The following is a 72,089-nucleotide window of genomic DNA, read 5'->3' as shown; positions in this document are numbered from 1 at the left end:
AAAAGCAGACAAAGGCATTCACAATGTTTGAGCTACAGCTTTGTCTTTCTTGTTTACCAGATACTTCTGTGAGGCCATCTGAAGACACCTGATGCCTCAGCATTGCATTAATCATCAAGGTAGCTGGCAGTTTAAGGCAATGTATTTTCCTTTTGAAGGGATTCAAAGAAAAGTTAAAGCATCTGTTGAGAAACTGTAGAGTTCCTAATGGAGGCTCTTTTTGCATGCATCATGCAAACTTTGCCTCTTTGAGCTGGCCTTCACTAATTAAAAGCCAATCTTACATTCCTCAAAACATGGCCACAAGGAGGACACTGTGCTTGGTCTGTGCTCTCTGCCCTAAACTTTAAAGTTTTTTCAAGACAAACAGTGTACACACAGGCCTCTCTCCCACTGATGTATTCAATCATCTCTTCCCATGCAAGTTAGCTGCCTCTACATTCCACACCCCACTGGTGATTTCCTATTGTCCTGCATACCCCTAACGGATAATAGGATTCACCTTGATATGACAGTGCCAGTATCTCTAAAGTAATTTAGCCCATGAAAAATCATGTTTCTAATCCTTGAGAATGTCATGTGTATTAGCTGCAGCCCTTCTGGTATGAATTCTCCAGAGTGGATTCAATTTCACACAAGTCCTAGCAAGACAGACCATCCTAAGCTAGGAATTCATACCCTTCACAACCTCTAATCTTCAGAGAGACAAGCAAAACCACTGCTCTCCCTATAGCACCCATCTTTAAATCTACACAAAATTTTTCTTTCGTAGAGCAGGGAGGTTTGTGCTGGGAATTTGGAGGTCAAATGCTTTAAACTGTCTTGCTCTCCCTTTCATATGTTTTTTTTTACTGCTTTGCATTGCTGCATTGGTTAAAATACTGCTACTGCAATCAAGTATTTTGGTTAACAGCTCAGTAAATGCTTGAAGACATGAATAATTATTGTAATTTACTTTATTAACCCCACACAAAAAATGTAAAGACTCTTTCAAGCGCCCCCACTGGAGAAAATATTTTAGAAACAGAAAATATTAGGGAAGATGTTGCTCTGTACTCAGGGATGACAATTCAGAAAGGTTGTATAGAGGTCATGGTTAGTTTGCTTTTAATGTTTTGAAAGCAGAGAATCTTTTAAACTTTCAGAAGTGGGTACCTGCCCCAGGACAGTGCCTCCTTGACTCCCCTTTCTCCAGTAGAGACCCCTCACTCTTTGGACCTGGACAGTTGTTTGGACCAGCGTGAAACAGCTGCAGTCATGACCTTGCTCTCACCTTTCCCCTTTACCACCAATTTCTTTGACAGTTAGTACTTTTGGGGGCAGTGGAAGGATTGTGTCCACCTGATGATGAGGCCAGGACTTGTCTTTGTGCAGGAATACAGCAGATGTAGTAAAAACACAAATCCTCTGCTCCTCTTTTCTCTCTAGGGACTTTGGCATCCAGCATGTCCATGCAGAATTTCCTCAAGGAATGGAAAGGGCTCAGAAATGAAAGAACTGGCTTCAGGCCAACACTTGGTCCTTCAGGCAAGCTCCTAAGATGCCCTATATGTGAAATGAATTGCAGACCTCTGCCTCTGAGGGAATTAGAGTTAATAGCTTAATGTTCTCAGAGGAGAGGAAAAGAAAAAAATAAAAGAAGCCATGCAGGCATTTTGAACCTCCTCACTGCTGGGCTATGCATTTCCTTCTTAAGGCAGTTTCAGGAGAGATGGTTGTTAGGGAGAGGGAGAGAGGGAGTAGGATCCCATTTTGTATGCAGATTTCAGTGCTGAATTGAAGGTCTCACGGTCTCATGATGCCAGGGCAACAGCAGCAGTATCTGGCCAGTCCTTTTGCAGTGATCATCAGATGACCTTGAGATTTACCCAATCAGGGCAGTACGGTTTCTATAAATATTACATTTTCCGGAATCGTGTTTTCAGCTGTACCAGAGACAATCCTAGTGAAGAATTAATTCAGTCAGGCATACCCTCCATTCCTTCTCACCCCGTCCCTCTCCCCCAGCACTGGCTCTCGCTTACTCTGGGTTGTAAAAAAAGCCTCTGAGATTTCTCTTTTAGCACTGACCTTCTGAGCTATCTAATGATGAAGATAGGAAGAGGCTGCAACCAGACAGTGGAAAAAAAAACCCTTTTGCTAGCAGGGAAATGTGTGAGTAATATACACACTGTTGGACGGTGGCCAAATCACTCTAGTAACGGCTGTTAGCTCCCCTTGGGAAGAAAATGATAAACGAGAACGAGGAGCCGCAGCCGGGTGTCAGAAATGCTGAGTCGCAGCGGGAGAGTGCCGCATCCGATGGAAATTTACCCAGGAGCCAGCGACCTTCACACGCCGGGGACGAGGAGCAGGGCTCGCAGGGAAGCCCTGCCCGCACTCACACACTGCTGCACCGCCTCACGGCACCGCCAGGCAGGGCACACCCTGCGCAGGCAGACCGGGAGATGGCTCCAAGACAGTGTGCTGCCGGGACAGGCTCCGTGGCAGCACAGGGCACTGCTCTCCAGAGTGTGCAAGGATGTGCTCCACAGCACTGCCTGGTCCTCGGGATTACTTGTCTCAGGTAATTGCTGCTCATCTGGCTCCTCCCCTGATGCTCCGGACACATGGACTTGAAATGAGACAGCTGGGTCCAGCTGGCCCGTACCTGGGGCTACCACAACAGGCAGCAAAGGTGACTTCACAACTCCCTGCTTCTAGGGCTGTGCCTTGGATCAAGGTAAAGCTTCCCCAGCGGCTGCTTCAGTGCATGCCCTGCAGCCATTTTCACATGATTTCAGGCCCATATTGGAAGCAGAATCCAGGAATACTCTGGCTTCATCCTTGTCAGAAGGTCTCAGGTTTGGGATACCAACAGAAAATGTCATCCTCTCTCCCACGTACTGGGGCATAATCAACGGCTTTGCCTGCAAGTTCTCAGCCTCTCCCTGGAAGACGATGAGAAGTGGAGGAGGATGTGAAATAATGCCAGAGGACAAAGGATACAAGACAGTAAGTAAGAATTCTAGTTGAGAACAGAGGACAACTACTTACATCAAGCTCAAAGATGGAAAAAAGAGGATGAAGCAGCTGGTGCTGCAATAATGGGGATGCTGGCTAGATGGTGCTAGCACATGCTCCTGTGCTTTTGTCATTAACTAGTACAACATTATTACTGCTTTTCCTTTAGACAGAGGTTTCATTTCCATTGCAAGCACTGGAGAAACTACTGTCTGTTGATGATATTCCTAATAGAGAACTGGTAGTCCCCAATGGAGTTCTCGTCCCTGTCAAAGACGAAGGGTTTCTGGAATATGAGAAAGATAATGCTCCCTCTGCAGCACTGGGGAATGATAAGCAGCCGTCTCAGCCCAGCACTGCTGTGTTGGCTAAACACGACACAAAACATGATATCTGCCTGACATCACCCCTGAAATCACCCCTTCTTGTGCTGTGCTGCAGGAACTCCTTCTTAATCCTCGGGACTATACTGGATTAAGCTCTCCTGGCTGTGCTAATAGAGTCGGCTCCAGTCACCAAGGCAACAGCAGCTCCTCACCCCCGCAAGGAGCGCATCCACGTGGCGAGGTGAGGCTCCTGGCTGCAGCACACCCAGCCCTGCCAGCCACATGCTTTTCATTTGCACGCTGAGCTTTCTGCTCGGCGCTGCCTCCTGCTCGGGGCAGAGCGTCCGTGCGGCTCCCCAGGAGATGCAGGAGCAGGTGGGAGAGATGCTGCACCTGCATGGTGAAAACCACTGGGCTTCTGGGACACCTGCTGGTGGACTGCTGCTTGGCACACAAGGTCCTGAGAGGCTCAGGCCTGCACAAGGGCTATTTCCAAACTCCAGAGCTTGGATTAAATGTCTCCTAGTTCTCTTAGGGAATATCTGCAATGAACAATGAAGACTGAGGGTAAATCAGATCTTGAATATAGGTTCAGACCTAAAACAACTCGCTATATGTTATGGCTTACACAGAACCCAGCCACCACTAGAGGGAACAGAAGCTCACAATGAATGAAGATTGCTCTCCAAATTAATGCAGTCAATGAGAAAATACTAGCAGACGTTCTCCATTAGAACTGGAGATTAAATATAGACATCTCCTGATTTGGTAAGAGGAGGAAGTGACAACTGGAAATGGAGAACAAGTAGGGGTTTTGTATCTTTTCCTGTCCTCAAAGCCCCATCTCCAGCTCCTGCAGGCAGAGGATTAAAAGTGGACATCATATATCCAAGTCTCCTTGAAGCTGATGATAGGAAATCAGGCCAAGACAGTGTATATCTGGCAGAAAAAAAAGATTTAACCTCTTACAATCATCTCAAACCCTCTCTTTACAGCAGCATAGGTTGCACATGGAGTCAGAACCAGCTGGGTCAGCTGTCCTGGGCTCGCTCCTGGGTGCTCTGTGAACACGTAGCTCTGCTCTGGGCTGCACTGTCCAGCCAGCCTTGTCATGCACAGCAGTGAAAAAGAAATAACCAATATGATCATGTAGGAAGTGAAAATGATTTCCAAGAGGTTAGAAGTAACCTCACCTTCAGCAGCCAGTTATCCAGAACTGAGAGAAATGGGAATTAGCAATTGAGACTAAACAGTACACATCCCTGCAGGACCTTGTCTGTCCTCAGGGTTAGTAAGGAAAGGGTTTCACCAATCTCTGCTCCTTCAGAGCTGTTCATGCTGCCATAGGTATCCTTTGGTATGTGCTGGGACCAGAGCTGGGTGCCTTGATGGGTACCCTGATTCCAGGCACTTTACAGCAGCTCTCCTGCTGGCTGATGGTGCAGAGCAACCAGGAGCCAAAGTGGGCAGAGCAGTCTTCACACAGTAACTCTCCCTAAAGTTTAAGGTCAGCTGAATAGTAGTGTGGGGAGAAATTGCACTCTTACTGCTTCTTGTGTCAGTAATTTCAGTTTATGTTTAAGTCTTCCCTTTCCTAGCTCATGGATTTATATGCCTTCCTCCTCTGTTTTACTATGCCAGGTGCACTGGTTTCCAAAGACTTGCTCCTGATTCCCACTGCTACAATCAAGAGGAGAAGAAGGACTCCACATTATTGTTCCAGAAATGAATGCTGAAGATCTCTTGACCTGTGAGGCAGCTACAGGGAAATTTGTAGTAGAAACAGTCTAATTACTGCCTTTTGTCCATATGACTTATCTTGATCCTGTTAACTGCAACTAGCGTATTTCCTAAGAAATACACTTCCTTAGCTTTAGGCCAAAACTGTTTGGTCCTGCCTTCTTCTTCTGCACAGGCTTTCCTCTAATTCCTGTTGATGTTACCCTGCCTGGCACAGATTGAACCATTTCCCCTCATTCCCACAAGCAAATCCCTGCAACCCTGTGCAGCAGGTATCAAGAACCTGCTGGTCACACTGCAGTGAGGAACTCAGTCCAGAGGCCCTTCACTGAGCAGCAGCCATAGCACAGCTCCAAAGCTACCTTGTGTATTATCTGGCCTCTCTTTCCCCTGGAGGAAGAGGAAAACCTTGGTATAAGTATGGGTACAGTCTCCACAGCTGCCTGGCACAGAAATCAATGGAAGGGCAGGAAATGTAGTCCAGACCCTGTCATGGCACTTTTCAGGTGGGAAGTTGCCTTTACCCTTCCCTCCCACCCTCAGGGCTAGTCAAGCTACCCCTGCTGTCTGCCAAGCACAGCAGCAAAATTCTTACCCAGCTGCAAGAATTTCACCCACAGACTGGCTTAGATGTGCAACTGATGCTCTCATGGCCTGTATTCCTCTGTCCTCATCTTCAAATGTCAGTCTCATAGAGGTTCTGGGGCTGACTCACTCCAAGCACAAACTGGCCTGCCCGTGACCTGCATGTCTGAGCAATCCTCCTCAGCCAGCTTTATTTCAGACCTTGGCTGTGGGCAGGAATGATATGTCTGGGGATAAACCTCGACTCCTTTGTGATTGACAAGGAGGCCTCTGGGTATTCTTTAACCTAATGCTGCTGCTGAAATGGGCTGATGCCACAAACACAGCAGTAGGAGCAACCCTGAAGTCAGGGAAGTGTCAGCCTGCAGTTTCAGATCTCCTATAGAGGCAGAATGACCATATGCCTCTGTCTGGATTCCAGTTCAGGCTTGGAATACAAACCATGAAAAACCAGCAGGGTAGTTGAATCCCAGACCGGGAACTGGGATTCTCCCTAATCTTTTCAGACAGATACTTCAGGATTTTCCCATGAGACCTTACATTATCCCAAAAAGAGCATTATGGCCTCATCCCATAGAGCTGTAAATTCTCTTATCAAATGTTCAGTTCTTGACTTGATCACCTTGGGAAGCCTGCTTCTAAAAGAAAAGGTGTTTTCACAGCACACAAGGCTAAGAAATGAGATTTTTCTGTATACCAGTTACTAGAACCTTAAAAAAATCTGCCCTATCCAGACTTCAGTCATTTCTAGAAGGTTAGGTTTTGTAATACTTTGCACTCTCAGATGTAATTGGGAGCTTTGCTCTTGATTTTTGTGGGGACAGGGTTTATTTTAAGGACATTTCATCTTATCAGAAACCAAAAGTACTTCATACACTCTGTGCACATGGGCATAACCTAGCTATTCAGGGAAATGCTGTCTCTGTAGGACAACCATGGGCTGACAAGACATCCACATGCATATAAAAATCACCATGTCAAGGCCTTAATTTTTCTGAAAACTTTTGCCTCCAGGTCCTATGCAAATTAAGCTGTTCGCCTTCACTTCCCCCTGGTGGAAAATAGGCTGAATCAAGAGAGGGCTTAAAAACATGACTTGACAAAGAGTGTAACTCTTTAGAGCAATTAGGCCCCAGCATGGCACAGGAGCTGTGCATTCACCACCCTTGCCTGTATTCTTATCTTAGCATCCAGAGATGAGTTTGACATTGCTCAACTAACAAAAAACGGCTGAAGCATTTGAATGAAGCAAAAGCCAAACAAAAATGAACTGTCTTACAAGTTGGCTGTGCAGCTCTCAAGCCAACCCTCTCTCCCTGCAGCCAGTGTGATGCCAAGATATCGCCATGCCTTTGGCAGGAAGTCACACATGAAGAAAGGAAAAGTGAAACTGTGAAGCCACACATTGCCTTAGCACAACCACACTAATGCAGGTAAGTACTGGGGAGGTGGGGAGCCCATGCTTGAGAAAAGATGAGAAACTTGCCATATGCCTAAGGGCCTCACAATGAAATCCTGCACTGCACATAATCCCTGACAGTCTCTAGTTTTGAAGGGATACATAAATATAAATCTAAATAGGGAGTGGGATATATAAATGAGCATATCTTCACCTTCAATGAGGTAAGAGTTGTGGTGGCTGTCTGTTTGGAAGATCCAGCAGGAAGTGCTCCTGTCAGACAACTGTCTTCTCTCTGGTGTTACAAAACCAAGGCAGCTGTGGGCTGCAATGTGATGGTCAGTGAATCTCAACAAGCCATGAGATGGTTCAAGCAGTGCAAACTGGTGATTAGGCATTAACAAATATCAGCCAAAAGTCCAGCAAAAGAGGATATCAGAGAGCAGCAAAAGAGGATTCTGCTGCAAAGCAAAAGAGGATTCTGCTGCAAAGTGAGGTACAGAATATGTCACACCTTTCATGGTAAACCACTTTCCCTTCCTATTCTTGGCAAATCGTATCTCCTCTCCAAAAGACTTCTCTTTGCAAACAAACAACAGGGGTTAGGCTTGCACAAGGGAAATTCTTGAGCATGAAATGCAGAATACAAAACACAGCATCAGCCTGAAAAGTCCAGCAATCCATTATCATAAGCTTACATGAGCCATATTTTCCATGTTTCTAAAACACAATCGAAGTAGCTAACATCTCTAATGTGGCAGGAGGCCAGAGAAAGAGGCAAGCCAAAGCAAGACTGGGCAGTCCTCCAGCAGAATGGGTTTGCTTCAAAAGCTGAACTGCACTAAAACTTTAAGGGGGAGTAAGAGGCCAGCTTTAGGTGTTGTTTTGTCAACCATACATGGATTTCCAAGCTGATGGGAAGTTCCTCTCATCAGATTAATACTCCACCATTATGCTGTAGTTTCCCACATAGGAATGATGCCATTCAAGCAACAGGAGCAAGTTCCACCATTCCATCAAACAGCACGGCTGACATTTGCTATTTCCAGTATACTCTCTGCTCCACACACAGGGTAAATTTCCCACCAATAAAGTAACTACTATTTACTTAGCAGGAGTCCAGGGCAGAAAGAAGAGAGGATTGCTTCTACAAGTGAAGAGTGCTTGGGAAATTCTGAGTAAGACAGAATGTTACTAGCATCTAGCAAGTAGCACAGACACTCTCTACTCTAGTGGAAAATAGCTCAGTGGGAGTTCATTTCTTGTCCTGCCTGAAAACTATCATTTCCACTAGTACCAGGCCATCTTGTATGAGACTGCTGGTCCACTTGGGATTGGCTAAGTCTCTTGAGACTCTCCCAGCCATGTTGTTACTCCAGTCACTGATGATTTTCTTGAGTAGAGCTGTAAAGGCAGATCAACTAGCAGCTATCTTATCAGTATGGGGTTACTCTTTCTTATTGCTATTTTGCCATGCCTTGTTCATATAGATAACTGGTGGCAGATGTGAAACAAGTGAGAAGACAAAAAGGTCTTTAAAGTAAAGATTTTTTTCATCTGAGCACACTCAGACAAAAGACAGAATTTCAGAGATCTTGTGGTGCTTTTAGGAGAGAGACAGGGAGAGAGGAGTCATATTAGGGAAGCTTTGTAAAGCCAAGTAAACCCAGTTTTTCTGATCTGCAGTGTGTTGCATTGAGCAGGATAAAGGGGAAAGGGGCTACAAGCCTGCTTATATTAAGTAAGTGAATATAGAAGAGCTATTCACAACACAAAAACATTGTTGTGACACTTAACCTTGCTCTGCTGGCAGCCTCAGTGAAGGAAGAAAGAATTGATTCTATCTAAAAACTGAACTCCTACATCCAGGAGTGAATGTGAGTAGGAGCACTAGGAAGGAGGGGAGGAGTGGAAAGCAAAAAAAAAAAAAAAAAGTAATTCTCTTATTGAAATTGGTAGATATCTCCTCTGGTGTCCTCACACTGGCAAAGAGCCTCCCCTCCTCCTTAGCAGCTGCCCGTTGTTTCAATGTATTAAAAACAAGATAACAAATCTATCCAGGAAAGAGATTTACACGGTTTCTAAAATACAGAGTGCCCACATCAATACAAATCAGAATTTTGAATTGGCTATTCTTACTTCACAGTGTACATTGCCCAGAAGTTTTTAAAATAACCACTTGCAGAATTTATGCTAATTTTTTTTTAAAGTAAAGAGGAAAAAATACCAAACAGAAAACCTCACTCATATCCTAAACAAGTCCCTTTAACCAGCTGTTGTGTATGCAGATGATTGTCCTTTTCTGGGGTGCACTGCAGGACAAACACTGAAGATTTCATCCAGGAAGAATCTGGGGACTTTTTCAATGTGAGAACACTGAAAGGAAATTTGTATTAGGAATCTTGTTTGAAATAGAGGATGAAAAAATGGGCTGCATCCCTACATACTACTGCACATAGTCATGCAAAAGATGCTGTGTCCAGCAAGGAAAACTATTCTGGAGTCTGTACACACTGCAGGCTCCACAACATTTCAGAATGACCTGTTTATAAAGCAAAATACTGATGGCCCATAACAAAATCAAAAGCCAGCACTATAATGGGCCACAGGAAAAAAAACAAAACAAAAAAAAAAAAAACAAAACCAACAAGCAAACAAAAAACAAACAAACAAAAAAACCCCAAAAAACAATAAAAAACAGACACAGGAGAAAGAATTTCTGGCAGTGTCCAAAGTCCCTGAAATAGCTGGTTGTTTGCTATGGAATTTCCTAGCTGTTAGCATGTGAAAGAGAAGCAGGACTGGCAGTGAGTGAGTCTGCATGGCATACTGAAGTGTTTGGTATCAGATCCATATTCAGAAATATGGAAAACAAACACCACTTTCAGGGATAAGACCTGCTGAAAGAGAGGACAAGACATTGGCAAAATAGTAGCAGAAAAGAAAAACAGGAGGGAGAAAAGGCACAGAGAATGGGAATGGCTAAAAATAGGGAAAGAAATGGTGGTGAACTGCTGGGTTCTTATTAAAATGCCAGTTTTGTTATAAACTCAGTGCATGACCTTGTTGACAGGTAAACCTTACCACGCTTTTCCTCAGATTCCCATGTCTGTAAAACAGAAACAATATTTCTGCACCTCAAGATTCTTACATGGAAAGTGCCAGAAAGCTATTAAATATACAGTGTAAAAAAGTATCAATTAGGCATAAAAGGAAAAAGCCAACTCAGAAAATAATCACTGGTATCTGTGGGAAAATGCCATTTTGGGTGCAATAAAGGGCCGTGCTTAAAAGGAGGCATGGCTGAGAAAAGCAGCACTCTCTTCTTATTACCACTGAGGCCCCAGCAGACCTTCCTACTGAAAGAACAGACTCTGTAAACAAAAAAATGCTGATGTGATTGTGATAGTGATTGATGAAGGAAGATCAGGATCTCATTCTGTTTAGCACTGTGAACACCTAATAATCCTTACCTGAGAGCCTCATATTTATACTGCAAGCAAGAAACAGTAAAGGACAGGGTGAGCTGGTAAGAGATGTATATACAGCAGTGAAATTGCATTTTCTGATTTGGTTTCATCTTGGTGAAAAGATAAGTGATCCCATCATCCTGGCCTCATGTTTACAGGAATCTGCATCTGTGCATTGTGTATGAAAGCAGCCAGCAGTTCTCTGGTGTGGAGGGAAGAGGCTGTATTAGGGAATTTGTTGAGCAGTAACAATATGCAGATTATTACCTCTGCAGTGGATTACAGCAAAGAAGGAATTTTGACAACATCTTCTTCATGATTTTGCTGTTCCTCAGGGAACCTTCTGACTAAGTGAAGGGCACTTAGGAGGTGCATTATTTCATTATTTCTGCAGCTTGGGCACTCTTGCCTGCAGCGCTGCAGGGGTTTTAGCATGCAGCTTGGGATTTTTGCCAGTCAGCTCACTGGAGTACTGAAGCAAAGCAATGAAGCCACTGCAGCAAAAATGCTGATTGTACTATGGTCTGGGAGAAAATCTTTTAGTATTCAGCTCACAGCAAAGCCTGTTACAACGTCATAAATCCTCTGTGGCAGTGAGAGAGGGGCACGGGAGAGAAGCCTGCTGTCTCTGCTGTCCCTGCACAGTCTGTTCTCAGCACCGTGCATCATGCTCTCCTTCATCACTCTCCATCACTTCTCACAGCTCAGGAAGATTCTGACATCTGGTTCTGCAGTGTCATGAGTTAGAAAAAACCTTTTCCACCACAATCCAAAGATCTTGCTGTCAAACCACATGTTTTTGCTCTGACTGAACTTGACAGAATAATTAGAGAGCCCCCATAGTGCCAATATTAAAAACAATTTTCAGAGTACAACAGCACTTTAAATGGGGAAAAAATGACACAGGGCTTTTGAAAGAAATAAAAGCAGATGTAAATGTCAAATTCATTTAGCAGTTATTATAACCACAGGCTAAGAAATGGGTTTTTGTCTTCTGCTGAATAGTTGGTAGTTTTTTCCCCCATCTTCTTCCACAATAACACAAGACTGTGAGTTCACCTGTGAAAAGACAGAGAGCAAGAAGCAAGCAACAATAGCTGGAGAACATGGGTATTTGCTTCAGGTTGCAAGACACCAATTGTCAAATCCATAATGAGTCAGTAACTTAACAACTGAGTTTACAGCATCAGGCCAGAAATACCAAAAATTAGTAGAAGGCCAAACAGGAATATGAAGACACAAAGTAATTTGTTTAAGGATTCAGAACAGCAGAGTGGTAGAGCTATCTTGAGGTATGACTAAACCAAGTGTGACAAGATTTATTAACCCAGGATTCCAGGATTTATTAAACCAGCAACTCCAGCTAAAGCTTAGGTTTAAATACACAATAATATTGTAGGAAGGAAGATATAAAAAGGGTTCTGGGCAATTAGCACAGTTCTTTTGCTGGGTACAAGGTTGCCATCTGGAGAGCTGTAGCATTACTGGGCTAGGGACAATGATAGCTCACAGGCAATTAGTCTAACCCACTGCTGACATAAAAGAGCACTGGTGCACTCCTTTTAATTGCTGGGTTTTGGATTCATCAGAAAAATAACAAGGTGAGAGCTGGCAAATGTGCCTAATATAGGCTGGAAAACAGTCTGATTTTCACTGCATATGTGGCATGCATCTTCATCCATGTTGCTAAGTATTCTAATGAAATGCCTCCTAAAGTGAAAAATATTCCCTTTTCAATATTATGCTTTGAAGGGTACAGTGATAAAGAGAGCTACAGAGCAAGGAGTGCTCAAGTAACAGAGTAACAGCAGCTTTGATTCTGTTACCAAGCTCCTCTGGTCACAAAGATATTACATTACAATTGTATAACTCATACTCTCTGCAGGTGGAAAAAGAACAGGCTGTGCATTCTCCATCCTTGGAGATATCCAAGACTGGATAACGCTGTGAGCAATCTAGTCAGATCTTCAGCCAACCCTGATTTGAACAAGAGGTTGATCCAGGAACCTCCAGAGGTCTCTTCCAAGCTGAACTAGCCTGTGCCCATTGCAAGATAAGGATGGTGTGGTGTTGCCCCCTATGCTTAGCAGAACAGCAACTTCTGGCCTTTATTTCCTGGCCAGAGCTAAGTATTTGATCTCTGCTGAAGAAAACTCTTCCATTTTTCACGCTTCACCAGAAAGAGTCGCTGGGTATGATGACAGAAGCAGCTCAATCCCATAGTGCAAGACTTATCCACAGGCACTTCCAGTTAGCTTAAATCATGAGCTCCTAAACCAATGAGTGCTGACACTTCACATTGAGCTCTGTGGACATAAAATGTAGCTGGGCATTTAAGTAATGAGAAGAATTTTCTCTTAATCTTGTCATGCTCCCTCAAAGGCTGTTATGAAGTACAAGACAGACTATTCCCTAGTGCCTGTCATGCCTCACCTCATGAATAACATACAACTTTGCTTCCAGACATTTTTTAGAGTTCTGCTGATTCTTTTTTGTTCTTTCCCTGTCTATCTTTCCATTTACTGGCAAGTCTTTTCCCTTCATTTATGGTTATAAACCACATAATAACACCAAGGTTATGCACTCTCAGGGCTACTCTTCCACACAACCTACTCTCATGATGAGCAGTGGTTTAAAATATAATAAAGCTGAGAAGAGACACAGGGAGCACACTGCCCTAATAAAGTTGTCAGAGCTCTTAATGCAATAAAAGAACCTAGAATGTAGCAAAAAGAAAAGGATACATCATTTTGTGGATATAGTTAAAAAACCATGGGAATTTGATGTGATTAGAAAAGCTTAAGGCTGTAATAGCTATGTGGGCACTTTCTGCTTCTCAGTGAGCACAGTTACTGCTGGTATCTAGTGTGGTGTCAGGCACACAAAGTACAGGAGTGCTCATACAAACTTGTCCTGCCATATGGGTTGGCAAAAGGTTCAGTAAATGTGTGGTGCAAAGGCAAATATGTTTGAAGGTTGAGAGCAGGCTCAGAAAACTCATGGCTCAAGCATACAAAGACCAGATAGCAAAATCATGTTTCAGGGGCTGTCAGTTACACTTGCTGTGGTGATGAGCAGGGGCTGTTCTGACCCAGCCTCTCAGAGAGATTAAATTAAAGGCAGACAATTTTTAGCAATAGTGGTCTTTGTAACTGATTGCAAGAACACAGGAGCGGAGAAAAGTACACCGTGGATCAGAACTGATTATGGCAGTGCAGAACTATTGCAAAAAAAAAGGGCATCACCTTATCCTTGGGGACTAGAGGGACCAGCTTTTGTGAATGTCAGAGTAAAAAAAGCTGTGCCTTGATAGAATGGTGCAGAATGGGTTAAGCAAATATATTTTTGATTATATGCAAACTCTATCACAATGGTATCTGATCCAGGGCTGTGTCAAACCTTCCTGCCACACTCACTGAAATAGTTCATCACCCAGTTGGGCTGCAGGACTATCAGGACCTTCATTACCTGGTTGTGTTCTATTTGTTTGAACAGATAGAATGACCACAGAGGCTGGGTGTCAGATATTGTCATGCTCTCCATATCTCAATTTTTTGTCTGCAGCTCCACATATTCCCTAGGGGAAGGCAGCCTTCCAGTGAGCTGTCAGTGCTGTCACCTCTGTGCAGCAGCAGAGCAGGAGCTGCACCGAATTAGCTGAACAAGGTAACAACAGGGATGGCCTCCAGCCACCCACTGCTTAAAAGACATTGAAGCAAGATCTGTAAATGCCATGTAAAGAGGGACTTGGCAACAGCAGATACCAGTCACACTTGGAGAGAGTTTATGAGAAAGGAGGGACCTGTAGCATGAGAAGGCAGATCTGACCTAGCTTTTGTCCACCTGGCTGAGACACCCACAGCAACAAAGACAGGGCAGCCCCAATCCATGGCCACACAAACGGGCAGGGACCCCGGGGGCTCCCTACTCTGCAGTGCTGGCACAGGGGGATAAGTGCCAGAAAGAGGGAAGAAGAGACACAGAGCAACAGGGTCTTTTCTGAGGCTGAGCAGACAGACCTCAGTTGGCACAACCACAGAAAGCCGAATTTATCATCCACCCCCAGACTCTGGGACTGCCGGCTTGAGCACCCTCATTAGCAGCTTCAGCTCTCCTCGGCAGCAAAGAGGGGCGGGGAGGAAGGAGGGTGAGCAGCCTGGAGCTGGGAGGACACAAGGACAGCAAGGCAGGGTGAGCCAAGGAGCTGGATACCACTGCAGCACCATGCTGATATCTCAGTGCAAATACAAAGGAGCTACTTCTGGAGCAGGACAACGTGTCCTGTAATGACAGGGTTAATTTTAAATTGGCAGAGAGCTTCTGGGACTTTTTCACTTCTGCTGGAAAATCTCTGGATGTGGCAGTCTCTAATTACAATAATAGGAGGTGACAGTCACATGAGGAGTGATGGATGGCTGAGCAGGGCTGAAAATCCAGAAGGTCAGATTACAATGAATTATAGGGGAAGGGTGCAGAAGCCCCTTCCCCAGATCTTCTCTTCCTTTCTCTCCACTTCTTCCCCCCACCATCTGCAGCATCTTAAAAGCAAAACTGTAAAGAGAAATCATTCTCATGACTAGAATGCAAAGTGGATGGAGGGTGCCAGGAGCTGGGTTTCAGTGTCACTCCAGCTATCCAAATTCACAAAGCACATGGCCAAAAGGGACCAAGTAAGCATCTCATTTCATTTCCCACATAACATGGGCTGCCAGACAGTGCCTGACTTTAGTGACTGTTAGAGAAAACCATTATGAACCCTTAAGATTTTATTTTGACACAGAAAAGCCTACACAAAGAAAGCACAAAACTGGAATAAAGCACCACAAGCGCTGAGTGCTCCTACTCAGCATTCACATTGCATAGGCCTGAAAGGTCATGCAGAGATAGGATTCTTTTAATGTAAAACTGAGATACATCTAAGTCACACTCAGCTCTTTTTCCCCTTATCTAGCCCAGGAAAACAACAACGACAACAACAACAATAATAAAAAAATCCTCAACAAACAAAAAACTGGCTTTGGTTCAGCCCATTCCCGTGACTAGCAAATGAATCACAGCTACTGCCATTCTCACAGAAAAGATCAGCTCAGCCCTGACCTCAGACTTACCCCATGGGTCTGTGCAGAGTTATTATGAGTGATTAGTTCAGATTTTCCCCTCCAGCATAATTTCACAGTGATGCTATGAACTGTTGGTCACAAACTATGCTGGAGAAAGCCATGTTAGGACTTATTAATGATATCAAAACTCTCTGAAGGTAAAACCCCATCCACAATGAATGGTTTCCATGAAAAGCATCACTGATCTCTTAACACTGCTCAGTTGGACACCCACAGTCACACCTCTGGAAAATGTCCCACATATTTAGCTCCAGGTCAGTAGTCCACAGATTTTGAAAATGCTACATCTGTCTGCTGTGGCCGTTTCTAAAAGGAGTCCCATGGATTAAACTGAAATAAAAGTAACCAAGGCTTTGTCTTGGACTTTCAAAATTTAAAAAATAGGGCTGAGGCTTCTGTTGAATCCCTTCTCAGATTATGAAGAGCACCTCAAAAATACTTTGATTGCTTTTTGTAACTTCTACTTTTAAATGTAACATTTTTCCCACCCATTTTATCTCAACAGACTTTCTCAATGCTTCAAGAATCAGCTGAAGCTACACATATTGAGGCCAAACTTAAAACAAGTTGAAAGACAGAGAGGATAATTTATCATATACAAAATTCCTTATGTATTAAGTTTAGTAGCAATTGCACTCAAACGTCTAATGAGACCACTGGAGAAAAGATCTCTTTCTGGAGCAGTCATAAAGTTTTAGAACATTTCTGTCTCTGCTGATCTGGTGATGACTGCTCTTTCAAGAAAGGTCACCAGCTGTATCAGGTGGGAACCAACCAAAGCACAGACATAGCCAAGTTTTAATTTAGTTCAAAGTTTAAAGATAACTATTATATTATTATTTAATATAATTTTTATACTAAAGCCCACACATGCACATGTGCAAAAAGCATGAGTGATGAAAAGGGGATTAAATTTCTCAGCTGGACTTATAAAAAGGTCGTGGCAAAATGCTGCCTGCAAATCTGTGAGGAAGTTCAACACTGACTCAGGCTGAAGCATCTGGCTCTCTCCTGAACCAATGCCCCCTGAATTTCCTGTATCCTCAAGGCTTTTTTAATTTCTTTTGGCAGCTTTACCTTCAGATGTTGTACCTTGACTGTCTAGGCTTAATACAGGACTGGAGCTAAAGATTTGGTATGGATTTCAAGCTTATGTGCTAAAAGGGATAGTAGCAACTACAGCAATAAGAACAGATTTTGTTAGCAAAAAGTACTAGGAAAAACTCTTTGCTTTAGTAATGTGCCTGGAAAAGTACCATGCCCTGTCCTGATATGTGAAACTGTAATGGCAAACAGTTCTCAACTTGGCTTGTCCTTATTGTAAGGATCCTGGAAGGGTCACTGTAATCACAATTTCAGGGATTGAATTTTTTAGCACAAATGTTAAGAGTTACTACAACAAGGCAACTTTTACAGTATGTGGAACAGGCTGAGGTGGAGCAGTTATACCTCTGCTCAGATGAAAGCCTGAATTTGATTAGGATTAAACCATAGAGGAGGTTGTTCAATTTTAGTGGGTCTGAACAACAACAATGAAAAAAGCATCAATTTCTGTTCATAAATTGTGCATGACTTCTTACATTATGTACATAACAGTCATGTTACCAAGTTCTTCATGCCCTTTTTAAAAGAATGGCTGTATCAGAACTGGTTAAATATCCCTTAGTAAATCTATTGGAAATTATTTCTGTGGAGGGATCTGTGGAAGTCTGTAATGATTGCTGTTGGTTCTTGGATTATTTAACACCAGAATATTCTGGGTAGCCATTCTAGGATGTTTGTACAAACCTGCTGTTGAAAAGGATGCCTTCCCTTGCACAACTCAACTCTTTTCTAGCAACTAACTTTTCCTTACTCAAAGGTTTGTGTGAGACGGGGAAGGTTTGTCACACAGGTTTGTGACTGTTGCTTTTGAGCAGTTTTTGGGGGTTATCTGATCTAGCAATGATGATTAATCTGTGAAGCAGTTGTTTGCTGATTACCTGAAAATTGAGTTTCCAAAATCTCAGACTCACAAAAGGAAAGGAGTTATCACGGCATCTAGATGGATTAACAAACCAAGAAAATTTGTTTCAGTTGTTTCTTTACTGATGTTTCAGTGAATCTTTCTTCCCTTTCCTCAGAGACTTTGTGACAAGTTTTGCTTTTCCAGTTTGCTTCTATTACTTAATCTGTAACTTAATACTACATATGCAGGAAGGAAGCTATTATAAAAACAATTCAAAGGCTTATGGTAACTCAGAAAAATAGCACTGTAGCGAGTGCTTTTTTTCCTCCAAAGCAAAATTCCAGGTGGTATCATATCACAATTTTCTACTGCTCCTTCCAAGGAGAAAACAACTCTGCAGAGAAAACAGCTATCCTCCAGTATCACAGTATCTTAAGTAGTAGCTTCCCTTTTACACAAAAAGAGCTACACAAAGTAGAAGCTGAACCAGCATCTCTGTAAGGAAGTAGTAAGAAGAAAAGATTGGGGAAATGTGTACTTTCCCAGGACTGGAGTAGGATTTTAAACTCCAGTCTAGATGCTGAAGTCTAAAATCTCTCTCTAGCCCTGAGGTACTGGTGGACATTGGGCAGATCACTGGACCCATTGTGAAAAGGGTTTTATCCTTTCCTGTTTACCAAAAAGGTGGTTCAAAAGGCTTAATCAAAATACTTTGAGAACATCAAGTGAATGGAGCTACACAAAATATCATTAATAGCATGAAAACTTGACAAATTAACTTCAACCTTCACCATATACATTATTTTGAAAGAAGATAATATCTCTGAGCTAGAAAGTTGACTAGGATATATCTTTACCTCTTATGAAACAGTCTTTCAGCAGCTTTGTCCTCCACAATACCAAGGTCTCTGTAATCCTATTTCAAAAACGTAATAAAAGCACCCCAAATCCTAAAACTTTTATGATAACTGACAATGCAGGAAACTTACATATACATACATATAAATTTCATTAATTTAAAAGTTTTTATTATATTTTTGAATATATATATATATATATATAAGTCATGCTTCAAAGATGACAGGAAAAGTAATCTGTAATTGAATTCAATTTACAGCTCCCAGATCATGCAGCCTCCCTGACTCATCCAAGCCACTCTGCTTTATCAGAACTGCCAGCATCACACTGAGACAGTGTGTAATAAAATATAGAAAATATATTCACAGTGTGTGACCTCAGTGCTGATATGAGCTGTCATGAAAAACATTTTCTTCTCACAGTGAAATGCCAGGATGCCCTTATTAGCTTGGAGGCAGAGATATATTACAGCTGCAGCTGTACTGCTTCTGCCATACCTGTTTTGTGTACAGAGGGTTTCAGGGCTCAGTATTACACACTCAGCCTCCTTCACCAGCCCAAAATGTAAAGTTTCACTTCTGTCCATAGTCTTGAGTACTATGAGATGGAATCTCTCCTATGCATCTAAACGGTGAAGTGCTGTGAGATAAAACCCTCATATGCTACTTCTGCCCTCAAAGTGGGGTAAAACTGCCTGCCCACTAGCCAGTCCTTGGCAGACACAGGAACTCAAGCAGCACAGATACTGCAATAAAACCACATGGTGCTACTTCCATGCAACTCAGTTTTGTAGAGACAGATCTAGTTGTACCTGTTACTGAGTCAGAGCCCTCACTTTTCTCATTGCAGCTCTAGCATCTTTGTGTTTGCCAAATAATAAATACAGCTTTACCATTCTTTCTCTTAGTATAGAGCTTGGGCTGGCTACTGTTATTCATTCAAATCATACTTCTGCATCTGCAATTTTAGTTCAAAGCACTGAAATCTTTCATGCCTGTATAATGACATGGCAAGAGAATACTGCAGCATTTTTTCTAATGGCTCCAAAGCACTAATAACACCTGCACGACTAGGTAATACTGCATCTATTACCTTCAGCAGGAGAGAAACACAGAAAAATTCGAGTTGGAAAGAACATTCATCTTCAGTCCCAACTGTGCTAAAAGTTGAGCTAACTCCAAAGTTAGGTCAGGGAGGCAGGGTATCAAGAATAACCACTTTTATCTGCTAACATTGGGCAGCATAGAAATTTTTATTTTTTGCATTGATTAAATGCAACATTTCTAAATGCTGATGAGGAAGAAAATTACCATACAATATAGATTCCACAGCAAGGAATTGATAATGAAAGATTGATCTTAGCACCTAGTATTTACTACTTCATTGACACTTTCTGCTTTTCCAAAGATTGGATGTGCAAGGTATGCAGCTGATGTTTATAAAATCAAATTAAAGGATAGGTAATTTCATAGAGGGACTGACTTTTAAATAACAGGGTTTTCTTGCAGTGCAAACTGTAGCAGAAGAGAACCAAAGCTGCAGATTAGTTTGCAGCTCTTCCAAAGCCACTGGCTTTTGAACTGTTATGCTTGATTCAGTGGCCAGAACAGAATAAGCCTGGCCAGGACATGTCTCAACTGCCACAACTGCTACAGGGAGTAGTTGTTGCACATCTGCTGTGTTCACTATTTTCCCTGCATAGCAGCCAAACCACTTCTTGGTCACAGCATGGAAGTGTCACTCTATCCACTAACTGGGATCAGGCAGGGTAGACTGTATATAAAAAGTGAAAATGGACACCTCAAAGCTTCACATGCATGTCACAGGCAGGCAAAAGGCTGCCTACTCTCCACAGAGCCTTTTTTCCATCTTCTGCTTCCCTCTTGCCTGTAATATTGTGGGTTATGTAAGAACTTTGTTACAAGGAATGGTTCTTATAAAGGGTTATGTGAGGTGAGGATCATATGTATATAATAATGTGGTTCTCCCTGCTAAAACTTCTTCCAGAATGCCTCTTAGGCATATACAGCAGTGTGCAGTACTCCCTGATGTGACTATGTGTTTAAGGAAGTAAGAGGGGGAAAAAAATACACAATTGAGTTAGCTGAAAGACTTGTGTGAGATTCTGCAGCTCATGCACTCTGATGCTCATCAGATAACTATGGGGGTCTTTAATCTTAAATTTCCACTATCTTTAGACATTGGGTACCTGTGTCCCCCACTGTTACCTGGATCTAGAGGAGGGTAGCTTCTCTGCTGTCTCCATAGTGCCCTTCCCCAGGAGTCTGGGGCTGCTTCAGCTGGAGGTGAGGCACTGAGCCATACCAGTAACTCTCACCTGCCTGGTGCATGTGGCTCTGCACTGGCTGTGAGCACACACAACTGAGAAGTTGCTGCATTGTTCTGGAAAAGAGCCAACCACCACCCACAGTTTTGTTGAACAAGGCTCTGCTACAAGAAAAGCTATTAGCTAAAGGCACAAAAGCATCTGGCTGATGAGGCTGAAGGTAGTTTTGAGATATGAGGTTTGATAGTAAATGCACCTGCCTCCTGGGATGCTTATGCTCCTGCAAAAGAAATGACCAGGCAGGATGAATGTGGAGATCCCTAGAGAGGATCAAGTCCAGTTACTATCACAGGTCTTTCTGTCAGCACCAGCAACAGAATAAAAGCTCATAAACTTTTTTCTTTTTTTTTTTTTTCTCTTTTTTCTGTGCATGGTCCAAATGTGGAAGAAAGGTAGTAAAAAGATTTGAGAAGAAGCTTGCAGCAAGAATCAGTCTCTGGATTCCACTAAAAGAGACAGAATCTGAATCTGGAGCTATTCCAAGGGTCACACATTTTATTACTAACACAGCAGAGGCAAGATAGGCATATGTAGGTTATGTTAGATTGACTTTGGACTGTCTTACTTATTAAAACATGCTCAAATCCCAGTGTTTTCTATGGGTCAAGTACACATCTAAGTGAAGTGCACCATTCCAGACTTTCCTGAAAAGAGTGGGTTCCTGATAAAGAAATTGCCTAAGGATGTTGCATATAAACACTTTCCAAGTGGCAAGCTGGGTTTTGAATTGGCAGCACAGCAGTTCCTCAGCAGCAGCCTTGTGTTCCCAGCCCATGATAAAATCAAGGGAGCTTCAAGCCCTTGCTCAAAGATTTCAGTAGGCTCTGATCATGTATGAAGCTTTTCTCATTGTAACTTGCTTATGTGATTTATCTTCAAATTAAAGCATCTGCCAAGTTCACAGTTTCACAGAACTAACACACAGTCATAGCAAAATCAGCTCTGCTTGGAGGAAGCCAATGCCCTACTTCTCAGGGTGGGCTGTCTCCATGCCAAGACAGAGTCTCAGTCATTTGGGCTCCACCTTCCCTCTAACCAAACCAACCCAAAATTTCTAAAGGAATTATTTCAACAGGAGCAGTGAATTCCCTCACCTTGCCCAATTCCCTTCTTTCTAGGCATGGGCAGAATCATGACTCACACATTTAGGAGAAAGAAGATGGTGACATACACACAGAGGATCACATTTGATTGCATACTATTAATGATGGAAAATGGCAACTTCAAATAGAGATTTAACTTCAAATAAAGTCTTTTTCAAACTTAACCACTGTCTTGAGGATCAAAGTGGGATGTCTGTGGCAGTTGCACTATGACATGTAGCTTGCTGTGTACAGCAGCTCTGCAGTAAAGGATCACAGATGGTTTGTGGTGGTGAGAAGACCCTGCTCTTAAGGACTGCACTTGTACTTGCAGAATTCCACCTTAAAAGTAATTGGATGTCTCTGTAGCTCAGAGAAGGTTTGTTAAGCAATGACACACTGCACTTGGATCTGAAACATAACATCTGGAAGCCAAATGTTAGAGGCAATATAAAAGGGCCAGCCCAACAAACCAGAGGGGCACTTCTAAGCCAGGAACATCTTCAGGATGGACATTTTCCTTCTCTGTGCCTTGCTGCCTCTGGTGACTGTGGCATGGGGCCAGTACAGTGACTACTACTACGGTCCCTATAACTATGGAGATAATGACGAATGGGTCAATGTGTACCGGCAAGGTTTCAACTTTCAGTGCCCACATGGGCAGGTGATCGTGGCCGTCAGAAGTGTCTTCAGCAAGAAGGAAGGCTCTGACAGACTGTGGAACTATGCCTGCATGCCAGCATCCCAGAGCCTCGGTGAGCCGACAGAGTGCTGGTGGGAGGAGATCAACAGGGCAGGAACCGAATGGTAGGATAACCCCAACCATCCCTGGGGGCACAGCCCTGGCAGCCCCTGCGGAACGCGGGTCCTAATGCTGCGGTCAGAGCAATGCCAATGCGTATGAATGCCGTGATAACCAGCCGGCTTTGCTGCCTCCGCTGTCACTAATCGCAATGCATGGGAGCTGAGCAGCATCACACTTGTCTTCTCTGTAGCAGTTTCTTGCTGGAGGGTGTCAGTGTCCTTTGGTCATTCACAACCTCAGATGTGAAGGGGTTTGGACTTGCTGTTGTTTCAAAGATAAGGAAAATGAGGCAAGCACTTAGGTGAGGAGAGCACAAAGCCCCTCTTGAAAAGGCACATTGAATCAGTGACTAAACTGGGAAACAAATTGCAAAACTCCTCGCTCCATCCTCATGCTCTTATCACTAGAAAAATAATCTCTGTATTGCACTGGCTCTTTGATTTATGTTTTTATTGCTAAGCTCTTTGGCTTAGGCACAGACAAATGCTGTTTTCTAGTTGAGCTGTTATTACAGGAGCCAAAAATCCACACTAACAAGCAATGATGGTGGCATATATTTCTGCATGGTGGTAGCAGAAGATCATGTTATTTCACTAATACTGTCAGTTTGCTTAACTAAATCTTACATTTTCCATCAGCCTTGGAGGCAAAGGTGATCACATTATACAGCCACAATAATTTCTGGAAATAAGTATATTGTTTTTTTATTTGGGCAGAATACCCAGTATTTAATTATTTTCTGGGTTTTTTTTCATGAAATTGGAAACAGAGTTTTGGACAACTCTGGGATTGAAGGTTCTTTGGACAGAATGAAATGCATACAGGGATGAGTATTTTTGTCCCAGAAATTGCAATGAGATTTTTTGAATTTTGCTATATGGGAATAGGTTAGCAATGAAATGTGAAATTTCTGCTTTGTAAATGACTCAAAATTTTGTTCTGAATTATTCGTACTCTTTCATTTACCACGTGACACATGCCTATGGCTGATGCAATTGTTAAGGGAAAAAATGATTGACCTTATGTTTAACTTTGGAATAAGAATTGAAAAAAAGGGGGAGAGCTGCAAAACAGGCAAAAAGAACATATTGTGATAATCCTGGATGACTTCTTCATTTTTTATACATTGGTGCAATTTGTACTTATTGCATAATAATTTCGAATGAGACATTTATTTGTTCAAAATAAACTTATCATTCTCTTTCTAAGAATCTCTGGCTGCAATTGCTCAAGTTCACTTCTTACAAACAGGATACTGTATAAATCTATACAGAACATTTTCTTCTGCTATGTAACCATTCATCACCATGCTCTGTGTGCTCAGCATGACTATGGCCACAATGTATTACCTGAATCGTTTCCTTCACCTCTTAAAAAATCTTTTCACTTTGTCCTCTTTGTTGCCTTCTTTTTTCGTAGAGCAAAACCTATATTTTCTCCAAATGTATTTCTTCTTCAACCTCTCTTTAATGCAACCTCTCTCTTGCTTATCTCTGTTTGTCTCCCTTTACTAGTTTTTGGAGTTATTTCAGTATTTCTTCACTAGCTCACCTTTCCAGCCCAATATCCTTACATCTCTCTGCCTACTCTACATAGATCAATTTCCTTCCTTCCTTCCTTCCTTCCTTCCTTCCTTCCTTCCTTCCTTCCTTCCTTCCTTCCTTCCTTCCTTCCTTCCTTCCTTCCTTCCTTCCTTCCTTCCTTCCTTCCTTCCTTCCTTCCTTCCTTCCTTCCTTCCTTCCTTCCTTCCTTCCTTCCTCCTCCCCCCCTCCCTCCCTCCCTCCCTTACCTCCTACTTAATAATAGGCAGCAGCTATGTCTTTCCCTCACCCACACACCTTCACCCATGCTTTTGCTTTCAGGTAGAACACACCTTCATTCTTCTAGTTCTCCTCTGGAGGTTTTATATTCCAGCACTCCTAAGCAAGCACTGATCATACCCACAGCTCTTCTCCGAATTCCCTTCTTAGTCAGAAAATCTAGTCTGGCAGAAACACCAAAAAATAACCTTTGACAAATTATGCTTATGGCATTTCAAATTTCAAATGGTGATTTTCAAATTACCATTCCTGACAGCTGTGCACCTGCACAGTAGAGACAAACTCAAGAGAGGTTTCTTTAGAAAAGGTAATAAACAAAGAAAAAGCTAAAGAGAGAAAATGCAGAGCTAATATAAAAGAGAGAAGAAAGTGACTCCAACTCATTATTTTCTTTGGCCTTTAGTATTTGGGGCAAAATGACAGAAATGGATGGGGGACCATAGGGACAAGAGAGTTGGGAGTAAGAGGGAATAATTGGCAGAGCTTCCTGGTAAGTTTACATCCTTCACTAACACTAGGGATTATACAGATTTAGACAATCAAACCATAAAACCTCGAATCTTTCAGGTATGAAAAAACTCTTCAACAGAAAGAAGACAATGACATGGATCCACATTAGGCATCTAATGCCTAATAGTGTTTAGTTTATAACCTTTGTCTCCTTCCAGGATCAATGGAGAGACCAGGGGGCACCCCATCTCTCATGGTCACAAGCAGACTCATGAAGACCAGTCCTCTCTGACAGCTACCTAGAATTACCTAGTGGCATTTCAGAATATATCTAACTATGGTTCTTCACTGCATAAATGCACTGCTGAAAATAATCACATATGTCCATACACTTCTGAAGAGATTATGTGCATTTGTGTTTTGCTAAAAGGACATAAAAAGCTTGTGAACCTGTTGCAAGACTCAAAGGGGAAATTGAGGCAATAGGTTGGATCAGATGATCAGGAATACCTTCTCAGCCTCATTAATCTGTGAAAATGTTTAAAGTTAAGTACATGTACAAAGGCTTTGCTGAATCTGTTTCAACACTTTACTCCTTCAAATTAAGGTTAACTATCTGCTAACCAAGATGATATTTAACAGAGAGAGCAAGAGGGGCAAGAACCAGTTCCTGGATAATTTGGAAATACTCATGTCTGGAGTAGGGAAAAGTCTCCAGAGCATGCTCTAATTCTGAAGTCCTATTAAATTTTATGCTGCAGCTTCTCAAAGAATCCTGTCTTTTCAGGAAGCACAAATTTTATGTACTTATCTCCATTTGTACTGGACAAACTTTTACCTTGCTTAAATATTTCACCACCTAAGGTCTGAGTGATTGAGATTGTTCTTCACTGCTTTGTTGAATGCTACAGAGTTGTCTTTACAGGCCAGTCTCTGAACAAGGGTTTTAAGAAAAAATTTGTTTTCTTGCCTGAAAACTATAACACCAAAAGACAGGGTTCACACAAACAAAGGACCAAAAGCTTGCAAATGAAGACAAGCATCTCTTCCCTCCAGGAAATTAAGTTCAGTTTACACCACATGATACAGATGAAACCATGCTACGTCTTCAATACACTCCCAGTTAGCTGTAAAGCGAAAAGGAGAAGCATTTTCAGCCAAGAGCTATTTACTCCATGTTTACTGCCTCTTTTCCTTGTTTAGATTTCTGAGAAAGTGTTTTGATGGGACTTGGAAAAAAAAACCACACTACTAGATTTTCCCTCCCCACTCCCATTCTTTGCCCACAAACTAGGTGGGCAGACAGACTACTGAGCAAAGGATCCTCCTGTTCAGGCTCTGGCACCACACCTTGCTATATCAGTAGGAACTAGTTTTGCTCCCAATCCCTGACCAATCCCAAATTTCAAATCTGAGGCTGTATTACCCAAACCAAATAATCCAGCTGCTCTTTGAAAATGTTCCCATTTGTACTGTCTACACAAACAAGTTAATTCTCTTCAGAGCCTTAAGTTTGTGTTAAAGGACTAGTGTTACAAGTCCATTTAGCACAGCTGCAATGGACTGAGTCCAGTGGGAGCATCTGAGGAGAAGAGGAATGTTTCTGTAGAAAAGGAGGCTCATCAGCTAATGTCAAGAAGAAATCAACAGGGTGAAAATGGCCTTTCCTTCACTTGGTCAGGCAGAAAAAAGCAAGCCATGAACACCCCCTGAATGAAAGGAAATCTTGCTGAAGATGTTACTGAGGTTGCCTTTGGCATGTGGAAGTCATAACAACATGTCTCAGCAGTGCACAACAGATGGGGAAGACTCCTTGAAGAATTTGCTCTTGGAGACTGACATGGCCTGATCAAACACATAAAAGTTGTTCCTTCTGTCTGGGTGCCAGAGTTGCAAGTGTCCTGAGCCTGACCTCAACCTCCTGTGTCTTTCCATTCACCTGTAACAAACTGACCACTGAATTAGCTCTCATCTTGCAATTAATCCAACTACACAGAGGAGAAGACACTCCACAAAGCTAACTCAGGAAAGTAGTGTAGGGTCTCCCCTCCACAAGGACATGGAATGACACACAGCACCAGCATTAGATGGGACAAAACACTCTGGGGTTTTGCTTGGTGGAGAGCAAAATTAAGATGCAGGCATAAGTAGGAAGTGTCACCAAAACTGATTACATTGCTCAGAACAATTCTATTGTTGTAAGCAATGTTTGTATTCAGTCTGGCAGACAATGCTTAGCTGCTGAGGTTGTTATTGATGTTCACAAATAATGTGGCACAATTTAAGAGAATCTGTGGAGTGAAACAGGTCATGCATGGATCCAAAATTCACATATGCATTTTGGGTGGGCTTATTTCATACCAGATCTTCTTTGGTCTCACAGATAAAAGCACACCAGTGAAGAACAAAAGCAGTTCTGACCTGAATTAAATCTGTAACATGGATGCATGCTTTGATTGCTTGCCATGACAGAGCTGAGCTGTACAACACTCATTAACCAGCTCAGAAGAAGATTTGGCAGAGGAGAGGCTTTTCACAGGAATCACAGCAGGCCAGGAAAGTCTCAGATACCATTTCCCTGTTATTACACAGAACTTCTCCCAGAATAAGGCTTTACATGGAACACTAGAGTCATTTCCCATACCTGTACTCAAGACAAGGTCAATGTCCCATCCAGGAGCACCTGATCTTCACCACCAATCTTCTCACTCCCCGCTACCAGCCAGCTTACCTCCTGTTCTCCCAGTACCAGATCCAAAAGGCAATGCTTCACACTTCACAACTTGAGCCAAAGAGAAGAAGAAAACCCATCTACTGCCAAGTTTAATCCCACACAGTCCCAGCCAGTTTCTCACGTTCTGCTGCATTCACTCTGTAAGAGCCATTTTCCTCTCTTCTTAGCAATGTCAGATTCCAGGAGTGAGGAGAGCCCAGTCACATTAGCTCTGAATACTGAACTACCCTTTATAGTAAAAGTGTTAAAGAGTGGGTCTTGTGAAAAAAGCATTGTTTTGACTTGGCTATAAATCAAAGTTTCTGAATCATTAGTTTTTATTCACCCTACTTGCTTCAGGATTTGCTGTGACAAGAGTAGTGAATTCAACAGAGAGGGAAAAAATTCTGATATATTAAGTGTTGTTTTGAGATTAGTGCATAGAGCAACTATCTGAGAAGGTGTGGGGGGAGGAGTTGTTTGCTTCTCTTAAAGAATCACTTTTTGCTTGTAGAAAAGTGGCCAGATGGGAAAAGGAAAGAGAAGGAAATACTTTATATGAGCTCACAAATAAGCAGTCCAAGTTCTGAGAGCATCTCTTCATTTTTGAAGGAGTATCTGGATTTTACTTGAAAACTAGAAAGATTAAAGCAAAGAATCTTACGTTATCTCAAAGCTAAAGAAAAGTACTTCAACATCACTATTATCTTTCTTCTCCTAAACCTAATACTGAGCTTGAATAACAGATTATAGGACCTTGTGTATGAGACAGAGGCAATGAGAGAGAAGTGGACATGAACTTTAAGGTGTATTTAGAATTTTACTTTGAATTATGTTTAAATAAAACTGCAGTCTAATTATAAAACATTACTTATGCCCAGGTAAACTTTACATCTAAGAAAGTAATTTTTAAGGCAACACCAATTACATTTTTTTAATCAAACTTATAATGAGAAGATAGAATCAGAATCAAAAATAACCACTCCTTCCTAAAATCTGGTGCCCAAATATGAGTGCATGTAAACATGAGTGTTTTGCTAGCTAGGTTTGTTTCTCAATTCACTATAGAGAGAAGTGTCCATGAACAACATCTCTTTCAAAATCAATCCCAACTGGACAATATAAGTAGAAAATAATGTATCAAGAAAATAAAAACTGTTGTAGGACAAAGGCAGTGGGAAAGAGGACAGGACTTCCCAGACTGAATGTGAGCAGGTGGGAAGAGGCAAGAAGGAAGAACCTCCCACAAAGACCAGAATGAGCAGGAATATCAGAGCATGATTGGTGGGGATGGGAAACTGCAGGGCAGTGTTGAGCTTCTGACAGAAATGCAAAGGAAATGGAGAAACAAAGTGGTCCGAGAGAGACCACTATGCATCTATGCAAAAGAGCTAGAAAATCTCCCAGGGGTGTGAGGACTTGTGCATTGCAAATGCAGAGAGAAGGAAGATGAGGCACATGTTTGTTGCTGTTTTACACAGTTTAATGTTCATCTTGCAACAGGTACAACCAATCCCCATGTTGCTGTGTGTCAACTATTCTTCCATCAGAATAACACCAATCATCTGCAGCTATCCAATATGTTTACACAGAGTCTTAGCCATATGTTCCCATGGCCTATGTGCCAAAAACCAGAACAACTTCCTATCAAAGTCCTGCTGAAATCCTCTGAGAGAAAGCCAGACTGCCATACTTGGTGTGATGCCATGGCAACTCAGAGTCCCCATCAGGGCTGAACTCGAGGTCCTTGAAAGAGTCTCACAAAGCACAACAAGTATGTGTGGCCCCATCAGCATGGGAGATACAGGGACATAAACAAATGCAAATACTCTTGTCTAAGCAACAGAACACAGCAGAAGAGACAGAGAAGAGACCCTTGGGCTCAAAAGTGGATGCTGAAAACTAGGGAAGGATATTCATCCCTGCACTGGTCAAAATTGATCAGTTTTTCAGCTTTTGCATACAGACACTTCAGCCTTACACTGTTTTTGCAAGCACTAACACCCCTGTGCACAAGTGAATGATTTTCCAAACACCAAATTCTGCTAGATGATGTGTTCTCCCTTCTGGGAACTTCAGGTCGTTAAAATAATCATGAGGTCATTGAATGAAACTCAGGGAGAATTTTGGTATTTGTTAATCATACAGTTATTTCTGGAAGTGTCTTTCGGATATATCATTGTAATTGATTTTACGAAATGGCAGAGAAAGTTTGCTGCAGGTTTTCCTTGAGGAAAGGAAAAGAAAGAAAAGGAAAAGGATGGAAGAAACAGCATTCTTCTAATTTTAAGATAGGGAAACAATGAGTCCAGGAGGGTGCTTGAGAGAATGAGCACTAAATAGCTGAACTAATGACCTGTCTGTTTTCAAGAGCTCCTTGTCTTCAGCCTCCAAGAAGCAAGCTATTCACACTGATTACCACTTGAATTACTTTGGGTATCAGCGTTCAGGTCTTGTAGAGTGTGCAGATAGAGGCATGCATGCTTTGAGATCATGTCTATTCTACCTGAAGGCAGTGATTCCCACGTATGATAGAATTACCGAGCACACAGGAAGCATGAGGCAGCAGATTTTTCTTTTGAAAATCCAGTCATAAAATTTATGTGAGTCTTGAAATTGCATAACATCTGAATTGCAGTTCTCCTTATGTGATTGCTCTCAAATAATGATTTCATCATAAGCCTAAATGTTTTTAATAAATAATCCCTTCCCCTAGAGACACATAGTTGTGAAAGAAAATAAAGAAGTTAATTAATTTGTTTTATAAAATAGCTTCTCAAGCTCTTTTTTTGTGTGTGTGTGGTAGAGAAGTAGTTAAAAAGGTTAGTTCAAGAAAGCCCAAATCCTCAAATACCAACAGTCAAAGACAAAAATATTAATGGACTATTTTGAAGTCAGTCTCATGATTGGTAAACGGTTATGAATACCAACACCAGAACAATCTTCTTTCCTGGTTAGCATACTAGAATGATTAAATACTTTAGCCTGATTAAACACTTTTAAGTGCAACATAAATGTTAAGAGATCAGTTAACTACTGCTGCTTTCTCATAGAAAATAATTACACACAGCAAGAGCAAACAGTGCTTCTCAGCACAAAGCCAAACCCTTAACTTGCACTCTATATCAAAAATGGTAATACTGTTTTGAGAAATGTTTGATACTATCAAGGAATCTAACACCATGTTTTCTTTGTGTCCTCTCTCCTTTCCCCCCATTATTAGGTACCAAACCTGCTCCAACAACGGGCTGGTGGCCGGTTTCCAGAGTCAGTATTTTCCCTCGGTGCTGGACCGGGAGTGGCAATTCTACTGCTGCCGCTATAGCCGGAGATGCCCCTACTCCTGCTGGTGAGTTCAGGCAGACAAAAACCTCTGAGCCTCTTTCCCCAACAGGGCCTGGAAATGTCTTTGCTGCCTGACCTGTCAGAAACCTTGCCTGGAAAAGAGTTAACTGTGCTTTATGAAGCTAAGCACATAATTTTGCTACAGGATCCTTAAGGATGTGAGGCTAAGGGAAGAGAATGGGAGTGCAGATATAGTGAACAGCTCAATGCAGTAGCAGGCCCTCAATGACCAGGTTGGGTGATAAGCATCAGCCTAGCTCAAGGAACTGGTTGGGTGATAAGCATCAGCCTGGCTGTGCTGGAAACTCCAAAGTGGAATGATATTTTCCCACTATAAATCCAGCACATTTACTGAAGCAGGAGCATCTCTGTGCTCCACATTTATGCCACAATAGCTTACAAGAATGAACTTATATCACTTACCTCAGAAAAAATGTTAATAGTGCAAATTGTTATGTTTCCTCTCTCAAAACTGTTTAGAGATCAAAGTCAAAATGAACTACTGATCATAAACCCAAAAGAAAAAGGTGGTCTCATCTTAGCAGAGTACCACAATTGGTGCTGGCAACTTAATGGAGACTGTGGAAAACTTAGCTATGCATCCCAACCTTCCCAGTTTCTCTAAAACACACTGCAGGTATTGTTTCTCTAAATTAAAATCAAAGACAGGAGCAGACTGTGTAGAGGCATCTCACATTGCTCTTATCCATTCTGTCCAAGAGAACTCATAATTTTATGCTCCAGGGTTACATTCATCTTCAATTTAGCTATTTTCAGTGATACAAAGAGTAACCTGCTTGCATTTAAAAAAAAAAATAAAAAAAAAAAATAAAAAAAGCAGGGGGAGAAAAAAGTAAACCTGTGCTTGAATATTTTTTCCCAGACCTCAGCTTTGAAGGAAGCTTCCCATTGACATGCATACGAACTGTTTATGTGCCTGTTGGTCATACTTGGCTGGCTGGCTACTGGCCAAACACAACAGCACTAACTTGCTTTTCATCCTTCAGTCTCCTTCCAGCCAGGAGGAAAATAAATGTTTTTGCTATTATTATTTTTAATGTCTTTAAGTTACAGGAATTCTGTAACAGTCTTTGAACATTCTTTGAACGTTCCTCTGCCTCCTTTTCCAGCAGATATTGCCTATGGATATTCCCTACCTGGGGGTTTATTTACACACCTGCCCAGGCTCTTCCCTCTGAGGGAAACTCACTCAGACTTTCAAGCAGTTCTTCCAGTCTCTTGTACTCCTCTAATATTGCATATATTTTCAGAGAGACAACAGAAATCTCTGACTTTTTGTTATTGTTGACATTTCTGCTTCCCTCAGATGTTGTCTTGACAACTGGGAACAGTTTTGTTTCTGCTTTGCAAATTGGCATTCAGAGTAAGGCAAATCCTAATGTAAATGTTTGGGGTTCAAAAAGTCTTTAGTTTTCATCTCAGCTACACACAGACATCTATACTGCCCTTATATTTCCAAAAGTGACAATGCTCCATTTTTGTCCTTGGGAAAGAAAGCCTTGTGCAGTTCACCTGCAGTTCCATGCAGAAAGGGCAGCATTTCAAAAGCAGGTGAAGCATTTTTCTCTCTAAGCAGGGTAGAAATCCCACGTGCTCACATTCCTCTGGGAGGGGAGAGCTGTAAAACTGGTGGGAAGCTGTGTCACCTGGCTTGTGAAAAGCTTCTGGTGCATAGTTTGTGATTATGGGTTCATTAAAAAAACATTCTGCCTTTAGAGTTAGCAAGGTGTGTGTATTTAAGCTCTTTTCACACACAGTTATCCAAATTAGGATGTTAGGGTCTGGATGAACAGACAACTAGATGTGTTAAAATATGGTGGTTTAACAGGGTCAGAGGGAAGTGGTTAAAGGGTGATACCCTGCCTGGGTGTCTGTCCTGCTTCATATCTCTATCAATGACCTCATTGAGGCAACAGAGCACATGCTGGCCAAGTCTGCATATGACACCAAACTTGAGGGTGCAGCTGACATGCTTGAGGGCAGGACTGCCAGCTCAGTGGCATGTAAAGAAAATTGCTTCTTCTCTGAGGCCACAGAGGCTCCTTGGAGGCTTTCAAGACTGAACCAAAGAAAAGCTGAGAAGCCTGGTCTGACCTTGTGGTCGACCCTGTTTGGAGCAGGGAGCAGTAGCAGAGACTTTTTGAAGTCCCTTTTCACCAGTGTTATCCTGGGGTCCCTCACAGGAGCATTTTCTTACTGGAGGACCCACACCATGCAGATAAAGTCTATTCTCCAAAACAGTGGTCTCTTTTCTATCATCTGCTAGGAATGGTTTCTTTTCTGGTTTACTCTTTCCCTTCCTAGGCAGTGTAGTAGTACTCTGGATGAGTACAGGTTGTTATGGTAACATATTACCAATATGAACTTCACCAGGGTATTGTGAAACCCCACACTTTGGACTCGCTTTTACTTCTAAAGTCACAGATGTGACTTGTCTGAATTGTTAACTTTCAGTGTACAGTGTACAGAAACCAAACTTCCCATGCCCTAAGCTCAGGAGATCTCATCACAACCTTTCACTGGCATTTCCAAGTTATTGCCACAAGACCTTGTTCACACATCACGCTTCTGGTCTGTGTCTTGCACTGGTTAAGATGCACTTGACAGAAAGAATATGTTTTTCAAACAAACTCCAAAGTAGTTCTGGGCTCCATGAGTAAGACTTCACATTGTATATGCATGTAAGACACAACAAAAATGTGTGTATATAGTGCATCATTATTTATTGCAGTTTCTGCCCCAAACTATAATAGTATTTTCTCTGTTCCAGAAACTCCTTGTAAATAAAGTAACTGTGGAGAAATGGCAATCAACATGCTGCTGACTCCTATTTCATGGTCAAAAAGATTTATTTTCATGCAAAGGCTTCTATTAGTGTGATTATGTGGAAAAATAGTACCAGGAAAGTATGTAATGATGGTGGTACTTTGTGGATCATATATTACACAGGAAAATCCATATTCAAAGAAAATCCACGCTGTAGAGTTTCTCAGCAGCCTTGACTTTTAATGTGCCATATATCATTAAGGATGAAACCAGGTGTGGGCAGAAATGCATTTTTAAGAAAACTGAAGTGTGACAAAATTCTGTTTCAAATTAGCTCTCACCTTGAGTATTTGATTCCTTCCTCCTCCAGTTGTCTCCATACAGACCTCTCTGGAAAATATAAAAGCAGTAAAACAGCTGATCCTTAAGTATGACTTCTCTTGTCTCTTCTGCTTCAGGATTAGATTCCTTCTGAAGTATGATGACCCTACAATGAATGAAGATAGGTTTTTCTTTCATGTATGAGCCATGCAACTGATTTGATAGAATTTGCCCTGGTTTTTACACCTAGAAAATCCCTCTGTTTTTTGAAACTCCTAGTATTTATTGGTATACTAATTTATAATACCACCATGCTGACTGAAACCAACACTTTGCTTTTACTTTGCTTAACAGAATGACTGAAGTCAAATACAAGCAGAAGGACTTTACTCATTAGCATTTATACCCTTACTCTTTGAATGCAGTAGTTCTGTTTCACAGCTCATCTTCTTGCCACTGATTCCCAGTTTACCACTGCAGTAAGCTCATATTGAAAATATACTTACTAATCTTTTCCAGTCTCATAGTTTTCTCATAGTTTTGCACTTGCTTTGTAATTTTTTTTACAAATACTTAGTTTTGTTCTTCATCATGCCAAGACTTGTCACAGATTCTGCACATTTTTAACATACTGAAAACAATTAACATTCCTCACAGGAGGCAGGAAAGCTCCCTTTACCTGGCTGGGGAAAGCTACCACAGTAAAATAAACCGTGTGCAAATCTATCAGATGCAGAGACAGTGTCACTAAGTGGTCCCATTAGAGCTCTGATTTTTCTCTTTGCCAGGAAATGAAAGCTTGGCTCCATACTCTGAAAAGCAAACACATGTCACAGAGCAGCCCCAAGTCTGCACCGACTGTTTATGGTTGTTTCCCTTCTCCAAACAAGGAGCAGTTTAAATGCCAGAAGGTCTGTCTGGAGCTGTGGCTGCTCTCTGTCATGGTGACACTGTCCAGGCAGCAATTAAATTTTCCAAGAGTTATGGAGTTTAAAGTACTTATTTGTTTTCCTGATTCAACCTGCCACACAAGACATTTAAAATTATGTGATCCTGTACAGGTTTCTCAGAGATAACCAGTAGCAGAGATACAAATCCAAGAGGAAAACTCAGGATAGATGTCATGGAAACATGCAGCTCTGGACAACCCAATTCCCACTCCACAGCCTCCTTTTTCCATTTTTTAAAAGGTATTGAACTGTTGGGGAGGGTAATTTTTTTTTTTTTTTTTTTTTTTTTTTGAGTATTACCCATCAAACACAACCTAACAGTTCAATCTGCAGGGCCATCTTCCAGAGACATTTTAGCAGAAACACCTTTGATCTGACATTGGAAATCTGGCCAAGTAATTTTGGACGTATCTTTCTTGAGCAACAGGCACAAGTTGCCTTGAGCTCTCTGCTGCTTGTACCTGCATTACATCAGCTTGTGCAGGCCTGGGAGAACTTTGCTCCCTTGTGGCTCCTCAGCCTTGGGAGGGCTTGTGGCTTGCAGAGCAACACAGTGGGAACACAGGAGCAGTGATGTGCCTGTGTGAATCTATGGGCTCAGAGCCTGGAGCCTGAACTCCATCCCAAAACACACCACGTGGCCACACAAGAGAACTTCTCATCTCTAGAGGAGCTCCAGGACACCTCCAGTTCCCTGGCAGCCTGGCAATCTGGGATCTATACTCAGAGCAGTTGCCAGAATTTCTCTAGACAGTTTACTAAGACCTTCTCAGGCTTTTCAGCATAGGAAGAATTTTGAAAAGCAGATGACCACTATCTCCCAGCTGGAGGGAGAGTTGAAATTGATTAAGGAGACTTATAGTTCTCATGTTCATTGGATGTAACTTGTGGGCTTATGGCCCTTGAAAAAAATTCCGCCTTTAGGAAAGACATACCCTTGAAGCACTTGTAAACAACATCTGAAAGTAAGGCCATTCAGGGGACACTCCTTGTCCTCAAATGTCAGAAGGTTTATGTCAAAGCTTAGGTTTTCCTCTTGAAATGGAACAGCTCTTTCCTTTGGCTGTCATGCTGTTAGAGGAAGAGTTCAGAGACGAAGAGGGAAATGAAGGTTAAAGAGAAGCCATTCATCTTGTTAACACTGTAGTTGCACAAGAAGTGAACAGTGTAAGATATTCCAAAACTATGTACTTACTGTCAGGGAATAAGTCTATTCCACAATTGGAGCCAAAAACTGTTCTACCACTGACTATCTGTCATGTTTTAAAAGATTAATTTTTTTTTTTTTTGTCTGCTTGGTATATGAAAGGAAGGCATACCCACAGTTCTCATTTATTTCTTTAATCAACATGCTGTATATACTAAGGCCATTAGTGTGACTTGATCTTCTTATAGGTAAATAATAGACCCATAATAACTATTTCTGAAGTCAATTGTTTAAAGAGTGCCACAGATCACTGTAGATTAATAAAAAACATTCTTCTCAGTGCTACATGTGTAACTCTGTGTTTTCTATTAACCTCTACCATAGCAATTCTTCACCATGGAAAATAAACAGCACAGCTGTTTTCAGATTAAAATAAAAACAACAGTAACCCTGGTAAAGATTTAATTCCTTTTTTTCAATACATATCCTACCCTGAGCAAGATTTATAGGATTATACTGAAATACATTAGGAAAACATGTGAATGGTTGGAGCAATGTAAATCACTGAAAAGATTAACTGTTCCACATCAACTCTATTCTAGCTAAAAATGCCAATGTGAAAATACCTTTTTCTGTCAACTTTTCCTGCTGTCTCACACACAGGCCAAACTACTTACACCCCTTATCACAAGACTTCTTTTCCCAGTCTTTAACACAGAATTACTTTCTTTCTCCTCTCTTGACCATGCTACTGGTGCTTCAAGACTCTTATGCCCAAACATCATACATACCTTACTGTCCAGAAGATTTGAAAGGCTGAATCAGAGTTCCTGTTTTCTGCATTTTCTTGAAAACAGATCACACAGATTGAAAAGACTACCACTTGTTGAGGGTCTCACATTACTCTGTTCTCCCCTACAAGCCCTTCCCCAAACCTGTGTGTGTGCTATAACACAATTGCTATAACATAATTGCTATAACACAGGTCTTCTCACAGCTGCTTTGCCAGCCTCTTTCCTAGGGCCGCCTGTCACCCACCCCAAACAGCAGCAGCTACTTTGGGCACTTGGCAATTCCCAGGCTTCTCACTGCTCCCCTAGCCCAATTCTCTTTGCTATGAGTTTGATGCCAGAAGTGCTTACAGGGTATTGTGAAGGCAACTGTGGTTGGCTTTTCCCAAATGAAACATCCATGGGCAGGCAAATCCTCACTAGCTAGGGCAAAGAGTGTCTCACACTCATTTCCTGACTCCTCTTGGGTACAAACCATGCATTGCCACACATGGCTTATAGATGCTACCATGTTTGTGAATAAATTGTGCATCTGTAGGGTCATGGTAGGTGGCTCACAAGCTGATCTGCACTTTGCATTTGTGAGTAAAACATTTAACATTTTCAGTTAAGTACTTGATAACAAGCGTACAGACCAAGCTACAGCAAAACCTGAGGGAACCACTGTCCTGTGCCAGGCAGACCACTTTGGGAAGACCCACAATGGCTGTCTTATATGACTTTTCTCCCCTTCATGATGAGAAAACCACATGCTGATTGTCCCTACACATTATACACTAGGGCATCTCTAAGTGCAGACTCATTTTGTGTGAATTACCCTCAGGATTCAAAAAATGGAGATAATAGAAAAGGAATGGGAGACACCACAAAGCCCTGTTAAATGGACAATCAATTGCATTTCCTTCTAAAGGACATAGTGCAAGCCAGACAACTTTGAAATGCAGGCACTTAGGGGAACAGTTTCAGAAATGAGTACAGCAATCATCAAAGGGAAATGAATTAGACAGACCACACAGACTCATGTGAACTTGAACACTGCTGTCATGGCACCATTTGTGATTTTTCCCTCCAGAACAAAAGGAGTCAGTAGGCATGTGCCTATGAAGCAAGACACACTTCAGAGCAGCTCAGCTCCCCAAATAATTTATTTTTGGTATTGCATAGATTTGCTTTTTGAACATTTTTTTAGCAGAGGAGCCTTAAGAGGCAGTATGGTAATGTGGAGAAGTTAATAGAGAGGGAGGGGAAGATGACAGCAGTCAGAAAGAAAAGAGAAGGAAGCTAAACAAAGACTCCCACTGCACTTACAGAATGCAGAGTAACACTGCATGCCTCTGCAAAAGGTCTGTCAGACCACAGCAACTCAGAAGTTTGTCATCAGGTTTTCTTTTCAACTGAGAGGCTCATGAAAGAAGTTCAAAGAACTGTCTCTCAGTTCAGTTTCTGAGAAGAGCAAAAAGCAGCTTTTTAACCTTGTGTTGTGCACAGTCTCATCTGCCCAGCACATACTGCTGGTCAAGATTACAGAACATTTTCCTTGCTAAGTGCCAAACAGATGTTATGAAACACATTTAGTAGAACAGATAAAAACACACGTCTTAGTGGTTTCTCATAATAATAGCTAAGCAAAGTGTCAAAACCTGGAGTTGATGTGAGAATGCAAAATTAATTGCTGGTCCATAGCTGGTCTTAATTTTTAAAACCTTCTATGACTCTGGATTTTCTGAAGATGCAGGCACTCAGGCTTCAAATTAGTACACTAAATATGGGGACTCTCCTCTGGCTGAGTGGGCAGTGTTTGTGGCTTGTTCTCTTTCTCCTAGTCTGCAGTATCTGTCTGCATGACCTGTGAAATACTGCTGTAATTCCTTACCAACAGCAGAGTACCACAAGGGCTTTGCACATCCATGTGTCCTTGGTCAGAACTGAGACAACAGACACTGACCAGGCCTGATCTTCTGCTTCCCAAACACACTCTGGGATGGATGTCCTTGTACTATAACTCAGAATCTGTGTGATGACTGTCATGGCCAAAGGACAGGAAGCATAAGAACAAGCTATTCAAAGAAGTTGACTGACTTGAAGCTCTTATAAGGTCATGCTTGAGGTTCATATGCAGACACATTTTTCATTTGTCAAGGAAAAATGATTTGTTAGGAATGATGTTCCAGCTGAATGGTCTTTCATATTCAAAAGCTGAATATGACCTTGAGAGCAACTTAATAGCCCAGAGTACCTCCATTTTCAGATAAAAGTTCTGCTTCTGATTTCCCCAACAGTTACAGGTTTGGGCTTCAAATATACCCAGAGCACCTCGTTAAAACTCAGACCCATCCCAATAACTATATTCCTAGTGAGTAAAATATTTAAGCCTGTGCTTAAACTCCACTGATGCAACAAAATGTAAACATGCAAGAGTGCTGGCTGGAAAGTGCTTGAATCACCTTAAAGCATCATTCAAGTAATGCTGCTGGGCTGGATCAAGTTGGGAAAAGGTTGTCAGAATTTCTGTAAGGGTGTCTTGACCCTGTTAGTCTCAACAGGAGTTGGGCTACTTGTTTCCACAGGGACAGCATCTCCTTTACAGGGAACCTGATGCTTCTCTTTGCTGTTTCAGAGTGAAGCTGACAACTACAGTAGCAACTCCCACTTAAAATGGTGTAATACAAGGAGTGCCAGGTTTCTGTTCGGACTTCAAATATAATGTTGACAGAAAGCACTGGTCAAGCTTCCAGCCCTTTCCTGAACCTGCTCATTATCTGTAAAATGAATTATGGTATTACTTGCCTATTTCCCAGGGAAGCAGCAATTATAATTTCGTTAATAATTTAAGAAGCACTTCGAGGTTCTCAGACAAAATACACTGCACTAATACTGTCCAGTCCCATATTTTTACATTATAAATTAAGCAGAAAGAGGAAACAACAAAGAGTAATGGATTAATTGTTGCATTCATTTAATATAATTCATAAATAGATAAATGCTTAGAGTGATTTGACTTGGCAACATTCACTGCAGTCTACAGCCACAAACCAAAGAGACTCACAAGAGCAAATCCCTTAAATAAAGACATAAGTAGTAGACAAGGTTTATCTTCTTGCTCAGATTGCTTTCATCCCAGAGCTGCAGATATATATACATATATTCCAATACTGCCCTTTGCTCTTAACTGTTCTAAAGTTGTTGAATTTTATTCAAATAGCTGTCTGAATTGGCTGCATAGAAGCAAGTCTCATGAGACTGTATCTTGTGATGCTGTTAAGAAACAAGAACTTCCAAAGAAGCAGGAGAAATCTACTAATTGAGTTGTAGACATTCAACTGGACTCTTCCATAAGATGGTGAATTATATTACCTTCTTTTTCCTTAATGTAAAGGTTAACAACAGAATACCCAGGACACTATGGAGAAGACATGGACATGATGATGTACACTTATGACTATTACATCCGCGGGGCAACCACAACTTTCTCTGCTGTGCACAGGTTTGCTTTTCATCTGTTTCACTAGAAATTTTTAAAAGTCTGTATTTTCTATTTCCCCCCAACAGTGCATGTCTACACACGATCTGCTGTGGTACTCAGCATCACACTAGTAATTCTGAGGACAAAAGTTCACAGTACATATGATTCATTGTCCAGAGTGATGTATGAGGAGCAGGGCATGCTGATGGGGATAATTTGCCATGTCCATCTGAGCACTGAAAAATACAGCAGTGGGAGACTGGGCTGAATCTGACCTTCACAAAATACAACAGATCTTCAGTGTAGTTTCTCACCTGCCTCTAGCTGGTGCATATTTCATCGAGCTCAGTAAAAACACCCTGTGCCTTCAGGAAATGAGGGACCTATTTTGGTCCACTTTTCTGTGCAGAGAAGCAGGGGATCTGCCAGCATGCAAAGTTAAGACGATACAAACTGCAATTTGAATGCTTTAAACTGCCCAATCCATTTCAGCACAATTCTAACAGATTCAAGCCACTCCAGGAATTCAGGCAGTGTCGTGCACCTTGATCCCTTTCCAGAAAATGACTTAACTACATTTTCTTGATCAGACCCGGTCATTTCTTGGCATTTGCTAATCCTCTTGGGAGAAGCCCTACGTCTAGTGAAGTTGTAGTCATGCAAATGGATTCACAATTTTTCCATTCAGTTAGAAAAGAATGTTTCTCCCTTTTTACTATGCACAACTGCGAAGTTTTAAAATTGGGGTTTAACCTAAATCCCACACTGTTGTCTGCCTAGGTCTACAGAGATCCTAACAGAGCAGGTTTAAAAAGAGAGTAAGCAGTCACTGAAACCTGATTGTGGGAGAGGGGTCTTGATTCTTTCAAGCTGCCCTCTAATACATCAATCGTGAGCTATTTCTTTGCTGATGTCTTCTATTAGGCACCTCAGTCCAGTATATTAAAGATTTGTTATCAAGTTCAACACAGACAGCAAGGCAAGGTGTGCTGCCAAGATGGGCTACATGAGAAGGGGGAGAGAAGAGAGAAGTGGGAGTTTAAAGACATCAATATTTCAAGCTGTGTCTAACAACAGTGAAAGCAGCCAAAGTGCTTTTGTCACTGTAACACTCTCAGCTTGCCAAAGTTTACTAACCCTTAGATCCCTTAACCAAAAGTTTACCTAAAATAAGGAGACTTTTCCAGAAGTGACAACATGTTGTAAAGCTGCTACAGGTCCATAACTGTAATTTCCTGGCTAAAACACATTATCCTGTTTATTACCAAATGGAAGCCATGTCTGCAAATTCTTCCTAAAAGTGGAAGAATAACTTTCAGATACTTGACTCGAAACTATCTTTTATTGCTTTAGGTAAAGAAATTACAAGATCATAAGGGACAGCCCCATTTAGGGCTTTTCATCTTAAATATTCCCCAGTGCTATCTTTAATCCTTGTTCCTCATGGTTGTGGCAAAGGGTGGGGGAAATAACACAGACAGTGCATTCCCCTGAAGCTGGAATCCAGACTCCATCGGGTCTGGAATCACAAGGACAAGCTTGGAAAACAAAGCAGCTGAGGTAGCCTATGCTTCTGAGCAGATTTCTGCCCCTGACTGTGGAAGGCAGCCTTCAGAACAGGGTGGCAGTGGGGCAGCTGCTCAGGAGCAAAGGCAGCGCCATGGGAATGTACATCGGGAGGACAGGTCCCCACAGGAACACAGTGCCTAGAAGAGGAAGGAGCCACCAGCACACCTTTGTCCTGTCTCTGCTCTGGTGGCAGTCATACACCTGCAATAGGAGCAGTTTGAAGCTACAGAGAAAGTATTTTGTGAATTGCAAACTTGAAGAGTTTTCTGGACCAATGAACTTTCTACCCCTCAGCTTCCAGAACCAGAAACAATTTGTCTTGTCAAGAGAATGAAGTGAAATAAATATCTTGCTACACCAGTTCAGAATGCAGATTCAGGCTGTAACACTCCTCCTGAGCAGTATGAATCACAAAAGTCAGCAAAATTCGTCATCCTTAATGGTTCTTTGCAGCTCATGAGGCAGAATTGGAGCAGGAAAAGGTCTTCTAAGTCTCAGCCTGTATGGAAAATGCACATTCCCACTTATCTATGTGAACATTTTTAAATTAATTTTCAAGCACATTAAACTTGTGTCCACACTATTTAGGCCATGATGGACAATGTTCTTGAACTAACAAGATGCAAAAAAAAAAAAAGCCTCTGAAGGTATTTTAGTTTAAGCTTTCCCAATCACTTCAAACAGATAAGTATTTTTAGACTTTCAGTAAACTTGCAGAAATCATATCTTCCCTTCCTAATCCCTAAGACATTGCATCACTGAGTCCACTGTTGAAACAAGGATATTTGAGACAGCATGTAATGCTTGTGACAAAGGATGTAGAAAGTTTAGAATTATGTTATCCCCACCAGCACTTCTGTAATCACTCTCTGTGAGTTTCCATGCCTGTGTATCAGGAATGAATGAAAGAGTTATTGTTGATCATCAAAGATTTTAACTGCTCGTTTGTGGAGAAAGGACTTCAGAAGTGGTTAGTATTTACATTTTCCACTCTCATTTTAAATAGGTCAAAAGGAGAAAACAACTGTCTATAAAGCAAAGTAAAAGCAGCTGGAAAGAATTAGAAAAGGTCTGAAGTATCTCTGGGAGCCCATTCAGGAGTGTGGTGATAACACTGATGCAGACAGGATGACCTAAGGACATAAATAAGGGAACATTTGCAGGGAAGGGCAGAATCTTTTGTTAGACAGGCTGATACAATCAAACTTCAGAGAAGGACATGGGCTATGTGAAGCAGGCTGTAAACAACTGAAAGTGCCCACATACTCATGCACATTGCAAACCCTCAGCAAAATAGCTTCCAAAATTAAACCCACAAACCAAACAGCATAAAACCTTCAGCCTCAGCTCTGAAACATGCCAAGGGATTATGGTGTGACTTCCTGGTGGAACATTGTTCCATGGCTGTGATCTGGTTGGATCAGTCTCCTGAGTCCAGAGAGCACCACTGGAACACTCACAAGCCAACCTGCAGGAGTATCTTGGACAGGGAGGACAAGATACCATGGCTTGTCCTTCACTCCTTCACTATGTAGTATAAAAATAGCACATGCAGATTGTCATAAGCTCATTTCTTTCACAAAACTGTTCTCCATTTATTTGTGTGGTCTGGATAGCCTGTTATTTCTTAACTGCTCAGATATCATCACTGAAAAATAAACTGACAGCCAGATACTCGACCAGTAAAGCATGTTTGAAATGTCCAGAGAAGCTGGACACCCACCAAGCTCAACTGAGTGAAATTATAGGGTATTTAAGGTCCCTAATAAGTTTCATATGACCAATGAAAGAGGATTTTGTCAAACTCAATATGAATAGGAATTCATAGAATTCTTTAACTGAATTGCAAACAGATTATTCAACAATATTTAGAGATAAAAGAAATTTCTATATACATCAAAAATTCAAACCTGACAGCATATGACGGCTGGAAAGCAAAAGTGACAGTTCAGTATTGATTCCCAAAGCCAAGGAAAATGCATGAATTTAGCAACTGGGAGGGGATGACACCTACAGACTGGTGTTAAGGATCTGAAAAGGCAAGTTCAGATATATTCTAAAATATGCCTCATAAGGCAATTCCTGATGGTATCTGCATCCCCATTGGTAAACTTGTAAGGGATCTACAAATTGAAACAGTTTGATAACTACTGAATTAAGCACAGAGCACCAATAGTACAAAGTAGTTGCCTGCATCTTGAGAAGCTGGGTATATATGCTTGAGTTCAAACACAAGTAACAGGGGAAAAAAAGGTAATATGCCATAAATGTGTCAACCATGTGCATATATGCTGGTGTCTGCAAGTCCAAACTGAAGTGACAGCTTCAGAAATAATTCTGTTCCTGTATTTCAAAGCATGTTATTAAGTCAGGTGACTAAAATACATTTCTTTTAAAGAGCTTGACTTTTAATTTCACAATTTCTATTTTAGAAAAGCTTCATCTAAGATTTTGAGCTAAAGGTCTCTCTGACAATGAGTGCTAACTTAGTAGACCTTAACTTTGACCAGTATAATCCTGTTTTCCACAGAAGGGTCCTCTTTGTGTTTTATCTCTCTTGGTAACTTAGTGACCAAAAGAGTAATAGCTGTCTTTGAAGAGCATGCACATAGACCAAATAAGGAATTCTTAAAATAAACCTAAAAATGAATCTTGCATTTCATTAACCTTTGGTAACAGTTGTATGAGGAAATTACAATTTTAAAACATCTAGGAAAGATCTAAAGAAAACCAAAGTCAAACACTATATAACTGTTACATCATACTTGCTGATGAGCATGACACAGACCCAGTTCCAGATAACACTAAGTATAAATCTGTAATTTAATAGCATGGAAAATTTCCAGTTAAGAAACCTCAGTTAAGGAAACCTGCAATGAGACATTTTATACCTATACCTACAGGGCTTAATTAGTCTTATTCCAGGACAGAGTCACCCAGTCAATGACACCAATTTTGGTAATACCAAAATCTGGGCTCAGGGTCTCAGCACATTCTCCAGAAGCAGCAGTCTGGCACCAGTTAGGTGCAGGAGTCTTAAAATACAAGCTCCTATTGAATCACCCCATGCCTCAGCTTTAGGACATCACTATTAGCAGAATTCAAGCCTCCAGAAACCTCTTGGATGACTACCCATTATCAATAGAAATGACAACTGCCATCTGCCAGGACTGTAGTTTGGATCTAAATTCAAGTTAGCCAGTGCCAAGCAGCCTAAATTCAACATTCCCTTCACAGCAGGACAGTATTTGATCCCCTGAACTCACACCTATTTGTCAAAGGAAAATTTAATGCAAAATAAGCAAAAGTGGAAATTAACTTTGTAGCCTATTGTGGCTATTGGACACTAAGTCACTGGCCTCCACTGTTGAATCCCACTGCTCCAGTCAGGCTTCTTACTAACAATTGTTAGGTTTCCTATCACTCTCTTGAGAGAGAATACCACTCACAAACTGCAAAGAGCATAAACTCTGCTTAAATTCGTAAACGTTTCTCTTCCTTACATGTGATTTGATCAAGGATGAGAAGTGAATTTCATTTCTCTTACTGTTAATTCTTTCAGGCCTTTTAATAAAGGACACTAACTGTAAGACCTAGTAGTGAAAGACATTAAAAAAAAAAAAAAAAAAAAAAAAAAAAAAAAAAAAAGTGAAATTTGCTGTATGGAAAACTCCCTCAGACATAGCTTGCAAATTACCCAAATACTTTTTACTTTTTCCACATTACTGAACAATATAGGACATGACAATAAGGTTTGACAGAATCATCCTTCTCCTCTTGGTCACTGATTAAAAGTCAATTCAGGACTGATCATCATCAGGATTCATTGTCTTCTGAAGAATACTCAGAGACTACTTATTCAGAGAGTTGATTTTCTTATTTTGTAAAGAAATGTGAGGGAATTGTAACTACCATACATATTTAATGTCCTTTTGACTCTTAAAAACACAGATAAAAGGTAGTTAATGGCAGACAGATGTTTTTGTTGCCATTATACCTGGTATAAAGTTATTTTTACTTGTATAGCATCCTCAGTTCTGGCTCACTAACACTTCTCTTGTCTCTCTTTCATGCAGGGATCGTCAGTGGAAATTTATTGTCTGCAGGATGACAGACTATGACTGCCCATTTCAAAATGTTTAAAAAGATTGAGTGCACTTCACTTGGAAAGCTTGGGGACAGACAGGGTGGGATGAGGATTAATGATTACAGAAGAAGGTCAGTTAGGCTCACAAAAAGTTACCAAGACTCATCAGCTGTCTGCTGCAGACACAATTATTTCCCTCTGGAGCTAATACATAAATTGCCAGCCCACATGCTCGCAACAGTGAATTCCTTCAAGCTGCACTGAGAGTTGTAGCCCCCAATTAAATTTGCTTATGACATACACGTTTATGATATACAAATCTATGGCATATGCACAGTTGCCTTTTTTATATATACATGTAGCCATTCTAAACACGTACCATTTCCTTTCACATAGCAGCTTTATATAAATGGCTTCCCAGCACAGCCACTCTGAATGAGGTGGAAACATACTATACACTTCCCAACACACACTAGACTTTCCTGTCTTCTACTTTGTACTTGGAACCAACCCAGTGACCCCTACCAGCTTCTCAGAGCTGGAAGTGTGCAGAAAACATTGTTGGTAGGTGTCTGATGGGCTGCATCTGGCATCACCTGTCAACAGCTGTCAGCACAACTCCACTGCAACAAAGGTCTGCCCACACGGGAGAATTCCAGATATTTACAACAGGAAGACATCAATATCCAATAAAAAGGAGAGCAGATCCACCAATAAAAACAGAAGTCTAACCCAGCTTTACTGAGAGTCTCTTTTATATTGTCTTAAAAAGCTCTAATGACAAAACTAACCAAGAACTTTGCTCTGGGCAAACCCAGGAGTGGTCAGGCCACTCACTCTCAGTAAATATAGGTATCACATTCTTCAGGAGTCTGATTTTCAGGTGGATTTTTTTCCACTATGGGTGCCTGTACAACATCCATCTTCCCTTGGTAATAAGTTCTTGGCTTAGAATAGACAAAGTTAGTGACTTAGGTTCCTCCAATTTGCAGATCCTATTGCCTATGAAGTATAAACTGACCATGTTTCAACACTGCACAGCACTTGTGCAGCTGCAGCCCAACAAAAGGGAATATTGATCTGTTTTAGGAAGACCTGAAGTAGGATCTTCACTCTTGAAAAAGCCAGAATTTAGGGTTCAGTTTCTTGGTTGATGAATTCAACAGTGAAGTTAACAGTGGCTTTGGTGGTGCTGGCTCAAGGGCATGATGACTCCATGTGCCAATTTAAGGCTGCAAGGCTTCATGTGAAACAGTGGTGTCTGCCAGTCAGTTTCCATATTCCAAGCATTGTTAGCACGTTTACAAGCATACCCTCTTGTCCAATAAAAAAATGATAGGTTTTGCTTTGCTGTAACCTTGTTCTTTATTGATATTACTTACACCAGCTTTTTAATTTGCACACAAACAAACCCTCTGTCACTCTCAGAGACCATGAAGGTGATTAGGGATTTTTGTGAGAGCCAGTTGATGAGATATGTAGGTAAGTGAGAGGAAATGTGATAAGTTTAGGGAAGCTGCAGAAGCTTGTTCACTGACACTGATAGACAGGCAAAGGAAGCCAAAGGAACTCCAAACCAGAGCACCAGAAGAAAAGGCACTCATGCCTGGGGTATCAATGGAAAAGGCTGCTCACTAAAATTAGGCACAGGAGGATCATCCCTGAGAACACTTGCTCTAGATGGAAACCCATTCCAACACAACTTTCTCTTGACTACTTAGGCTGCTCTTCGTTCTGTGTGCACTCCATGGGCTTTTGAAGGCCTCTGAGGGGACAGACAATATAATTTTAAGCTGATTTAAATTTACAGAGCCACAGAAAAGTGCAGCTCTTATCTCTTGTCCTGTAGTTACAGTGTTGTATTTTCCCATATCATAGAATCATTAAGACTGGAAAAGACCTCCAAGATCATTGAGTCCAATATGAGATGGAATGCCTTTATGAGAATGACACCATAGCACTAAGTGCCGTGTCCAGGGATGATGCCTCCACCATCTTGCTGGGCAGCCCATTCCAATGTCTAATCACTCTTTCAGTGAAAGAAGTCTTGCTGATGTCCAGCCTAAACTTCTCTTGGCACAGCTCAAGGACATTTCCTCTCATCTTTGTCTCTGGTTGTGTGGGAGAAGAGCCTGACCCTCACCTTGCTACACTCTCCTTTCAGGGAGTTGTAGAAAGTGATAAGGTCATCATCCTTGTGCCTCCTCTTCTCCCAGGCTGAACAACTCCAATTGTCTCAGCTGCTCCTCTCAGGACTTGTGCTCCAGACCCTTCACCAGCTCCAATGCCCTCCTCTGGACTGACTCCAGGATCTCAACATCTTTCTTCTTGTGAGGGCCCAGAACTGGACACAGAATCTGAGGTGCAACTTCATCAGATTCAAGTACTGAATGACAGTGGTTTCCCTAGTACTGCTTGACATAATATTTTTTATACAGACCAGGATGCCACTGGTCTTTTTGGCCACCTGGGCACACTGCTGGCTCATGCCTCTGTTCTCCCTCATCCCTGTCCCAGTCCCTTGTTTCCACACATACTCTATTCCCAGCTCCACCCTGGCAATGCATCTGTGTAGGATACATTTCACAGGACTCCTCTTCAGAAAGTTAAGTAATTCTCAGATGAGGAAAGGCGTGGGTGGGAAACAGAATGTATCTTGGGGGAAGGCAGAAATGGGATGTGAACCAAAAAAGCCCGAAAAGCAGAACAGAGGCTGAGAAAGAGTGGTTCCTGTGAAGTCCTAGGACACTTAGCAGAACTAGGAGCCGAACTTAGCCCTTATCTAAGTTTTTTTCTAAGTTGCAGTATCCACTTCCAGTGTTGAGGTAACCCTTCCATATGAGAAAACACTGCTCCAAAGCTGCTAAGATTCCAGCCCAAATTCCTTAGCACACAGTGAGATGATGGTGAGCCTGTCTCAAAAGCATTTGCCAGCTTCAAAACCTCATCAAGTTTGCTTTCACTTTTCTAAAGCCATTCTGGGAAAATGAGCCTTTCAACCTGCTTAGGGCACCTTACCAAACCTGAGCCACTTTTCACTCCTGGCACAAACCAGAAGCCATTGCAGGGAAATGAAAAGTCAGACCAAGTGCAGCCCAGCACAGCTCCAGTGCAGGGAGCCCACTGCACTTCCTCATTCTCTTGTGTTCCACTGCACAGAAGCACCACACCTGCACTTTTGCTATATGGAATAAAAGTCATCCCTGACCTGACAGTAAACACAAAGCCTAACATTTTAAATAAACCCCTAGTCCTTAATAAATAAGATATCAGGAAATAAAGTTTTATTTATTTAATAAATAACAACAGCATGGATTGAATTCAAACATCTGAGAGAAAAATATTCATTTGTAAATGCTGAGCATTGCCCCAGCCATGTTACAAGGGCTGCAGATGGCACACTGTCAGCAATTTTTTTGAGATAAACTAGGGCAGAAAAATCTCTGCATTCACAAAGGGAAATGCAGCAAACTTTGAGAAACAGAGAGAACCTTTTGAGCTTTTCTAAATGGAAACAAAAAAGGTGAAGTGAGATGGCCTGGCTGTGGAAGAGAAACACTAACAGGCACCAGAATCCCTTTGTGGGTCTCCTTTAGCTTGAAAATCAGCAAAGGCAGGTGCTATGCCAAACCCACATCTTCCATTTGATCCACTCAACTTGAGCAGAGGTTTGAATAACAGAACAGCATAAGTAATTGGGGAAAATCTACAGTCAAAGACAAGGACTTGACTGCTCTTGTTCCTAAATCTCATGATAAACTTAAAAACCATGGGACTTCTGTTAAAAAATAAAAAGAATGAGCTCTATTTTTTAACATATTCTGATTTCTCGATTTGCAGGGTACATAAGCACTTCCAGTATTTTTCACTTTCAGTAATTTTCAAGTGCTTTAAACAGTGTTTTCAATTATTTCCCAACAATGCTGAAATGTGCCTTGAAATGTGTTTCTTAAGTGAAGGCTGAGATTATTGTTTAATCATAAATTTGGAAATGAGAGCTGGGACATCAGCACTTTTTTATATATTTTAGGTCCTGTTTTACAGGATATCAAATACTATGAAACTCATGATAAATACACCTTGGCAATGCAGCTCTGATGAAAAAAGAAACAGCAAACCTGTAGCTGTGTTGAAATTAGGCAAGATCAGGAAAGACCTTTCAACCTCTTCCAGCCCAGTACTAAGGATTTTGTAATACAAACCTGGCAGAGGGTCATGGCATTACCTAAGCAGAAAGATGCCAACAAAGCTGAAGGGAAACCAGTCTGTGGGTGAACCAGATCTGGCAGAAGACCAGCTGGCTCTCTGGAAAACTGGCTTAGACTTGACCCTTAACTCACACCCACTGAATTTTTTCTATTTTAAAGCTTGATTTCAAGTCCATGTTTATTGCATTAGCAACAGGCTACTGTACTGGCCTGCATCTTTAAGGCTACAGTACTGTTTGCAATCAGAGAGTATGAACATCACTGATAGTGGCACTTTGTGCCAGAGTTGTTGATTTGAACCGTAGGCAGGAGTTCTGCTAATAACACAGTATCAAACACAAAATAGTGCTTGTGCTTAGATTTACTTTTCAAGACAGAGTAGCTATACAAGGGACTGCTACTTTATTTCTCACATTTCAGGGTTCTGGTATGTGTTCAGCTGATGCCCTGAATAGTAATGCTTTAAGAAGATTAGAAAAGGCACAGAGCTGCCCACATGCTGAAAATAAAAAACTAAAACAAGTGCCTGTGGATCAGAGCCAACAGGCTTTTCTTTGTCCTTCTGAGCTCCATACCTGAACAACATTGATTTCAGTCTTACCAGCTTGTGAACCTTGGCCAAAATCAATGCAGTTCAGCCTTAATCAAGTCATGCATCTAAATATTTCTCAGGATCTCAGCTGGTATGTCTCTGCAAGGAATACTGGATAAGCTGGACATCAGGTTAGAAGAAATCAAGCAAAGAGTGTGCTAATGTACATGTGAATGGCCTAGGCAGCACATATTCTGTATGAACTTTCTTAAAACAGAAAAGCCCAGAAGTGGTTAGGCCATTGACTGGATGGTCACTGTACGTCACTTCCAATTGAAACAGTGTATTACCCTTTATCCTACTTGAAAAATCTGACTTAACCCCATGCAGACTTTACCTTAGGCTATCTTTAAATAATTTAAGAAGAGTAAAAGAAGTTTTTCTAAGCTTAGCATTAAAACCTTGTCATAGGGTAAACCCCAGTATACAAAACAATAAAAGTCACATCTACATTTTTGTAGAATGTGAGTTTTAGTTTACCTGCAGAGTCAAATTCCTCAGGTCTTGCCTAAACAAGACAAATCACCACACTGCAGAACCTGATCCCAAAGAGATCATCCCAAAACATGGAGAACAGATACAGGTGCAGAAGGGATCTCAGAGAAAAATGAGGGGAATGACAAGAACCAGAGTGAAAATAGTGAAAGAGATATGAAGCCACCTGAAGAATATGCCATTATGTAATTTCTTAAAATAAATGCATGTTCCTCTATCTTAGGAGATGAGATGACTAGGATAATTTAATACCAGCAAAGAATTGAGAAAGCTCCCCAAATAACTTTGAAAAGAAAAAAGCCAGCAGAGTACATCAAATACCATCCTTGAAAAGCAGAGGAGCTGCCAATTGAAGCAGAACCAACAGATAATGTTGATACAATTCTTTTAATCTGTGTTTGGAGCTCTTAACCTTTGATCAAAGAAAACAGAGATGAAAACTGAGGGAATAAGCTAACAATGAAGCATTAGTGGAAGGAGAAGATGGATCACAGATTAAGAAAGTGGCAGGAAAAGAATGAAAGCAAATAAATTCTCAACAAACTAATGAAAATGGGCACAACCTGTGGCCTCTGAACTCAAATTCTAGTTCTCCATGGTTGTGTGGTGCTGCATATAAGGTTTTGCTTCAGTTAATATAAACATATTGTCCAAACTACTTTAAAGGTTGAATTTACTTAAGACTGGTTTGAGTGCAGCCCTGTTAAAGTGAACAAACTTTTACTTGGAAATAGATATTCTCATCGCCAAAAGAAGATCCTGCTAGAATAAATTAAATTCAGATCATGATTTTACATGGAAAGTAAGATGTAATTAATTGCTGTTGATCAGGAATGAAATAGTTATTGAATTGTAACAGACTTGCAGTTGTTACACTGAACTGTGGCATCATCAAGAAGAATTTTTTCCCCAAGGATTTTATTTGCTGAATGTGCTGCACTGGGTTGGAAAAAGTCACCTACTCCAATGTATTTAATTACAATTCAGAGAGAGAATTAGATGAGACAAGACTGATGTGAACATCCTTCTGTACTGCTTAGAAATGCTAAACCTGAACCTTTTTAGCATCAAAACCTGCAGTTTGCTCTTTGGCTGGTTCGACATTACCTGTTTTCCAGGTGCCTCTGACATCTGCCTTTGCTGCAGATGGGAACTACAGCAAACACATCACAGACTGCACTCAACACTGCAGCACAGCAAACATTGCACTCACAGCCCAATAACCTGAGCCATCATTTGCATTATTTAACAAAGAAGACAAAAGGAAAAAGACTCTGACTAACTAAGTGCTATTTGGCAGGCACAGTAAATACATAGATCTCCATGACATTAATTTTAAATGGTGACTGAGAGTGCTTTGGTGCTCTGCACCCACTGCATACAGATATAGCACAGTCCCAGAATCACCAGCAAGAAATGCATATCATGGCTTCAGGTCATTACTTTTCCCTGTTAAACCAAACCAGCCCCCTGGTGCCCTGTCTGGTACAAATGAAGTGAATTTCTCAGCAATGGGGTGTGAACTTGGTGTGAACTGAGCATATGGTAACACTGCTTGCTCAGAGCCTAGGTGTATCCCTGCCACTGTTCCATCCAGCCTTTGTGCTCTGCCCAAACCCAATGGAATGAGTTTGACCAGGCTCCTATCAAGCCTTCCAAGATGTCCATTTCACCTTCTTTCCCCCTACACCATATTAAAAACTAAAAAGACTAAATATTATTAGCATAAAAGCATTAGCATCAACAGTGATATCTTCTAATCTATACTCATGGCTGCTGTCATTCCATCCCAAGTGCAGAATCCAGCATTTTAATTTCTAAAATTTCGTGCTACTAATCCCAGTCCAATGCTCCAGTCTATCTAGAAGTCTCTTGTCCCTGAAAAGAGTGAACAGCACCTCCCAGTTTGGTATTGTTAGTGAACTTGCTAATTGTACATTTATCTCCTGCATCCAGACCATTGATAAATGTACTGAACAGCACTGACCCTAGGACTGAACCCTGAGGATCACTGCTGGTGCCTGGTCTCCAGCCAGATGTAGCCCTATTCACTACAACCCCTTGAGCTCTGCCCTTCAGCCAGCTCACCTCCAGCACACCACAAACCCACTCATCCCACAGATGGGCATCTTGCCCAAAAGGATGTTGTGGAAGACAGTACCAAAAGCCTTATTAAAATCCAGAAAAATACACCTACCACGTCCCCTTTACCACCCTGCACGTGACCTTTCATAGAAGGAAATTAGCCTACTTAAATAGTATATGTGTGCACTTGTTCTCCACTTGCTGTGCCTGTTGATCTCATTATTTGAGTTAGATTTAAACAACTCTGCAAGTTGGATACAATCACTTGTACCACAACACTCAAATTCTATCTACATATTCAATAAAGTTAATAACATATTTCCATAACATGCTGTGTGAATATCTGGAAAGATAATGAGTTGTTGTTACACTTATGTGAGCTGAAAGTTTACAGCATAAATTTATTAATGAATTAAGCCTTTTGATCAAGCAAAAAGAAAGAAAGAGCAACAGACTGATACGTATTATTCTCCTGCTTGATCTATTAAAAAATTGATTCAGCCTTCAGTCTAATGCCTGGAAGACCATATCAAATAAACAGAGGGTAATAATGCAGTGTGGGATGAGCAGAAGTAAATATCAAAATATAAATGCTTCCACAGAGCCAAACACCCTGGCTAAAAAGGATGAGCCATGTAAGGCATACCTGAATTCCCACGCTGGAATTTTCCTTTATCTCCTTTTGTCAACAAGGGTCTTAGCCATAACAGAGAGCAAACTGCAGTGTGGTGCTGACACACTGCAGCATCTTGAAATGAACTTGTAAAAGTAGTCTAATGCCATTTGCCCAGAGCACAGCACCAAGGACTTGCAATTCTCACAATTCTGCTGTTAACTTAATTAAAAACTACAAAAAATCATCCACTGCTTCAGAGAAAGCTGTCACCAGAAAACAGACTATTTTCTACTATTGGTTCTCCCTTTCTGCTGAGACCCAGATCTTCCTACTAGAAAGCCTAATGCTGTTTGACACTCTTTTAGAGGAGAAGGAATTAGCCCATTCCACCATGATCAGGTACATTTCTGTATCCCAGCTAGCTTGCTCAGCATTTACTTGGGTGTTGATAGGTGTTTCTCTGTGGTGCACCATGCATGGTACAATGCAGTGTTCTTCACTCCACCCCTCATGTGATACTGTATTTTCTTGATTTCTGTATGGACAGTGAAAAAAACTTTTAGAAATTGAGATTGGTAGAGGATGGGAGAGGGAAAAGAAGATGACATCTGCCTCATTATAAGCATCAGCTTAGTGCAATGGCCATGGTCCCCCATTCAGCTATATATTTGAAAGCAGGAGCCAGTCTGAAATAGAATAAGCCCTTACAGGGAGAAGGACAGATGAAGTATATACTCTAAACTCATGTGCAGCCAACCTGGCAGTAGGAAGACAGCTGATGTTTTCTTTAAATGATGTATGAGCACACTGATGATGTAGGAACACTCCAATTAAAAACAAATCAGGAGGGAATATTCATCATGGGGCTCCGCTAAAGAAGCAGTTAATTGTCTGAAATCTTAAAAACTAAAGAGTGCATGAGTGGGCACAGGATAATAAACCTGAAGATAATTCCAAAAAATAATTACAACCACCTTTTCCTTAGGGAGCTGTCAGGCTGAAAGTACAGTGCAGAATCATCCATGTCATCTACCAAGCTTCACCTAGGCAGAGACCTTTAACTGATTCTTGCTTATTCCTTCAACTGAGGGAACAAATCCATCATTCTGTTTAGAGCATCATGCTCCAAAAAGCTGTTCAATCTGCAATTTGCATCTTGAAAGCTGTGCAAGGCAAAAAAAAAAAAAAAAAAAGTCTGAGTCATGCCAGAGAATGTTTCATAGCAAAAAGAAAGAGGGGAAAGAATGGGTGTAAGAAAGAGACCTACACAAATTAAGGGGATCTGAGGGAATAATACATCCACAGCAGAACTGAGATGCAAGTAGCCCCACAAAAAAAAAAAACTGTTGTAAGTCACCACTGGCATCATGCACAAATAAATGCAATGTCAACGAGAAGGCTGGAAGACCTCTCTAAATATGACAGATCAGATGAATCTCAGTGTGAGTGTGCTGGCTCCACATTCTGGCATTCTGTGCTTGCCCAGAGGGCTGATACCAAGGGCATCCTGCCTGGCTGCTCAGGGCTCTGCACAGATCCCTCCAGAGCCATCCAGCAGAATGGCAGCTTCCCAACCAGCACAACGCACCACGCATTACTGAGCTCCCTGTTCAGGTGGCCATTTCTTACCCATCAAAGATAGATTTCTCTCCTGGGAGTAAAAGCACATTACAATTCATGTGGCTAGCATACCCACCATGACTTTTGGTGCCAATTCAGGTACCACACGCAGCTGGTGTCCACGAGCTGGTTGTGAAAAGGACTTGGCTGTCTACAGTCTTGCTGAAGAGACAAGCTGCACTGGAGGTCTAGGCAAGTACCACCTTTTTCAGTCATTCTAGTTACAAGTTTTCTAGAAAGGCTACAGTCTTTCAGGACAGAGAGGGGGAAATAGTCTGCGGCCCCTAAATTACTAGGGATGCACTTTTCATCCATGGAATGCTGACTGATAAAGTACCGCAGGCAACACCCACGGTAAATGGACACCTTCCCCAGCTACCCCTCCACTGCAGAAAGGAGCAAAAATGTTCTTGAAGGATCAAAGTGTGACTTGGATTGAAATGCTTTATAGACACTGATCTAGGGAGCTGCCAAACATCTCACCAGTGACCAGATTTACAACAGTGCTAAGCCCCCAAAGACAGAGAAAGCAGCTTGACAGGTCACATTTTCGACAGTAAAAAGCAATTTGCTTTAACAAAGATCGAGTTATTCATGTGGAGGAGAGGGGCTTCAGCAAAATGAGCAATGCATGCTGGAAGTGGAAAGCTGGAAGGCAAATTCTCAGTAAATCAGGCAGTGGAAGGCTGGAAATTGGTTCTTAATCCTAACCACTGCTGTCTGGTGCACAGTCTGAACCAGACCACTAGTCTTGGGAACACCTGTAAAATCAAGTCCTGCAGGTGAAGATGCCTGAGAACCTTGTTGGGCTTTAAGGTTGGGGCCAACAGCATCTGAACATCTGTGTCCAGCAGTAGAAATTAGTCTGAATTTCCATGGAAAGTTCACAGACATAGAGAAATCAGGTGTGTCTGAAACAGCTGCTTGGTGGAGTTTGAAGGGATGTGCCAAGGCACTTAACTGGGCACTTGGATTTTGTGGTTTTTTTAACACACAATATGATTGTATGTGCATTTCCTACAGTAGTCCAAACAAAAGACACCAGACTCTGGGCTCTAAGCTCTTGATGCTGTTCATTTAAAGAACATCAGTCTGGAAAGTCTCAAGTCAGATGCTGAAGGTCAAGGCTAGATGTAACTTGACGATGTTGACGTAAAGCTGCTTGATATGGTAGCCAAGAAAATGTGATCCCTTTTTAGCTCCCTGTTCTCAAAACTTGCCTCTGTAGATAGCTAGTGACATATGGGCATAGTCACTGCTCTAGTTAGCACAGCTTCTCACAGAGCTTACAGAAACTTCTGAGTGGGGAGCAGTGTGACCTAAGACCCTTGTGCTGGCACTGGCACAGGCTAGTGGATTAGGCTAAATGCTCACAAGGCAACTCACAGTGCTCCACAGCTAATGATTTCTCATTAAATCATACTCTTCTATGGAGGAGGCTGCTATGTTTTTCTAAGGAGGTTTGCCTACTTTTAAACCATGGTGATTTAAAAGGGGTAACTCAATAATGACAATAATAAAGGCATGAGAACATGGTAAAGTCACTGCATTTTTGTAAGGCCAAACTATAAAGATATTTATAACAGTCAGTACCCTTATAATCTCCAAAACATAACCACAAACAACCATGAAATTAATATGCTTAGGCAACTGCTGGGCTTAATCCAGTGCAAGTTTAAATCAATGAAGGAATATCAGGGACACTGGACTGTGTCCAGAAGTGAGCAAATGAAGAGCAGAGGACAGAGAGTGGTGTTCCAGACAGCTTTCATACAGTAGACTAAGCATATCTGACACTGGCAGACCTTGCACAGGAATTCTCAATGGAAAATCCTCAGTAAGGCAGAAATTGCCTCATTTTTGAGCTATTCTTGGCATATTTTTCAATACTAAATCTTAAGTCCCAAAACCATAACTAAGGCTTTCCACAGGGCTTAGTGTGTTTACCATGAGTCAAGTTTAGTATAGTGTCATTCCCTTCTTTGTGACTCCTGTTAAATTGTTTCCACTCTCTCACCCCTGTGTTTTCAGTAAAGATGGGTTAGGCACAGACTAAAGGAAGCAAAAAATCTCAGTTGCCTGGCAGTAAAACACATGGATAGCTTCTGCAAACAGCTTGGATGTTTTGACTGCTTGAGTGGTGAAGGCCTGTACTTGGGCTGTTTCAAACAGGACTGAACAGGAGAAAACCTTCATAATTCTTTGTTTGCCACTGATTCTCAGCAGAGTATGTCTCCTGAGATTTCTCTACTTCCATGGATGTGTTTAGTAGGCATTGAATAAAGAACATCTACCCCTGAATCTCCTAAGGATGTCAAAAATATTTTTCTCTCTCTCTCTGCCTTGGTCCTTGTGTGCAATCCCTGCTTGTGACTAGCTGGGAGACATTCCTCATGCATATCTACATGCTTCTGACATGCTCTTCTCCTAACTCTTTCCTGGATAATAAAGACTATCCCAGCTTGACAAACCAACTCTCAAGGAATCCAGAAGGTTTTAGATCTTTGTCCACATGGGCACAGAATACGAAGTTGATAATTTAAGGGAGTTGCCATGATTGAGACACATGCATGGAGCATAAGATGAGTTCTTGCTTGACTTAGAGAGGTAGTGGTATGATGCATTCACAGATACACACAGAGGGCAAGGTTCACTCTGGCTTCAGCATCAGAGAACCACTGCTTCTTTCACTCTTTGTCTGTCTTCCTCTAACAGATAAGCAACACCCAGGTAGACAATAAATGAGATACTCATTGCACTGGGAGAACCCAAGCAATATGAAAGTATGTCAAAGGATGCTGATTTAATGAACACAATAATGATAAATATTATGTGCATAGACAGAGGGAAATGGCCCAGTGTAGTGGTGAAGTGCTGTGCAGATATGAAACAATGTGGTTGCCAACTGAGAAATGTGGCAAATGTATTAGCTGTAAGAGTTATATGCCTTCCAATATTATCTTAACATAAACTATTAATTTTCCCTTCTTTCCCTCTAACCTGGTTAATAAGGCTGATAAATATTTATTAGGTAACATAAAATATGCACAACACTGCCTTTAACAGTGTGCTTGTCAGAGAAACCACACATTAAAAAAAGAAACAGCTTATGAAACTTTGTTAAAACACATTCATCTGGGCCCAAGCAATGTCTATTGCTATGCACGCATATTTCCCCCAAGAAAGTGTGACTAGCTATTCAATATGCTTATTTTAATGATAACTATAGTAAAGCCCCAGTAAACCTGGAGAAATGTCTTTCTTTTTTAAAGATCAGGTTGAGTGTACTAAATGTAAGAGGATGCTGTGTGTACATGGAGTGAAACCTGCAAAAGATGTAAGACATCTGCCAGAATTTATGGTGCCCATGAACTCAGTAAATTGTTGGTCTTGAACAATTATAAATTTTCTTTTTTTGATAATTGGAACTAGATGCATGAGCTCCATTTTTACACAGGGTCACTGCAGGAGAAAAGCTACAGACTATCAGCTGATGTGCACACTCATCAGGGACTAAGAGCAGTCAGGGCACATTTCGCCAGTCTGCAGCCAGTGTTAGGCTGCTAGCTAAGGAGAAGTCTGTAGTAGAGACAATGAAGGCAGACACCTCTTCCTTTGGGAAGCACCAGATCAACACAGCCTCTCCTGTAATAAATACATTGCTCACAGATGAGAAGTTCAGGTGCCATTGAACTTGAATTTGAACAGAGACCAGATAAAGATTCACACACAGACCACAGCTCCGGTGCCACAAGACATGGAGTCAGCCACCCTCTCTCCTCTCTGAATCTCTGAATAGGTTCCAAACCTTGATTCTCTGGCTTCAGCTCTGTATGCTTTCTTCATTATAATCAGCTTGACAATGCAGGGGAAAATGGCAGGGGGATTTGTTTTCACTGTACATGGACTCCCTCCTCACCTGTTACATGATTAGGCAGTTACATAAGTGGCCCAAGATGTCACATTCCTCACCCGGGCACTGACCCTTGAAATAAACCAGCAACATGACTCTGAGTAGCTGCAGGATCTATTTGTGAGAGGATTTGCTGAGCAGGGCTGCAGTATAGAGTGTTCTTTCCATCTTCATGACTGTGTTCATTGGTGGATCGTCATTTGCAGGCAGAGGCATTCAGACAGCCATGATGCTGAGAGTTTCCATGTTCCCTTCCAAAACTGGATGCATATCAATGGGATACCAGAAATGTTTCCCTCATCTTCCTTTTTCCAGGTAAAAGGGAAAAGGGCAATCAATCACAAGTGCACCAGCATGGTTACTTGTTTAAAAACAAGCAGATGACCTTGAATAAGATTTTCTCTCCCATCCCTCTCTTCACACTGGCTATCTGATCCAGAGCCCACGGAAATCGGTGAAAACTTTTAACCCAGACTTCAAAGGGCTCTACAATCAGCCCTTTTTCATCTACCCCTTTCAACCATACCCAGTGTTTTATGCAACACGGTGTATTCAATAAATGTGGTGGCATTCCTCAACAGACCACAAAGCATTTTGCAGTCATTAACACATGGTAGCAGAAGCAAATATTATTGAATGGCTGATTTTACAGTCCTGAAAATGAATCTAAATGAGGAGAAAGGATTTATCAAGAATCACACTGAGTCAGCACCATGACTGCAAAAGAAATCCCGCTCTCTTCACTCTAAGGAATGCTCCATCTCCTTGCATACTGGATTCATGTTGAAAAGTCTGTGAAGGCAACAGGTAGTGAACACCATCCCTGCTTCTCATGGCACCTTCCTGAGGGTGATTCTCACATGTTGTCCTCTAACACACTATCAGAGCACGTTGTCCAGTTCTCAGAAAGGGCAAAGCACCAGAGCAAGGCTGATGGCAATGCCAGTGGGCCATCCAATGATCCCCCAAGGGATACCTGCCTCCATGCTATGGGTCATCCAAGCATAACTGTACAAATTCACACAACCAGAAACAGCGCTTGTTTAGAGATTATGTGTTCCACAAACTAATGCCCTGTTTTTCCTGTGCACTATAGGCTTGCAGATCTCCACAACAGAACTCACCACTTGGTTTTGGCCACAAAAAATAAAGCTTTTCATCTTTTTAATTTTTTAAAAATTTTTTTTTTTCATTTTCAACAAATGTAAAGAAATTATTATGTACATTGTTACTAATCCTTATTAGGATAAAGCTCCCTGATTTCTCCTAATCAATGATAAAGCTCTGATCTGCAATTACAATTTATTCCCTGTCTCTACTGAAGGTGAGTTTATATGAAATCTCATTACACATCAATTTGCACTGTGCTCCAGTTTCTCATGAGATATTGGATCTAACTAGTCTAGTATATTATTTCCCAGAACAGGAATGAGAGAAAGGGAAGGGCAGGTATTGGGTTATCTGAGGGGCATCACTTAAGCTGTGTGACATGATATCTTGCAGCTGTTTCAATGGATGGTCTCTCTTGCACTTTTCAAAGACAAATGATACACCAAACAGTCAAATTGCTGCTCACTCTATTCTAGTTTACAGGAAGTTTGGGATTTAGGGAAAGGCAGGACATAGGGGATTTGGAAGTTGGCTATAAGTCCTGAACTTAGAGTTCCAAGCCCATCTAGAACCCAATGCAAAGCTCTGGGAAAACACAAGCTCTCATTCTGAAGAAGCTTACAGAGCTATATGGCTGTACCAGAAGTCTCTACCTTTCTGTTTTTGCTCATATGTGAATGCTATGAGCTCTCCAGCACAGGAACTACATTTTCAACATTCTTGTCTTTCATTTATTTACTTGTGCTTAATCCAATCCATGACCAATTCCTCCTGAGACTGCCAAGGGTGATCACAGTCCATTTAGAAATAACCCACATATATTTCAACTTAGCACATTTGGTAGCATCATATTCAGTTGGAAGGATTATTTATCTCCAAAATGTAACATTTAACATTGATACTTGTTTCTTGAAAGGTTGCAAGAATAAAAAGTACATAGGAAATAATATGTAAACTTGACATAAACTCCTATAAACACAGCTGCTTCACCTTATCACACATTCCCCAGCCCATGAGGCTTTTGGATTGACTAAATCAGGACTCCCTAATGTTCACAGGCCTGAACAAGTAAGCATAATGCTATTAGCTAAAAATAAGTCCACCATACAGCTGAAAAAGAGAAATATTTTCCCTGCTTTCCTTAGTACATAAAGACAAAAACTGGCTCTCAGTTGAACTGAGCTCACAGGTCAGCAGACTGGCAGTACAATCAGCAGCTGACAATGACAGTGCAGCTATCTGGTTTAGTTAACAGCAGCCAGGGCAGATTATGCAGCTGGCAACAGGAAGAATCATTTTCTTCTCATCATGTTTCCCTTTCTGAATCTCATCAGCTACAGAACAACTTACTTACTTCTTTCAGATCAAAGTAGCTTTATTAAATAAAGCTGACACCTTACAAGGTAAAAGTTTCCAGTGTTGGTCTTAAATGAAACTATGCCTATTAACTTCAGATTTAGGTTTTAAGGACAGGAAACCAACACTAGAGCCAATGTCAAGGCAGTCTTTTAAAGAATATGCATTGGCATGCAAAAACACACAATCCACATGCTGCCACCAGAAACATTTTCCTTCAAAATAAAAAGAAATGAGAACAGTAAACACCAGATTCTTAGAATGAAGAAATTATAAGATGCTTTGGATTAGTCACTCTCTTTTCGTGAACCTTGCAGTATTTTTACTTCAGATACAAAAAAGTAGCCAACAGAGAAGGTATTTGTACAAATTTTTCACCAGTAGGGATCTCCAAGACAGTATTAGGTCAGTCACCTTGCAGTGAATATTGAGAAAATCCTCTCTTCCTCCTTTCTGCTGTGACTAAGAAAGCTATCTTAGCTACATGTGTTGATAATGAAGATAGAAAATGTGTAGCTTTGTGATATATTCTTGTTTTTACATATTCAACTCCTATATCTTGAGACTTTCACATTTTGGGAGCCAACCCAGCAATTTAATTTGTAAAAACACCTTCCAATAATGCTTCAGCCTAATTAGACTGGGAAAGTCACTGCCTGGAAAACGTATATTGCAGTCATATGGCCTCTTAAATTCATATGGAATTTTAAAATGCCTTGTTCTGTGAGTCAGGGGAAGCTGTCCCTAGCCTTCAGCTGTTAGGAAAAGCAATTACTCCTACCTCAGGTACTGCTGCTAGTGGCCAAGCAGGTCATTAAAAATAGCTAATGGCTTAGTCAGCCACCAAACCTTGTCACTTGCCCCATGCATCCTATTACATTCTCTCAGCACACTAGAATTAAATGTAATTAGCTTATGACAATCAATCACATCCTTTCATCAAGGAAGAAAATTAGGGGAATAATTGGGTAAAAGATGATTTATAAGGCCTTTTCTGACACAGAAGCAAAGGATAGTTTTTACATCATAACAACATCAAATCTTTACAATATAACCTAAATTTCTGCCAAGCCATAATTCTCACTTGGACATTTCTCACATTATTACAGGTTTAGAAAAGGGAGAGATAAATTATAAAAGTGTGTGGGTGTGTGTAGATACACAAGGGAATAGTCACTCCGTTTTTTTCCTAGACATAATAAATCTTTGTATAAAACAGTAGGTTGGAATGATTTTCAGTTAAGAATTTATCTCATGAAACTGGAAACTGTTGTTAGCAAAATTACCCTTAAGCCATATTTTTTCTGGTACCTGTGGACTCCTTTTTGTCCTTTCTATCTTCTCTTTCACTGTAAAGGTTCCAACCTTCTTGATGATTCTATAATGACAAAAAAGCATGTATAAAAGGGATGAGAAACAAAACAAAGATGGCATGAAAAACAAATTGCGCAAAAAGTAGTCACAGCTACTATTACTGCACAAACTAAAATTAAACTGAGGGAAAGCACTTGCAGAGATGTGGACAGAACAGGGAGTTAACCTATCTGAGATGATAAGTGATTTGCTGTGGCTGTGCACTGATAACATTTCAGGTCTACATGGCTGATCTAAATCTGGCCCAGTTCACAGTGATCAACAGCTGGTACAATCTATTGTGATGTTTGTTGGCTGTAGAAACCAGCTGATGGTTTAAATCTAATTCTTCTCAGAGGGCAGAAGTTGGTAGTGAAAGGATGCTGCCCAGCAAGCTCAGAAGACCAATGGTTATTTGCCCAAGCAAAACCTTTCCTGCTTATTTGTTCTCATCACAGCTTAAGGGGAAGCCTGACTGAACAACTGAACACTGCAGAGCCACATCTGACTATTATTTGTGTATTGAAACTGTATAATGTACCTTCCTTCCCAGTCAGACAATAAGAATACAAATAAAGAGAATAAACATAAAAAATTTCTAATCAACTCAGAGGCCATTTTTTCTGTCCCTGAGAGGAAATTCACTAGATATGGTGCTTTCTCACACAACATTTATAGCGTTTCATTAAGACCAGATGAAACACAAAGTCTCTAAAACTAGGATAAAATTCCCTTCATTCCCCAAATGCTGGCTTTGCAAACTCAAGCACACATACAGCAGCAAATTAAGTCTTTCTTCTGACACCAATCAGTGCAGTCTGCAGTCCTGCATGATGTGACACAGCCACAGATCCCTCTCTCTTTAGATGGGTTCATGTCATGGCTGTCCATTAACCTCTGAATCTGATAGACTGCCATCATAGGGTTAAATCCCACTTAATATTTTGCTAACTGCATGGGAAGCACATAATATTCAGTTCTCTCTCTTATGAAGAAGTCTATTTGGAGAGCTAGAAGGAAGTACAATCTGTAAATATTTATACTGTTTGTCAAAACTACAATGCACAAGGGACTCAGAATGCATCCCACGAGCCAGCCTGCACACTGAAGTAGCTCCCTATGTTCACTTGCCAGAGAAGAATGGCTCCCTCACACCCCTGCACCACTCAGCCAGAACCTGCTGAAGAAGCCAGCCAGAGAACCAGCCTTACTACCCAGCAAAGGCAGGTAAGAAAAGGTTTTATCAGGCATTTCAGCTGAAAATCACCTGCTCGGCATTCATATCCAGGACCTTTCAACAGTGTCCTGATTGATGCTACCATGGCTAATACACAAAGGGTAGGCAGCCAGTTCAGTTTCATTATTATATCCTCACATAATGAAACTGATATGAAAAGCAACCACCTCTCTTACTTCATAGTTTAGTGCCCATCCTGCCTCAAATAGGAGAGTGCCCAAGGAAAAAAAGACAGAAGTGAAACATATACTTTGCATATGACACTGGATCAGCAATGAACACCCCAGCCTATGGAAAGCTAGAATAATGACAAAAAATGTTTTCTCTCGTTATCAATTTGGGAAAATTGTATATTGGAATTTTAGAGGGGAATGTACACAAAAGTAGCTGTTAACAAGGTGCTGACAAATCACTGTAAGGTGCAAATCAACCCCTGCCACTACTGTGGACTGCTGCTTCTAGGAATTGCTGTTGCAGTGCTGTAAGGCTACACAGAGCGGTCAAGAAAAGTACAAAAGCTTACACATCACAGCATAAAAGACATGTTCAAGTGGAAATTTAAAGAAAAGATGAAAGAAAGCTCCAAATGTTTCTACAGTCTGCTGATATTGCTTTGTAATTTGTAATTCAGATTGATCTTCAACTGAGAAACTAACATTAAAACTTGCTGTTGTAACCAATTTGCATTAGAAATGTAGAGTAAAACAATTAAGTCTTCTAGTACTTAATGAAAGTAGCTCCACTCCAGGTAACTTTGCACCTTCTTTGCTTCTCAGATCTTTCATACCACTCCTTATGATCCATTCCAAATGATTCTCATCAAGAGTTAAATTCAGGAAGTTTTTATGGAACAAGCACAGGAGCACAGATTGTGTGTCACAGGTTTCCAAACTTCTCAACAAGCTCATATTCTCAGGTTGGAAGTGGCTCCCCAACTATTTGTAGGTGCCTTCCTCTAGAAAAGCAGTGAACTGTGCCAGATCTGTGTGCCAGAGCAGAAGTTTCCAGGGCAGAAGCTGGACAGAGCAGCAAGGACTATGCCTGTGGCACAGAGGGGAAGCCTGCAGCCTTCATACAGAGAGCTCAGCACCTGCTGCCTACCACTCTCTGCCTTCAGTCATATTTCTGTGTCTCCCCAGCTTTTCCATGAGTCTCCTCCAAAAGCTGAAGCAGCAGTAACACATGCAGGTACTGCTGTGCCCTGTCTGGAATGCAGCTGGCCTTACTGGCTTCGTTCTGCCAGTTAGCCAGAGAGTATTTGCATTTTCAAGCTGTCACCCACAGTGACCTCATGGAAAGAACAAGTATTATCCAGTACTACTCAATAGCATTAATCATAATACAAATCCTGTTCTTGGGCTTATTTGCTTCATCCCAGGCTTGTACCAGTGCCTGACTCACATTTAACCACAAATTCCCACTCTTCTTCACCACTGAAGAGTAATTTGATGGACACTGGGGATACCACCAGCAGGACAGCTTCTCAAGCCAGTTGGCATGTCAAGAGCTACTGATTTTATTAGTGCCTCTAGCAACTTACAAAGGACAGTCTCTAGGGTTTTGCAGCAGGAATGCAACTCCCAGAGCTGCTGCTACCCTGGCTGCCTTGTAGTGTTCTTGGAACCAGTTCTGGGGCTGAAGGATGGCAAAATGACACCAGGCACAGCTCCAGCACAAAAAGAGGCAGCAGAGGTTTGTCTCCACACCACAGGCAGGCTGGAAAAATGAGTCACCTGCAGAACCAACCTCCTGTATCCTACAAGTAAAGTGAATTGCCTGCTTGGTTTCCTGGATATTTTAGTTTGTTTCTTTCCTGAACATTGTTCTAAGATCAGATGAGGCTAATTCTACAGGCTCATACATAGCTCAAACTAACACTCAAATATATTCATGAAGAAAAACAAAACTCTACTTGCAAGCTTGGCATTTTCTGATGGCAACAGCTTACTTGCTACTTTTGGAGTTACAGCTGGACACAGCTGTTAGTGATCAAGTGCTGCAGAACACTCAGCAGCCACTCAGCTCTTCACGTGCCTTTTCTGTGTTTTGCAGTTATTTTGTTCCTTGCTAGGCTGGTCTTGTGGCTCACATGTTGCTATAACACAAGTAATCTGCTCTGGGTGCTTGGTGGATGTTGCATAGGTCAATATGACATGGCTTGGCACTGGGGGACAATACAAATAATGGGAAAACATCCAAACCTGACCTACAAATTTAAGGGACACCTTCACAATCATATTCCTTCTATCAAATAGGATTTATATGTGAGCATTCATAACCTCACCATTGCCAGAGGGGGACAACAATAAGCACTTCAGCTTAACCTCACATCTTAAATTTAAATATATATATCTCAGCATGATCTAGACTTGCAATATCAGAAACCTTGGCTGGAGGCAAGAGAGTGGAAAAACTCTCAAATCATGAACTCAAAACAAAACTGAGCCTTTAAAGAGAAAGAAGAGCTCTTAAACAAGCATGGCAGTACCATATTTGGTTTTTTATGCAGGAAAAATGAGAGGACAGCCAGAAAACTCAGATGGATTTTCTTCTCTGTCAAACCAAACTAGCCTGCAGATTAATAACTAAAACAATTATTTTTCTAGCATCCTTCTCTTCATTAAATGCACACTAATTGTGCAATTGTTGCACCAATGCTGGTTCTTACTTCTTTGATCTGGTAGTACAGATTGTCAGCAGAGACTTTTGCCAGATTTATTCATTGCCTTCAGTAACTGAATTCATTTCATATCGTGCTTACATAAAGAAAACTTCCTCAAATCCTGATGGTAGCTTACAAAAAGTGATGGCTCCACCTCTGGTGTCAGTGTAATTAATATTCTTTCCAATTCCTTTCACTAATTTTCATATCTAAGGGGAAGTTAAGACCCACCACTCTGACCTAGCAACAGGTTTAAGTTTTGTGGTTAAGCCCTCAGGGCTGAACCGAGGTCTAAAAATATAGTTCTCAAACTGTGATCAAGCAGGCCTAAAGAAAGGAAAAGAAAGGAAGAAGGCAAAAAGAAAGAAGAGGAAATAAAAAAGAGAACAAGAAGGAAGAGAAAAAGCCCAAGAAAGTAGAAAGAAAAGAAAACATCTGTTTGGTTAACAATTTAATTTTATAGATGCGCATTACAATCCGAGCAGTGTGCAACATACTTGATTTGCTTGATCTGTCATCTCTGTTAAAGGTGAGATTTAATTTCTCTGCTTGGTCTAACATAATATTTCTAATAAGAAGCATGATTAGGCAATCACTGGGAAACAAAATATCTTTGGAAGAGAAGGATAATTCTTCAGAAAGGAAAGCACAGTAGGCCCCATGAAATAAGTGATTTCTGATCCAGAACAATTAACAGTTTACGTATAACTTTTACAATACCCTGTAATTGTTTATGCCTTTTGTGTGAGAACTGGATAGTAGGGAAAAAATATTCTTTATTAATTCCTTTAAAACAGATATAGTAAATTTTAGAATAATCCTGTGGCATGCACACTGTGTGACAGGTATAAGTACAGTGAAAATGTTTAGTAAAACTTGTAACCACAGATACAAATTGGTCAGGAAATAAACATAAATTGCAACATATTTGACCTCCCAGCATTAGTTTTTTAAAAAACATTAAGGATCCAAAACACAAGTAAGGAAATGGAAATTTCTTCACTTACTGCCCTTAAGTTGAATGTGTAGCCACTTTGCAAATGCCACGAGGCACCTTTGTGCATTCTTAGGGAGCTAATTGTGTTTAGAAACCTGATATCCTTCAATTAAGAGGCAAGTTCTGTGAGCAAGCTGCTGGGATTGTGTTGTTGCCAGTATATCAGTCATGACCTGACAAACACATAAGTTATAGCTTCCCACTCATCCTCTTAATTTACATCACTCTTCAGCCTCACAAAGTCCCAGTTTCTAAACTGGAATTGTCTTCAATTCAAGATGCACAGTTTGGGACGAAAAAACGAGCTCCAGACACGGCCAAGTGGCATTTTACACTTTTAGGTTGCAGCACTGCATCTCAGAGCACAACTTCTTGGGATCATCGATGACACCTTCCCAATGGAGAACCCTTGCCCTGCTGAGACCTGTGGGCTGCTGCAGTGCCTCCTCCCCGCCTCCTGCCCTCACCTCAGGGCTCAAGGTGTTTATCACACTTCTTTCCCTCCTTACAGGGCAGCATTTAGTCCTTTATCCCAGTCTCTCCCTGTGGCAGCAGGGCTCAGTGTTCTGTGCTGATCATTTTGAGCTGTCTGGAACCAGGTGTGTCCAGCCCTGTCCTCTCTTCACAAGGGCCACCCTGCAGTCCCTGCTGCCAAAACCCTGACACCAGCATCAAATACAATTGGTATTGGCAATAATTCTCACTGGGGACTGGTCCATGACTGAGAGCTAAGAGGTGTGAGCTGGGTGTGTTGGAAGGAAAATTATCAGCTCCCACCACAAACAGCTGTAAGGCATGTGACTGGAGGCATGTGCACACTAATAAGGAAAACATTCAAACAACCTATTACTCACATACAACCAACATTACTTACTATTTATTTCCATGGCTGACCCTCTGCTGGCCTTCCTCATCACCAAGCACCTATATTCATAGAGCCCTCTCAGGGACAAGGCAAGGCAATTAACCACTGCTTCAGCAAAGTGACAGATGACTTGATCCAGTAAGTTCAGGGCAAAATCACTACCTTTTAGTTGCCATCATATCCCCAGGCTGTTGAGGTCTGTCTTCAATTTGAAGTATTTTTTCTCTAATCCCAAACACATTTCCACATTTGGAAAGAAGGAAAAATCAGCAAATTACCATTAGCAACTGAGAAATTTTTTAATTGTCACCCTGTACCTATGACACAGTTTGACAACTGTAGAGCTGTGCTGCTACAGTAGCACTACCATCATCTACTTCTAAGTAATGTACCTCCATGAAAGACAGCACACTGGGTAAATTTGTACAAGTTCATCTGCATCTACCATTAACATGGGTGTGCAAATATCTGCTTCCACCATCACCACATACAGCTTTCCTTGCAGTTATACTGGACATTGAAATGCAGCAATATCTCATTTTGGTGTTTCTCTGTATTTTCATGTCAGTCACATAGGAACTCATCATGTGGGAAGAAAAATAAAGTATCCCCCTTTAAGAAAAGCCACAGTATCATAGAGATGGCAGACCTCTGTTTTTCCACTCATCAAATAGGTTTCCATCACACCACAATGAGCTTTTAGCCTAGCTACACAGCCAGGGAACAGTTTTGTGTCCCCACTGCCCTGATACTTTCCTTGTCATGATAATTTAAAAAACCCCAAAACCAAAGCATCAGCTATGGAGAAACTCTTCACCAGAAATCCAATTGCAGCCATCCTTATGCCCACCACAGAGGACATCAGAAAGCTCTTAGAGGCAGGAATCTTGGAGACAAAATGGATAAATACCATTAGGCACTGGGTGAAAATTGTTCTCCATTGCATGTTCCAGAAGCAGCTTTTCCCCAGTCATTTCCTCTCTCAGCAGGTAAGCAAGCAGAACAGCATGAGAGCAGAACAGCATTCTGGCACTACTGCAACTTGCACCAGCATTTGCTCTAAGCTTGAGCTGCAATTTCATACTAAGAACTAAGTTATTAAGGCTTCTTACAAATGTAAATCACAGGCAAAATAGCCATTTCAGCAGGGTGTTTATGTGCATTTGAACAGCTGTTCTAAAGTAACAGCTCTTTCATCCACACAGATATTTCTTGTGTCTTGAAGCTGGAATGAAGGTTTGGGAACAAAATATTCTTGCATGGAAGAACAGCACTACTTGGTAATTAAGCACATTGTGATTCACAACACCAGAGGAATGCCAGCAAGGCAGGATTGTCCTCTGATTAGGATGAAAAACAGGATTCAGACGATAAACCAGGTTTCTCTATGGTTTTCTTGTGGGAATCTTTAAGGCTCTATTCTCTGCCTTCAAAACAGGAAGAACAGTGCTCCCTTGTGAGACAAAGAAATTAATATCATTTGCAGTGTCCAGACTCTGCTCTATATGTTATTAAATATTATTACATGCTCCTAATAAAGCTGAATTTATTGTGGGGGCAGGTGCAATCAACAAACAGTGTCATGACCTCCCAAGGATGTTGTGGAAAACATAAGAAAAAGCAAAACCTGTAACAGAACAGATATCTATCCTGGTTTTGGCTGAGACAGAGTTAATTTTCTTCATAGTTGCTGGTATGGGGCTGTGTTTTGAAATTGTGCTGGAAACAGTGTTGATATCACAGGTGCTTGCACAGAGCCAAGGCCTTTTCTGCCTCTCACACCACCACTGGGTGGGGAGGTACAAGCAGTTGAAAAGGGACACAGCTGGGACATCTGACCCCAGCTGACCAAAGGGATATTCCAGACCAGGTGGCATCATGCCCAGCATATAAAGATGGTAGAAGAAGGAGGAAGAGGGGACACACATTACACACGATGGACCCCTGCTTTCCTGGAGATGGCTGAACACCTGCCTGCCCATGGGAAGTGATGAATGAAGGAAAAAATGAATTCCATGTTTTGATTTGCTTGCACGTGTTGCTTTTACTTTTCCTATTAAACTATCTTTTTCTCAACCCACGAATTTTCTCACTTCTGCTCTTCAGATTCTCTCCCTCGTCCCACTGGAGGGGGAATGAGCGAGTGGCTGTGTGGTGCTTAGTTGCCAGCAGAGATTAAACTACAACAAGATCTCTGAGGAAGACATGCTTTGTACAAGTATTTGAATACTCCTGGACCATTTGTTATAAATGGGCTGTGGATTCTGGAAAAAACAGCTGTGTAAAAGTAACTGGCCAAATAGAAGGAGCACCCTGTCAAATAGGGCAACAGAAAGTGCCATGGCAAATATTTTTGTGGCACATAAAACTAACCTTTCTCTTCTATTTCAAGTCTAGACCCAAAAAGAAAGGATAGGGTGTAAAAATTTTTTCGAGAGGAAAATAGTAGAGCTATTTAGCTTTACAAAGATGGAAGTAGAAAATCAACAAAACAATGACTCTGAAGAAGAGTACCTGAAATATACCAGGAAAACAAGCTAAGAAAAAGTGCCCGTAGCCAGAATTGTCCAGTGCTCCAGACTTTGAAGGGTCACTTCAGTGAACCGGAAGAGCATACAAGAAGCAGCCAAAAGGCTTTAAAAACTGAAGCACCCTGAGAAATCTGGGGAATTAGGAAGTGGTTTATGTGGTTCTTCTCTGGAGTTCACCACCTTGTCTGCAGGAAGGAATAAATGAAGTTATTCGAGTGGTTATGGGCTGTGAGGTGTGAAATGCACCACATGTAGCTGCCTGCTCAGCTACAGCTTTCACTAACACACAATACCACCAAGGTAGCCACTGTGCTCCTAGTGCA

The 72,089-nt window shown here is 41.4% G+C and overlaps 1 protein-coding gene across 1 annotated transcript; it reads left to right on the top strand.

The window, feature by feature from the left end:
* The first annotated feature begins 22,330 nt into the window (after window positions 1–22,330).
* Window positions 22,331–47,482, top strand: DPT (dermatopontin). Its single transcript, XM_056489810.1, has 4 exons — window positions 22,331–22,685; window positions 30,890–31,015; window positions 40,384–40,491; window positions 46,116–47,482. The coding sequence occupies exons 1-4, from the start codon at window positions 22,387–22,389 to the stop codon at window positions 46,180–46,182; spliced, it is 600 nt and encodes a 199-aa protein (XP_056345785.1). The 5' UTR covers window positions 22,331–22,386; the 3' UTR covers window positions 46,183–47,482.
* The last annotated feature ends 24,607 nt before the right edge of the window (window positions 47,483–72,089 follow it).

This window comes from Oenanthe melanoleuca, chromosome 1 (assembly GCF_029582105.1).
Source record: "Oenanthe melanoleuca isolate GR-GAL-2019-014 chromosome 1, OMel1.0, whole genome shotgun sequence".
Classification (NCBI taxonomy): domain Eukaryota; kingdom Metazoa; phylum Chordata; class Aves; order Passeriformes; family Muscicapidae; genus Oenanthe; species Oenanthe melanoleuca.
Note: the sequence above shows the minus strand (reverse complement) of the source record. Positions and strands in the feature narration are given on the sequence as shown.

What these genes read in the sequence shown, in the direction of transcription:
- DPT (XM_056489810.1), top strand. Translation starts at nt 22,387, where the DNA reads ATGGACATTTTCCTTCTCTGTGCCTTGCTGCCTCTGGTGACTGTGGCA. An exon ending in AACAGGGCAGGAACCGAATG is followed by an intron (nt 22,686 to 30,889) that starts GTAGGATAACCC and finishes CCCCATTATTAG; the next exon opens with GTACCAAACCTGCTCCAACA. An exon ending in AGATGCCCCTACTCCTGCTG is followed by an intron (nt 31,016 to 40,383) that starts GTGAGTTCAGGC and finishes CTTAATGTAAAG; the next exon opens with GTTAACAACAGAATACCCAG.